Genomic DNA, 72,089 nt, shown 5'->3' on the forward strand with positions numbered 1-72,089 from the left:
GATGGAGTTTTGAGGTGGTTTGAGTTGAAAATTTAAAGTAATTGATGAACATGAAAAAAATATGTGCAGCATTTGTATATCACATATGTATCATATATGTATTAAATGTGTATCACATATATATCCATGTATAATTGTGTGTGAGATACATGCGTGATACATGTGACGCAGAGGAATTTTCGAACTCGATTTTAACTTGAATTTTGATACCAAATCACCTCTACTATTCCTCAAATTTTGTATATTGGCTCATCTATATGTTTTTAATGAATTTCAACCATACTCATTGTATATTGACTCATCTATGTGATTTTTGGAGAGAAAGAATCTTATTTATTTGAGTTTTTAATTTTATATATGCTTTACTAGTTTTAATAAACCTATGATTAATAGTTAGAGGTTGATAAATTAAGACTTATTTGAGATTTTTGTAACATTCCGTCTATTAAATGAAGTTAGTACTATTACCGTAATGCATCTCTTAAATAAAGTTAAAGCCTCTTTTTATACTAAAGCGAACTTTTTTTAAAATAAGCAATTACTAATAGACATTGTTTAGTTGTTCGTTCCAAACTGACAATTGTATCCATTTTTCTGCCAACTGTTTAGTGTGTGTCAGTAACTTAACTTTGTTGTAATCTAACATAGATTTCTCCAAATCCCATTTGATTCTTCTTTCCTGAATAGGATTCTTCTCTTCAATTCAATTCCTTAATTACAAAAATCTGTCTTTCTCTTTATCCCTCTTCTCCCCCCAATTTTCTGTCCAATGGTAGCAGTACCAGCTTTCTATTGAACAAGGTTAGACAAGTAAAGCTGATTTTTTATTTTATTTTGTGAACATCTTTCAGTTGATCAAAACGACATTCATGTTTTCTAGGTAAAAAATCTCTGTTTTTTTTTGTTATGATTCTTGTGATTTCTTTAGAATTTTATGCTATTTCTTCTAAAAGGGTTTGTTTTCTTTAAATTTTTGGACCAAGAAAAAGAAAAAAAATCATCTATCTGCATTCTAGTTTTGATTATCTGAACTAAACCAGTGGCTTATGTTGATTACAGTGAAGTGGGTCTCAGGTAATTAACTTTTGGCCTATATATATCAAAGAACTTGAAATGAAGAAGAAGAGGGGCAGGCCCAAGAAATTGAAGAAAGAAGAAATAGCAGAAGATTGGTGCTTTGAATGTAAAGATGGAGGAGAGCTAATGATTTGTGATTATGGGTAAGTTATTTTAGTAAAACCCATTTTATTTTGATACGTCGAAACAGTTGAGGTAGGCGCAAGCTAATCTGAACATAAAAGTTACAGTATTTGTTCCTTCTTTTCGGGCTTTACTTTGGTCAATGAAAACGTGGACATGAAAGGTGGGAAGTTTAATTTTTTTCTGGGTTGAAAAAGACACCTTTACTAAATTTAGGTCAAAATTGCCCCTCTGCATGGTGGGAGGTAACTTTTTGTCTTTTTCCAGAACCCTAGGTTGTGTCTTGTCTTTTTCTATATTTTGCGTTACTGGCCCTAAAAGATTCGTTGATTACAAAAAAAAAAGTTCTTTTTTTGTGAAGTAATAGCCACTGTTTGGCTTTCTGGGGAAAGGTTGTTTCCTTTTCCGTGACCAACCATAAATTTCTGTGGATAAACTCAAGCTTGCTTGCAAACATTGTTAGTTGGTTCCAATAATTTTAAAAAATGAATGAAAAATGGAACAGGTTAATTCATTCAGTTTTCAGCTGGGACTTCTTTTATTAGGAACTTGTCAACTTGACTTTTATGAAAGACAAAGTCTGTAGATTTACAGATGTCCACTAGCCTTGGATGCTAGAGTGGATTGTGTGTGGACAGTAATTCTTAACCTCATGCTCTACTTACTGGCACAATGTATATACCTTTGAAAGAAAGGGATGGCATAGTAATTCTGGTCAATATTCCTTTAGTGGAAGGATAAAGTAAGAGTGTATCTTGGAATGTGAGGGGATGAATCACCCAAACAAAAGGTCCATTGTTGGGGGATGAATATGAGGGGGAGGGGACGATGACTTACTTTGTTGATGCTATAGTCCAAGAAGTGTAAAAGGAGGGAGGTGATTAGCTTGAGGGAATGCGGGACCGAGAGAAAAATGGAGGTAAAAAAAAGAGGTCCGTGATAGCAGTTCTCAGAAATTGCATGGAAAAAATAAGGGAGGTTCCTGATGATTTTTCAATCTTTTCTAAATTCAGAAAGGTGTGCTTCGCTGAGGCGAGGATGCCTTGTCAGCGACTAAAAATTTAAAAGTTGGGAAGTTTTGGTGCTTTTTGGAATGTATATGGGTCAGTGGGTAGGGTCTAATTAAATTAGAGGTATTTGTAGGCATATAAATTTTATTAAAATTAAATTCACAAAATAATTTGGACTATATTTTAAATTCAAGATATATTGGCCAAAATAAATATTATGGGCTAATATAATTGAATTAATTATATAAGTCCAACACATATGGGTTAAGTAAATAAGTCTTAATCCATTGGGCTAGCCCATTTAATTGGGCTAAAGGGATGAGCCCACTTCATTAAGCCCAAGATGACATCTTCCTAGAGGCCTAGTTTGGTGCCACGTGTCAAATGACGTGACACACCAAGTCAAACAGAAGAGCCAATAGGATCATGCCACGTGTCAAAATGGCAAGGCATGCCAAGTCACATTAGCAGGCTAATGAAATCGCGCCACGTGTGCAAGTGACATGTTCTGGCCAATCAAATGTGGCCATGTCACACTTCAATTTGATTGGTCGGAAAGAGTTTGTTCTTATCACAACTCCTCCCTTCCACAACTACAAATAAGGGTTTTCATAACCCAGAAAAGACACCAGAAGTTATAACAAGAAACAAGAGCAAGCAATCAGTTCAAGTTCAAGAAATCAAGTTCAAGCTCAAGAACGAAGAACGAATCAAGATCAAGTTCAAGCAATCAAGCTCAAGAACAAGATCATCATTCGTGGAAACAAATATAGATTCAAGATCAAGCTCTAAAGCCCTTGAATTTATTTACTATTGAAAAGAAGAATCAGAGGATCCATAGAGATTACAACAACTACTACTAACCTAGTTTGATCCCAACATGTGAGGTCTAGGGAGGGTAGTCTGTTGTAACACTCAAATATTCAAAATAAAATACTACGATTGTTGCGATATTTTCGGTCTTGATTTTATTTTCTCTATGCAAATTTATTGTCTACAAATTCTAGCATGCCCGGTGGGACAATCTCTACCTCTCATCTCAACTTTTCAATCACCAAAGTCCAAGAACAATGAAATGACTTCAAAGAAAATCAACTCTGGTTCAACTTCCACCACGGCTGCTAACTCCAGGTTCTATGCTGATGTGGAAAGCATCCTCGATGTCACCTTTGGAAGCTTCGGACCAGTTACGAGGAGCAAAGCAAGCTCTTTAGGACAACAAGCACCCCAAGTGCCGTCCGCATCAACCCCTATTTTCGGATCTTCATCCTCAAAAGGAGCAAGATCTTCCACAAACGCATCTGAAGGAGGAAGCGATGTTGCTGAAAAGATCAAGAAAACTCTTGCTCTGCTTGACCTCTCCGGATCCAAGCACTCTGTTGTGAAAGAAGATGATGATGCTTCAAGTGACGAATCCTCCCCACTTACACCACATAGCGTGAGTCAATCAAGGATCAATCTGCGTGGAAATCCATGCTACTCTCAGTCTTCCACAACAATCATGCAAGCCATGGTGACAAATACTTCATCTGTGGAGGAGCAGTTGGCAAACTTGACGGAAGCAATCGCTGGATTGACCAAATGCATGCAAAATCAAGAGGCTAGAATTGACAAGCTAACCGACAGGGTGAGAATCTTGATGGAAGAAGAATCCACCCATGCACCCGGCAAGCTCCTAGAAGTTCTAGAGAGTGACTCTCCCCCAAGACCAGTAGCATCTACTAAAGTTATCCCTATCTCATCTGAAGGGACGATTCCAATCGATCAACTGAAGGAGTTCATTGAAGGAACCATTAAGAACAAATATGAAGTTGTTGCCAAATCCTCCCTTACATATGCAAAGCCATACACTGCAAGGGTCGATATGTTGAAGATGCCTGCAGGCTATCAACCTCCAAAGTTTTAACAGTTTGATGGTAAAGGTAACCCAAAGCAACATGTGGCGCACTTCGTGGAGACGTGCAACAATGCTGGGACTTGTGGAGATTACCTCATTAAGCAGTTTGTCCGCTCGCTAAAAGGAAATGCTTTTGACGGTACACAGACCTCGAGGCTGGATCTATCGATAGCTGGGATCAACTAGAGCAAGAGTTCCTCAGTCGCTTTAATAGTACGAGACATACTGTGAGTATGATAGAACTTACAAATACTCGTCAACGAAAGGGGGAACCAGTTATCAACTTTATCAATCGTTGGAGGAATGCAAGCCTAACTGCAAAGACAGACTTAGTGAAGCTTCAGGCAGAGAGATGTGCATCCAAGGCATGTATTGGGGATTCCGCTACATCTTGCAAGGTATCAAGCCTGACACATTTGAAGAACTTGCAACTCGTGCCCATGACATGGAATTGAGCATGGCCTCCGCTGGAAATGAAAGGCTGCCCATCTATGAACCTCGCAAAGGGAATGACAAGCAAGAAGTCAGGAAGTGGGGCAAGTTTGCACCCAAGTCTGAAAGCAAAGAAGCTATGAATGTCAACACATCACCTGTGAAGTTCACAACGAAGGTGAGCAAGAAGCAGAATATGAAATCCACTTCTTTTCAAGATAAGCCATGTGGAAAGTTGACTTTAAAAGAAATGCAAGAGAAAGAGTACCCATTTTTGGATTCTGATGTGCCAGCTATTTTTGAAGAACTCCTCGAGTTAAGTCCCATTGAGCTTCCGGAGATGAAGCGACCAAATGAAGCTGGAAAAACAAATGACCCAAATTACTGCAAATACCATCGACTTGTGAGCCATCATCTGGAGAAGTGCTTTGTCTTCAAGGACAAAGTCATGGACTTGGCTCGCTAAAAGAAGATCGTGCTTGAAGATGAGAAAGCAAGCGCAAACCAAGTCTCTATCACATTTGGCTTATTTAGTCCGGATGAATTATGCGGTATTAAAGAAAGTAAAGATGAAGAATTACTGGAGAATGACAAAGCTGAAGTCAATCAACCTGAGGATGATGAAGGTTGGACATTGGTGACTCGTCGTAGGCGCCACAAAAGGAGCCCACAGAAAGGATCAATGGAACAACCAACAAGGAAAATAATGGTGAAAAGACCGAGGAGATGGAATCCAGTTAAGCACGTAAAGAAAGCAAAAGTGGAGGTGCACCACCCTCAAAAGCCACGACATCCAGTGACCTTGGAGGATTTCTTGCCATGTTGGTTCCGCATGAAGATTTCCCGTGATGATATTGAAGCCTCTTGTTGCAATGCTGATAAAGGGGAAGAAAAGAGTGATGACCTACCGTTAGCACCATCTTCAGAAAAGCTCATCGAGTCTATTCCTCAAGAAGCTAATGCGTGCGAGGAAAAGGTTACGTTCACAAACGGCGATCTTCTACTAGGTGACACTCTTGACAATCGCCCATTATACCTGGTTGGCTATATGCGCGATGAAAGAATAAATCGAATTTTGGTTGATGGGGGATCCTCAGTGAACATTTTGCCAATTCGCACTGTGAAAGAACATGGTATTCTCATGAGTGAACTCTCAGAAAGTCGTGTGATGATCCAAGGATTCAACCAAGGGGGGCAAAGAGCCATAGGCGCGATCAGGCTGGAAATCACCATTGAAGATATGCAATCAAGTGCATGGCTACATGTGATCGATGCAAAGACTTCATACAATGTCTTGCTTGGAAGGCCTTGGATACATGAGAACAAAGTGGTTCCATCTACCTACCATCAATGTTTGAAATACTACTAAAAGAGTCGAAGTGACTACTGGTAGAGTCAAAGATGTTACCGAGGAGGTACAACCCAACGCGAATAAATCTTATAGAGGGGATATTGCGTCTTATGGCAAGAAAGTGAGTCCTGCGCTCCAATATGTCCCTAAAAGGAAGAAAGACGAGGGAGAATCATCTAATCTCCAAACTAACACGCTAAAGGAGTTAACTCTTCCGGTAATACGAATTGAGGCAGTAAAGTTGTCCTCGAAGCCGCTTGCAGGGTTTGTAGCCCAAAATCGTTTGCAGAATGTGGCACTCCCTACAAAGCGAACAAATGAAGGTTTTGACCCTAATGCTTACAAACTATTTGCAAAAGTTGGATACAATCCTAATGAGCCGTCAAAGTTAGGGAAGCTCCTATCAGAAGCTACAATAGGCAACCATGTGAAGGTTTGGGATACAAGCAACCGTCACCGGTGCGCATCTCAATAAGAAGAGCGAGCAACAATTATATCACTGTAGAAGATGAGTCAGCCGCTTCTAACAAGCCTTTTGTCTTTGATCGACTTGGAAAATCACCTGTGAGGACCTCCGTATGTTGAATGATAGCGGATTTCCAAGAAGATATTCTCCATATCAAGATTTGTTCCTCTAAGATTTGTCCATATCAAGTTTTGATTCTCTAAGATCTTTCCATATCAAATTTTGATTCTTGTTTTATTTTATTTTGTATAATCCCAGATTTTATGGGATTTTGTTAGATTTTATGGGATTTTGTTTCTAACCTCTTCTTGTATATAAAGCCATGTATATGACATTAAAAAATATGAATGAAATTATTCAAGTTTCTTACTCTTTCCACATGGTATTAGAGCCTTAGGCTTATTATTGACAGATTTTTTCCAATCATTCATCTTTTCATCACATTTGTCCTCTTTATTCCGCCCAAGGGTTGAAACCATTTGAAAACCATGTCCGAAGAGAGTACTATTGCGAATACTCCAGTCTCTGAAAATGTTTTTGCCACTGTAGAGCATAGCTCTACAGCTTCAACGGGAGATTTACAAAATATTCAAGCCTCTTATCGGTTGAATGGGAAAAATTATCTAAAATGGTCTCAGCTTGTTCGTACCTTTCTAAAAGGTAAAGGGAAATTAGGACATCTCCTCGGTACATGACCATCCAAAGAAGACCCCAAGTTTGATGCATGGGATGAACATGATTCAATGGTGATGTCATGGTTATGGAACTCCATGCTTCCAGAAATTAGTGATACTGTTATGTTTCTGAATACTGCTAAGGAAATTTGGGATGCAGTGAAGGAGACATACTCTAAAGTTCATGATGCTGCCAGGATCTATGAAATAAAAACAAATTATCTGCAACAAAACAGGGAGCTTGATCTGTCACGTAATATTCTAACCTTTTATAGGGGTTATGGCAAGAGATGGATCACTATCAATGCATTCAAATGCGTTAGACAGACGATGCTGTAATTTTGAAAAGATTTATTGAAAAAGAAAGGATTTATGATTTTCTTGCAGGGCTAAATGCAGAGTTTGATGTTGTACGAGTGCAAATTTTAGGGAAAGAAGATCTGCCATCATTGAATGAGACAATGGCCATTATACGGACAGAGGAAGGACGGAGGAGTGTTATGCTTGAAACTCAAATAAATGAAGGATCAGCTCTTATGACAAAAGGGATAAATAAAAAGGAATCTGGAGTTTCACAATTGGAGAGCACCATCAAGCCCGCAAGTTCATTCAAACCGATTGTCAACAGGGACAATCTTTACTGCACTTACTGCAAAAAGTACCAGCACACGAGAGAGATGTTGGAAACTCAATGGTAAACCTCCAACCAAGAATACTTTTGATGGAACGCAGGCACACATTGCTAACAACCCTCAGGTTAATAAAAAAAGTCCATTAGTCCCAGAATTCAACAAAGAAGATATTGAAAAATTGAAGACATTGCTGGAATCTCTGGAGATATCATCTTCGGCAGGTAGTTGTTCAATGGCCTTTGCAGGTATTTCTTCCACTTTTGTTGCTAATGCTAGAGACAAATTTTCTCCAATGTGGGTGGTTGATTCCGGGGCAACTGATCATATGACTTGTTCCTCCCATCTCTTTATATCATATTCACCTTGCCTTAGCTATAAAAAATAACTATAGCCGATGGTTCAGTTATTACGGTAGCTGGCCAAGGAGACATACAACTGGGAAAGTCTTTGATACTTAAGAATGTTCTTCATGTCCCAAAGTTATTTGCATATCTCATTTCTGTCCACAAAGTCACCAAAGATTCCAAATGCAAAGTAACCTTTTTCTCTTCATATTGTGCATTTCAGAAACAGGACACGAAGGAGATAAATGCGTGCTAGTGAGAAAGGTGGTCTTTATTTTCTGGATTTTCACAATGGTGGAGATACAATTAAGAATTCCTTATCTAGTTCATTCTTGTCTGAATCTGTTATGTCCAATAAAGAGAGAGTTTGGCTCTATCATCGTCGCTTAGGTCATCCTTCTTTTTATGTAATCAAGCTAATGTTTCCATCGTTATTCAAAAATTTGGTTGTTGAGTCTTTTCATTGTGAAGATTGTGAAATCGCAAAACATAAATGTGTTGCCTTTCCAATAAGCAACAAAAGATGTCAGACTCCATTTTCTCTTATTCATAGTGATGTATGGGGACCCTCTTCCATTCCTAATATTTCTGGTGCTAGATGATTTGTGTCATTCATTGATGATTGTACAAGAGTAGCATGGATCTATTTGTTAAAGCAAAAATCAGATGTCAGCCACGTTCTTCCTACATTTTTTAATCTGGTTAAAACCCAATTTGATGTGACAATTAAAAGATTTCGTTCTGATAATGCCAAGGACTACTTCAATCAAAACCTCTCTGTTTTCTTAAAAAATGAGGGAATTATTCACGAATCTTCATGTGTCAATACTCCTCAACAAAATGGGATAGCGGAGAGAAGAAACGGTTTGTTACTTGACATTACTAGATCACCATTGTTTCACAAAAGGGTTCCAAATCAGTATTGGGGGGAAGTTGTTCTAACTGCTGCATATCTTAGTAACAGAATACCATCAAGAATTCTGAAATTTAAGATTCCACTTGATACTCTTAGGAGTTTCTTCCCGAATTTCGAATATTCTAGTAAATTGATTTCTAGAATCTTTGGGAGTATTGCCTATGTTCACATTCATTCTCAGAATAGAGGCAAATTAGATCCACGTGCTCCTAAGTGTGTTTTCATTGGATATTTTCCTACTAAAAAAGGATATAAGTGTTGCCAACCATCAACCAAGAAAGTTTTTTGTTTCAACTGATGTCACATTTGATAAAAGTGAGTCATTTTTTAAAAATTCTTACATTCAGGGGGAGTCATTGGATGGAAAAGAATCTCTAGACTTATCACTACTTGATTTGTCTATTCCTAGCCATGACAAATCCTTATCTATGTCCTTGCCTGAGTCATCATCTCTTAACTCATCTGAGTCTCTAAATCCTAATGAACCTATTGAGTCTTCTAATCTTGATATAGATAAAGGAATTCAAGAAAGTAATCCACCATTGCAGGTTTATTCCAGAAGAAAGAGGCTAACTGATCAAACTACTCAACCACAATTATCTCCTCATGTTCCTGCTCCTAATACCTATCCTGAACCTGTTGAACCATCAGAAACACCAAACCAAACTGATCATGAAGATCATAACCAACCAAATGATCTTGACCTTCCCATTGCACTTAGAAAAGGAACCAGAACCTGCACACAACACCTTTTGTGCCTTTCCTTGACATATCAAAATCTATCCCCAAGCCATAAAGCTTTTCTCAGTAACCTCCACACAATTCCTGTCCCAAAAAATTTGTCTGAAGCATTAGGTAACAAAGAGTGGGAAGAAGCTATGAAGGTGGAAATGGAAGCATTGCACAAGAATAAAACTTGGGAAATGGTGGAATTACCAAAAGGGAAAAAGTCGGTAGGGTGTAGATGGGTGTTTACCGTGAAATACAAGTCCGATGGGTCCATAGAAAGATTTAAAGCACGTTTGGTAGCAAAGGGTTACACACAGACCTATGGAATTGATTATTTGGAGATTTTTGCTCCAATGGCAAAAATGAATACAGTGAGGATCTTATTGTCATTGGCTGCGATTTTTAATTGGAACCTACAATAATTTGATGTTAAAAATGCTTTTCTACATGGAGATTTAGATGAGGAGATCTATATGGAGGTACCACCTGGTTTTGAAAGCAAGAAAGGAATGGTATGTAGACTGAAGAAGACACTCTATGGACTAAAGCAATCACCCCGTGCATGGTTTGGAAGATTTACAAAGGTTATGATCAAGCTAGGCTATCGGAGAAGATACATAATTTGAAGAATTGTTTACTCAAGGAATTTGATATCAAAGATCTTGGAAAATTAAAGTATTTTTTGGGAATTGAAGTAGCACATTCTAAACAAGGAATCTTTATTTCCCAACAAAAATATGTGCTTGATTTGTTGAAAGAAATTTGAAAATTAGGGTGTAAACCAGTGGCCACACCAATTGAATATAATCATGGGTTGTGTAATTCTCCCGAAGATTCTGTGGTAGATAAAGGCTCGTATCAAAGGCTTGTAGGGAAATTGATCTACTTGTCCCATACAAGGCCAAACAATGCTTTTGCTGTAAGTGTCGTTAGCCAATTTATGCATGACCCTAGAGAAATGCATCTCCAAGCGGCGAACATGATTCTACAATATCTTAAAGGAAGCCCCGGAAAAGGAATACTATTCAGAAGAGGAGGAGACATGGTTTTAAAGGCTTATACTGATGCAGATTATGCTGGTTCATTAGTGGATCGAAGGTCAACTTCTGGATACTGTACCTTTTTAGGAGGAAATCTTGTGACTTGGAGAAGTAAAAAACAGAATGTGGTGGCCAGATCAAGTGCAGAATCCGAGTTCAGATCTATGGCAATGGGAGTTTTTGAGTTGTTATGGTTAAAGATAATCCTTGATGATTTGAAAATAAGATGGGAAGGACCTATGAGACTATATTGTGACAATAAATCAGCAATAAGTATAGCTCATTTTCCTGTACAGCATGATCGCACTAAGCATATTAAGGTAGATAGACACTTCATTAAGGAGAAATTAGATAGTGGACTCATCTGTACACCATTTGTATCTACAAAGATCAGTTGGCCGATGTTTTAACAAAAGGACTGCCAAACAATGTGTTTCAAGACCTGATAAGCAAGCTAGGAATGGAAGATATCCATTCACCAGCTTGAGGGGGAGTGTTGAATGATAGAGGATTTCCAAGAAGATATTCTCCATATCAAGATTTGATCCTCTAAGATTTATCCATATCAAGTTTTGATTCTCTAAGATCTTTCCATATCAAATTTTGATTCTTTGTTTTATTTTATTTTGTATAATCCCAGATTTTATGAGATTTTGTTAGATTTTAAGGGATTTTGTTTCTAACTTCTTCTTGTATCCATCTATATGACATTCAAAAATATGAATGAAATTATTCAAGTTTCTTACTCTTTCCACACCGTGTTTGAAAGATTGGGTCCATTAAAGAAGGGGAATAAGTTTCGGAGAAATTTTCAAAGCATAAGAACACCCGCTTCACCCAAAATCCAGGAGATCTCTAAGGATTTCCAAAGTTTGGTTCCTTCTAGAATGAGGCGACAAACAAAACTTGTGGTTTCATGTAAAGAAGTACTGAAGGTAAAGCCATATACTGTGGTCTACACTAAGGAACGTGACGAAGATGAAGAAAGTGTGGGTTCTTCGTATCATGTTACTGTACAAGTCGAGAATGTCGTTCCATTTTCAATGGAGGATAATGCGGAATTGGAGGATGCTTCACCGTGTTATCACATATTTTTCAACGATGGGGACCCTCAAGAAGATGAAGATGCGAAGGATGCTCCACCTAAACTTGAAGAAGGAGTGAAGACGACAATTGATGCCTTAAAAGAAGTTAACCTTGGCCCCGATGAAGAACCAAGACCCACCTACCTAAGTGCTTTACTAGAAGCTGATGAAGAGATCACTTATATTGAGTTACTCAAGGAGTTCAGGGACGTCTTTGCTTGGAGTTACAAAGAGATGCCTGGCTTGGACCCGAAAGTAGCAGTCCATCACCTTGCAGTCAAAAATGGTGCTTGCCCTGTTAAACAAGCTCAAAGGCATTTTTGGCCGGACTTGGTTCCCTTGATCGAAACCGAAGTTAACAAACTCATCGAAGCTGGCTTTATTCGTGAAGTTAAATACCCAACATGGGTTTCAAGTATTGTCCCTGTAAGGAAGAGAAGTGGCCAGATTCGAGTGTGCGTTGACTTTAGGGATCTTAACAATGTGTGTCCCAAAGATGAGTTCTCGCTTCCCATTCCAGAACTGATGATCGATGCTACTACTGGGTACGAGGCAATGTCATTTATGGACGGTTCATCAGGCTATAACCAAATTCTCATGGCGCCAAAAGATGAAGAACTTACTGCATTCCGTACCCTCAAGGGTATTTATAGCTACAAGATAATGCCTTTTAGCTTGAAAAACGCTGGTGCTACTTACTAAAGGGCTATGCATAATATTTTTGACGATTTTATCCACAAGAATGTCGAATGCTATGTTGACGACTTGGTGGTAAAATCAAGAGAGAAGGACGACCACTTGAAAGACTTGAGAATGGTGTTTGAGTTGCTCCGGAGGTACCAACTTAGGATGAATCCATTGAAACGCGCCTTTGGAGTTACTTCCGGAAAGTTCCTTGGTTTCATTGTTCGACATCGAGGGATTGAAATTGATCGAGCCAAAGTAGAAGCAATCTTGAAAATGCTCGAGCCTAGGGACATTCACGAATTGAAAAGTCTGCACGAAAAGTTAGCGTACCTTAGGAGATTCATCTCAAACCTAGCTGGGAGGTGCCAACCATTCAATCGCCTTATGAAGAAAGGTGTCCCTTTCAAATGGGACCAAGCGTGTAGCAATGCCTTTGAGAGCATTAAATCCTACTTGATGAAGCCTCCTGTTCTGGCAGCCCCTATACTTGGGAAGCCGCTGATGTTAGACATTTCAACACAAGAAAGGTCTGTTGGAGCGCTGTTGGCCCAAGAAAATAGTGAAGGGAAAGAAAACTCCCTTTACTACTTGAGCAGAATGATGACACCAAACGAGTTGAATTATTCGCCAATTGAAAAGTTATGTTTGGCGCTGGTCTTCTCAATCCAAAAGTTGAAGCACTACTTTCAAGCTCATGTCGTTCGTTTGGTTTCTAGAGCAAATCCCATCAAGTTCGTGATGTCCAAACCTGTCCTTAGTGATCGACTAACAAGGTGGTACCTCTAGTTTCAACAATTTGAAATCGTGTACATCTCAAAAGGCTATAAAAGGACAAGCGTTAGCGGATTTCTTGGCAGATCACCCTATACCTGATGATTGGGAGCTAACTGACGAACTACCTGATGAGAACGCCATCGTCATCGAAGTTCAGCCTCCGTGGAAGATGTACTTTGATGGTGCTGCACATCTCGGAGGAGCTGGTGCTGGTGTAGTATTTGTCACTTCTCACGGTGAAGTTCTGCCCTACTCTTTTACGTTGGCGCAACTCTGCTCTAACAACATTGTTGAGTATCAAGCACTAATACTTGGGCTCGAAATGGCTGTCGAAATGAAGCGGTTGTAATTGCAAGTCTTTGGTGACTCTCAGTTAGTGTTTAATCGGCTTTTAGGTAGTTACGAGGTCAAAAATCTGAACTACGCCCATATCATGATTACGCTAAAAAATTAATGGGGTGGCTCGGTGATGTGACTATTCAGCATGTGCCAAGGAAAGAAAATAAGAAGGCTAATGCTTTAGCTGTCCTAGCTTCATCGTTAATCCTACCTGATCAAGCGCAAGTTACTATCTGCCAAAAGTACCGCTGCCAAATGAGGCGGAGGGGGAAGAAAATTAACTCAAGCATCTCGTCGCTCTTTCTGAAGTTGAGAAAGAAGAATGGCGACAACCCATTATCGACTACTTATGCCATGGGATACTTCCAGAAAATCCGCGGAGAAGAACTGAAATCCGTCGTCGTGCACCTCGCTTCCTTTACTACAAAAATACCCTATACAGAAGATCATTCAAGGGAGTACTCTTGTGATGCTTAGGGGAAGATGAAGCACTCCAAGCTTTGCAAGAAGCGGATTCTGGCGTATGTGGGTCACACCAGTCTGGACCAAAGCTCCACTTCCATATAAAAAGGATGGGATTTTATTGGCCAACGATGGTAAAAGATTGCTTGGACTACGCTCGAAGATGCAAGGCTTGTCAATTCCATGCGAATTTTATTCATCAACCTCCTGAAGTGTTGCACCCGACTGGGGCATCCTGGCCGTTTGACGCTTGGGGATTGGATGTTGTTGGACCACTGCCAAAGTCCTCTGGAGGGCACCTATACATCCTGGCTGCAACAGACTACTTCTCAAAATGGGTTGAAGATGTAGCTCTTAAGGAAGTAAAGAAGGAAAATGTTGCAAATTTCATCCGAGTAAACATTATTTATCGCTTTGGCATTCCTCGTTACATAATAACGGATAATGGAAAGTCATTCGATAATAGGTTGATGAATAAGATTTGTGATCTCTTTGGCTTCAAGCAACATAACTCTTTGATGTACAATGCTGCCGCCAATGGTCTAGCTGAGGCATTCAACAAAACTCTATGCAACTTGCTAAAGAAAGTCATCTCCAAATCCAAACGAGATTGGAATGACCGTATGGAAGAAACTCTATGGGCATATAGGACGACTCACTGCACGCCAACACAGGCGACTCCCTAGTCACTCGTTTATGGAGTCGAAGCCGTCTTGCCACTTGAGCGTCAAATACCTTCGTTACGACTGGCTATTCAAGAAGGGATTATTGATGAAGAAAATGCTCGACTTCGATTAACAGAGTTGGAGGTTCTCGATGAGAAGAGGTTGGAAGCTCAACAGAGTCTTGAATGTTATCAAGCTCGATTGTCTCGCGCCTTCAATAAAAGAGTTCGCCTGAGATCCTTTCAAGTAGGAGATCAAGTCCTTACCGTACGAAGACCCATAATTACTTCCCATAAACCTGTAGGGAAGTTCACTTCAAAATGGGATGGGCCATATATCGTACAAGAAGCTTACTCAAGTGGGGCTTACAAGTTGGTTGATGCAGATGGCACGAGAATCGGCCCTATCAATGGAAAGTTTTTAAAGAATTATTATCCTTGAAGTTGCAACGCGTCTTGACGCATGAGCCTAAATTGCATGTTGCTACACTCCTGGCCCGCATGAGTCTAAACTGTGTATGGCCCCCACATAAAAAAAGGAGTTTGCTAGGTTGAAAACTTCGAAAAAGGCGGCCTAGGCAAAAGTTAGGACATAAAAAAAAATCACCTAGTCTGAACTACGGTATGACTTGATCCTCTTCACCGAGATACGTAGGCAGCTTAGAGTTTCATTCTAAGTTCAGTCGCGTAAGTTCAAAAGATACATATTGCCCCAATTGTTGTTCGAATGAAGTACGAAGGAATGTAAGATCAAGCTGAAATGTCATCCTCCCGTTGAACTTTAATCTCATTTGATTTAAAGGGGGCAACCCTCCCTGTTAAATTGATATCTTCAATGAGCCAATTTTAGGAGGATGTCAAGTATTTGCATTGAAGTCCAGGAATTCTCTATGTCTTCAGGTTCGCCAAACCTTCAAGTTTGTTGATCTCCAAGTCCGCCCTCTGCCTTAAAAAAGGGGGGGAGAGGGAAGAGAGGCGTCGAAAGGAAACACAAGTATAAAGAAAAGATTGCTTGGCACAACGTTTTAAATTCAGTGAGACTTGAACCCAAGATATTTGTGAGAATATAGCTCTTAAATTTCGATTAATGGCAAGTGAGACATCTTCCAATCTCGAGGCTTCCATACCAAGATACAAAAGTTTTGGTGAAGTCGCGCAACCTGAAATCATCAGCGTGTCAAAATTTTACGTTAGACTTTGGAATATTATCTGAAACTATCCTTAAGGTATTAAAATCTGCATTTTGGATATGATTTAAATTTCGAAGTTTGGTTTCCAAAAAATCAAACGGTTTGTAATTTCGATGTTTCTACAGCAAGATATGAATTTTTTTGGTGAGACTGCGCAAATCTGGAATTGATAGCGTGGTACAATATAAAGTTGATTTCAAAATATTATCTGGGACGATTCTGAAGTTGTTTGATTAAGAATTTTGGATATGTTCTAGATCTTGAAGTTTAGTTTTCTTGAAATCAAACGGTTTGCAATTTCGATATTTCTACACCGAGATATGAATTTTTTGGTGAGACTGCGCAAATTTGGAATTGATAGCGTGGTGCAATATAAAGTTGATTTCAAAATATTATCTGGGACGATTCTGAAGTTGTTTGATTGAGAATTTTGGATATGTTCTAGATCTTGAAGTCTAGTTTTCAAGAAATCAAACGGTTTGCAATTTCGATATTTCTACACCAAGATATGATTTTTGTTGGTGAGGCTGCGCGAATCTGAAATTTTCAACGTGGTGGAATCTAAAGTTGGTTTCAAAATATTATCGGAGACGATTTTGAAGTTGTTTGATTGAGAACTTTGGATATGTTCTAGATCTTGAAGTCTAGTTTTCAAGAAATCAAACGGTTTGCAATTTCGATATTTCTACACCAAGATATGGATTTTTTTGGTGAGGCTGCGCGAATCTGAAATTTTCAACGTGGTGGAATCTAAAGTTGGTTTCAAAATATTATCTGGGGCGATTCTGAAGGTGTTTGATTCTAAATTTTGGATATATTTTAGATATTGAAGTCTAATTTTTGAGAAATCAAATGGTTCATTATTTGGACTCTCCCACGACAAAATATGAATCTTTTGTTTCAAGCGCTTAAAGCCGTAAATTATGCGAATCAAAAGAGAAGCTGAAACATTTAAGCCCTCGAAGTCTCCAAGTTGAAATCTTCAAGTTCGTTGGTCTTCAAGCTGAAGTCTCCACGTTCGCCACCCTTCAAGTTGAGATATCTAAGCCCTCCAGGTCTCCAAGTTGAAATCTTCAAGTTGAGGTCCTCAAACTCGTCAGTCTTCAAGTGGAAGTATCTGAGCCCTCAATTTTTTAGATTGAAACGTCAAAGTCCGCCGAATCTTCAAGTTTGCCGGTCTTCAAGTTGAAGTCTGCAAAGTCCCCTGAATCTTCAAAGTTTTCCAAATGTTCAAGTCAATGTCATCAAGTCCATGAAGTCTTCGAGTTGAAGCTTTATTACTTTCCAATCTTAAGGTGGACATATGAGTGCCTTTGCACCTTAAGTTGACCTCTTCGTGGGTTTGTCCTTAAAAGGAACTATAACTTTCCAATCTTAAGGTGGACATATGAGTCCCTTTGCACCCTAAGTTGGCCTCTCCGATAGTCGGGCCGTTTTGAGAGTAATCTCTCCGGTAGTCGGGCCGTTTTGAGAGTAATCTCTCCGGTAGTCGGGCCACATTGAGAGTAATCTCTCCGGTAGTCGGGCCACATTGAGAGTAATCTCTCCGGTAGTCGGGCCACATTGAGTAATCTCTCCGATATTCGGATAGGGATTTGTACCCATCCCTTCACACCTAAGACCGCTTTCTTCATGCGTGAATCATCTTGTTGAACAAGAACATATCTTTCTCGCTTGACCTACAAAAAAAAGAAGGCAAAAACGCAGTAGAAAAAAAAAGGAAAAAAAATTACTTTCTCGTTACTGCTCTTCAAAGTGGCTTGCAAGAACCAAAGATTAATGCTCAATTGGTGAAGTAGTATGGAGTTTATATAGAGCTTGCAAAGAGGCTGCCGAGAACTTATTTCCGATGTGGGATCGAGTGTATGAGGAAGCTGTTACAATCCTTCTCCGTATATGATGCATCTGGTCGGCGACAATGAGTCCAAGAAGGACTCAAATTGTTGTAAGAAGCTATACTAATATATTGTGTCTAATCATGACAATGGAAAAGATTTCCTTTCCCGAAAGGAATTGCAGACGTAAGACAATTATGATTTTATATTGAAATCATAACTTTCAATAGCTTTGTCTTAGCCCTATTTAAATTAAATGATCATTATATTGTTCAAATAATTGACGGGGTGTACACATAACAAAATCGCATGGACAATCTTTTGTGCTCTAAACTGGCCTAAACCAAGTTTGAAAGACCGCCAGTACTTCGTTACCCGTTTTCGGTTTTGACAAGTCTACACCTCAACAAGTCTTAAAGTGGGGGCATTTGTAGGCATATAAATTTTATTAAAATTAAATTCAAAAAATAATTTGGACTATATTTTAAATTCAAGATATATTGGTCCAAATAAATATTATGGGCTAATATAATTGAATTAATTATATAAGTCCAACACATATGGGTTAAATAAATAAGTCTTAATCCATTGGGCTAGCCCATTTAATTGGGCTAAAGGGTCAGCCCACTTCATTAAGCCCAAGATGACATCTCCTAGAGGTCCAGTTTGGTGCCACGTGTCAAATGACATGGCACGCCAAGTCAAACGGAAGAGCCAATAGGATCATGCCACGTGTCAAAATGACATGTCATGCCAAGTCATATTAGTAGGCTAATGAAATCGCGCCACGTGTGCAAGTGACATGTTCTGGCCAATCAAATGTGGCCATGTCACACTTCAATTTGATTGGTCGGAAAGAGTTTGTTCTTATCACAACTCCTCCCTTCCACAACTACAAATAGGGGTTTTCATAACCCAGAAAAAACACCAGAAGTTATAACAAGAAGCAAGAGAGAGCTCGTGGATCAAACGCCGCGAATTTCTCTGCAAGTTTCAAGGTTCCAGCAATCAAGTTCAAGAAATCAAGTTCAAGCTCAAGAACGAAGAACGAATCAAGATCAAGTTCAAGCAATCAAGCTCAAGCTTAAGAACAAGATCATCGTTCGTGGAAACAAATATAGATTCAAGATCAAGCTCAAAAGCCCTTGAATTTATTTAATATTGAAAAGAAGAATTAGAGGATCCATGGAGATTGTAACACTCAAATATTCTAAATAAAATAGTACGATTGTTGCGATATTTTCGGTCTTGATTTTATTTTCTCGATGCAAATTTATTGTCTACAGTATTGGGATGAGTTATCCACCTCTATAGTGAAACGGGTTTTTCCATGGGTAATTGGGGGGGGGGCTCAAAATACTATTATTAGCTTTCTGGAGGAAATGATGGGATGCAGAACGGCAATGGAGGATCTCTCGAAGCTCATTGATAATCATCTTCTTATTAGTCTTTCTTGGATTGGGATTGGCCAAAGGCGGAGGAATCGACATCAAGATCAAGACTTGTTAGATTCTTGGTGTCAACCTCCTAGGAGGAACAGGTAGCAAATGTGCTTCAGATTCCCTTGCCAGTGCTAATCTCGTCCTACTCTCCCATCATGCAAGACTAGAAGGTAGTAGAGGTACAAACATGCAAGCTCACCTCAGATTTGAGAATATGTGGCTAAAGGCAACGGATTTCAAACATAGAGTGGCGGGCTGGTGCAATGGATTTGTAATCACGGGCAAACCATCATCCCAACTCGCAAAGAAGTTAAAAATGCTAAAAGGGGCATGCATGTGTGGAATAGGGAAGTTCTTGGGAGAGTAAATGTGAAGAGAGCTTATGAATGAGTTGGGGGAAAGTTGAGAGCGGCGAAATGATGACGGGAAAAGGGAGGAAGAAGGAGGTGAAGAGAGAGATAACTGCGCCGGCTATAGCTCAAGAGAGTAGTAGGAGACAAAAATCGAGGGCTTTATGGTTGGAGGAGGGGGTTTGTAGCGAATAAGAGGAGAAATTTTGCCTATGGAAGTGGATAAGGGGGTATATTAGGGAGATGAGGTAAGGGGCAATAGTAGAATTTATAAACACTTGTACAAAGAGGAGGTGAATTGGAGACCAAAGTTGCGAGGGCTAGTGTTCAATCAAATTGGTGAGGATAAGGGAGTGGTCCCGGTCCAGGGGTTCACCCTGGCGTTCTTCCAACAATGTTCGCATACAGTCTAAGGAATGATTATGTAAGATCATTTCTACAGTTTATTGCACTTGCTTGAATACAATAATGCTTTTGTCTTTCTCCTCTCAACTTAGGCCATGTTCAACTGAGAAAGCGAAAGTACGGATAAATACATTGTGTATCTTCGAGAAACAGTGGCACACTATAGTAAATAAGCACGTCCTCTAATTTAATGGATGTAAACAATCTTTTCTACACAGTCCGTATGCAAAATTATATTCAGTTTCTTGGGGTTCATTCACTTTCGTCGCAATTGCAGTTCATTTCCTTTCTCGTAACTCAAAGGGTTAAAGAAGTTCACGGTGCACTGTGATTGATTACCTTTGCTGCTGATGTTTACCCTGTGACTTGGTGACTAATTTCTTTCTCTACATGGACTTTTACTAAATAATATATTTTTGATTTTGCAGGCAATGCTTGAAAGCATATCACCCTGAATGTGTGGGGATAGCTGACTCGTTTTTGACAAGTGATAAACGTTGGATATGTGGCAAGCCTCTTAATTCATTCTCCTTTAAGCAAATTTAATATTTCTAAATTTACTCTTTCTCCTTTTGTTTTGTCTGTAGTATTTCTTCTTTTGCTAATTTATCGATTTTGAATAGCCAAAGTGAAGCATGACAAAGCATACTGTATATTGAGCGAGAAAAGGCAATTGAATTTTGAGTTCTGTTATATTTAGATTTTCCAAAATAAACACTGGAAGAAAAAACTGTCTTTGCCATTTCTCCATGTATACTAAAATGAAAAGGGATATGAACTGCTCTCCTTAGATAACTGCTTTGCAACCTTGCCTATTTACCCTATCATAGTTACTTGGATGAACCAAAATAGTTTTCTTTGATGAAGATTCAATGTAAAAGGGAGGACATTAAGTTATATAGTAGGAGAAGTCACTTGAAACTGTCTGTTGTGTTCAAGGAATTAGAAAGACGCCACTTTGACAAACAAGGTTTCCAATGATTTGAATGTTCAGGAAATATTTGTTGTAAGCTGGGTTTGTTTTTTTTTTTTTTTTTTTTTTTTTTTTTGCAAGTAAATAATTCTCGTTAAGGAATAAATTTCCAAGGATACATGATTCCTCCTGTAATGGTATGCCGTCCATAGTTGCTGAAGTTCCCCTTCATGCCAGTTAGCCGCTTTAGGAATAAAGTTTAATTTTTGGATCCATTGTAATTTCACTCTTATCTTGCCTCAATGGAATCTTTTGATGGCTGGATGCTACATTTAAAATCTTAACAACTTGCTAGTTATGCTCAGCTGCCTTTGGTCACTTATGCACCAAAGCGTTGCTTTTATATGTTGCTCATTATAAATCAGCTTTGTTTTCTCATCCAAATTTATGAACCACATTGATCTCCACTGGAGCAGTTCAGGTATTCCAAACCTATTCAAAAATTCCAAAGTTTGGACTCATAAGCCCACCAAACTCATCTCCTTAATCTCCCTCTTGTAATAAGTGATTCTGCTGCTGGTTTCAAGGTATATATGAAGAGAAAATTTGCATTGGGGAGCCAATTCACGTGCTTTCCATATGGAATTCGCTAATTTAGTTTGGTTACTCTTGAACATTGTTTCTATCAGGTGGTCAAGAGTAGCATCCAGCCAAACAATGTCGCAAAACATGGGTAAATAAATTGTGCAAAACTGCTCCTATTAGGCAGGGTGGTGATCACGCCCAACTCTAGTCCTAAAAAGGATAGGCGATCACTGCAAATATAATCCGGTCTAAGAGTCCGGAGTCGAATCCCACAAAGAACTAAGATTTGGCTGTAACTCTTAACTATCACTAAGAAGACAAGCTCGAATAATTTCTAAGCTATATGTTAGAATAGTTATGTGAATATATGTAATTAGTCCTAGTCCTAGGGCTGCGCATATATCGGATAAAACCGATAACCCGAACCGTTAATTGTTTATTGGGTTATCGGTATCGGGTAATTGAGTTAACGATTTAGAATTTTTTCACTATTGATTGATTCGGGCCTCGGGTTGCCAATTATGTTAATGGGTTAACCGATAACCCAATAAGAATTAATAAAATTACGACTCTACCCTTAAGTATGTACATATGCTAGAGCTTCAGTTCATTCTCTCCTATTCTTTCTCAGTCGCACTCTTCATTTGCTTCATCTTCATTCTTCATAGGCCTTACTAGTTACTCCTAGTGTAAGTCTTTAGACTTATACATTAGGCTTTTAATTTCTATAACAAAATTCATCTTCATGTTGGTATTTTTGTCGGTTAATGATTCTTTATTTTTTTATTTTCATTTCTTAATTTTGTGAGCTCAAGTTATGCGGCCTATAACTACTACCAATTTCTCTTTGCACTTATCAATTCTCAATCGACAATCTTCGTCAGTTTCGGGTATATTTTTGAACATTATTCTTCTGTACAGTACGCTGAGCTTTGACATCATGACAATATTTTCTTGCCTTCTAGGCGTTTTTCATTTTTGTGTTAGTATTGCCCATGCACAGATCAAGATTTTGCTCTATGGTTTCTTTTTTCAAGTTAGGCATTTGACAAACAACATCCAGTTTATCTTGGACTGTTAGTAATATATGTTTGGACTTGTTAATTTTAAGGTGAAATTGCTACTACTTTGTATTATTATTAATGTATGAGAAAATGCATAAAGAACCTATTCAACTTGTCCTGAAAAATCATTTACTCACCTAAACTTTACGGGTGTCCAGTACCATCCTATTCTTATTCAAAGTGAAATTAGTACCCCCTTCAAAGGTGAGGTGGCAGAGAAACTAATTTCACCTTACTTAAAGCGCGCGGAAGGCTGAGAAACTGTAAAAAGCTACTTAACTTTTACAGATGATAATTTTCCATTAGTTGTTACATTTAATTACACTTAATTAGTTGTATTTGATGTAATACTAACCCTTTTTATTTTCATTTTCCTGTTTTCTTTTCTTCTCCTTCCTCTTTCCTTTTCTTCTCTCTCTTTCCTCCATTATCACAAGAGAGCAGCACCATACAAGCATAATCGTAACAGAACAAAAATTAAAGACTGATAGCTCTTTCTACACCTATTTTATCATCTCCTCCACCCTCAAATTGTTCTTCACAGCTTGGCCGGAGCAAACAACTAAGGTGAAAACGAAAACCCAACACTTTATTGAATCTTTCTTAGCTTCCTCTTGCTTTGCGGTTGTGCTCTATACATTAACTTTACTTTATATATTTATTTTTCGACCAAGATGGAAGAAGAAAATTGACGAGAAAACCCCAAAAAAAGAGATCATTTTCTTGTCAATATAGTCAGCTAGTTTCTCTTGCAAAGGTTCCATCAAAAAAACTTTTTCTGAAAAAGTCACTTCTTTAGTTGTAATTTGATTGCCCATGGAGATCCAACAAATGTGACTGAAATTTCTTAGGCAAGCTGGAAAATTTGATAAATATATTTGGAATATTTTTAAGGAGAGAAAGAAAGGTTCGGTTGGGGGAGGGGGACGATTATTCCGGTCAAAGAAAGAAAAAAATGAAAAAACTTGCGAAAATGCCACGTCTCAGCGTGTGTAAACACTACTTGGGTAGAATTTGGTTGTGACATTTTAGGGGTTAAATAAATTCATCTTGGATAAGAATAGGGTGGTAATAGGACACCCGTAAAATTTAGATATGTAAATGATTTTTCAGGACAAGTTGAATGGGGTCTTTATGTATTTTCTCTTAATGTATTTGGACAACTGCTGTTGAAGAATTAGTACTATTCCAATTGTGGCCTCCAGACAGAACGCAGAAATGGGTAGTATACTATATGTGAATTCTTTTCTCTTTTTTGCTTAACTCCAATGAATTGTTTCTCTTTTTTGCTTAACTCTATATTGAGTTATTTTATCAGGTAAACCGATAATGATCGATAATCGATTAACCGATATCTTATCGGTTCGGTTATCGGGTTATCAAATTTGTAAATCGATAACCGATAATATTCATAACTAAACTGAACCGACTGATGCCCACCCCTACCTAGTCCCATATATAATAGGAGTAGGTTATGTGTTATGTATACTTTAAATAGGGCTCATTGTAACATAGAATATCAATAATAGATTTTTCTCAAGCATTCGCACATGGTATATAATTATCGTTGTGCGTCATTCCAATGACATCCGGGAAGAAATCCGTCGTCACCGTGTAATTTTCCGGTGACTTGAGCAGCTGTTCACGTCAATCTGAGTTTCAGTGGGGTTTGTGCAAATCCAACACCACCACAAGGTTCTCCTGTCACCGGCGACCAAACCCAGTGAAGTTCTCCGGTAGAAAACTTCACACGCACTATCACGCGCCTTCGGCAGTTAGGGTTTCGGCGCGTGAGGTAATTTTCCGGCATCTTTCAAGTCTGATTTTTCTACTGGGCTGGTTGCCTGCCTCTTCCGACTCGACCCATCGAGATTTTGTGGTTTCTCAGTTACCGAAAAAGTGTTTTCCGGCAAGAGTAGTGGTTTTTCAGCGAAAGCAGTGGTCTGTCACTGTTTAGGTCACTTTTCCGGCCACCTTATTCACATAACTATTCTAACACTATAAAAATCAAGATTCTTATGTCTAATTAATTAACTAGAAAATTAAAAAAAGTAAATTAACAACTAGAGATACTAAGGCCTCATTTGTTTTTTTAAGATTAAGACGCCTGAATCTGAATACACATCTGAACATCAAGGTGTGTATTAAGATTAAAACATCTGAATTTGATTACATATCTGAATATATTAGATGTGTATTAAGATTTGAATACTAAAAATTAAGACTGTTTGATTTTTAACATCTGAATGTATAAAAAATATTTTATTTGAAAATTAATAAACATAAAATTCAAATGAATATTAACTAATCTAATATTCTATCAATAAATATATAGTTTTTTAAAATATGATAGCTGTTGGTGGTGATGATTAACGGGTGAATGCCGACTAGAGACGGTGGTTGGTAGTAGTTTTGGTTGATGATGGTAGTTCATGCTAGTAGCTAGTAGTGATTGGTAGTGGTGGCGATTATGATTGATGATGGTGGTGACAAGTGGTGACAAGTGGTGATAGTTAATAATGGCAGGTGGTGGTAGTAATTGTGAATGAGGAAGGTAATGGGTTGGCAGGTTATAATGATGGGCGGTGCCGGCTGTGGTTGTTGATGGTGATAGGATGGTTAGTTGTGGTAGTTGAGGTGGATGAGTGTTGATTGTGGGTGAGAATGATGGTGGTCAGAGTGGTGGGATGGTGGGTAGTGATGGTCAATAATGGTGGCGGCTATGATTGAGGATGATAGTGGCGTGTTGATGGTGGTGGCATGGTGGTAGTTGATAATGGTAGGTGGCGGCGGCAGTTAATAATGAATATATGATATCATCTTAATGAAATTAAGTCTTTGTTATAGATCTTAATCATACAGACCTATTCAGACCCATTAAGTGGTTGTGAAGTAAAAAAAACAAACACACTTAATGATTAAGATATGAATAATTAAGATTCAGACTTTAAAAACAAACGCACTTAATGTCTGAGATCTGAATGATTAAGATTCAGACCTCTATTAAGTGCAAACAAATGAGGCCTAAGTGTTGGAGACAAGATTAAGAAGGTCTAGAGTTATTGTTTCCCCAATTGATCTCCTTGTGTGTTCTTGCCTCCTTAGGCCGAATCCCCCTCCTTAGGTCGAAGCTCTTAGGCCGAATTCCCCCTTCTTAGGACGAATCCCCCCCCCTCCCCCCTAAAAGTGAGTTTAAAGACTATTTATATGGGATAGGGTTAGCATGGGGCGAAATAATACAAGCCAATTTTGAATAGACTATTCAGGTTAGCTCGTTCACTCTCTCGTGCGCACGCGAGAGTGAATGAGCAAAGTTCTTCTCTTTTTTTTTTTCCTTCTAGGTCTCTCGTGCACTTCCATGCCTTTTTGCCATAATCCGCTGTTTTTTTTTCAAGCTCTCCTTAGCTAGCTCGTTCACTTTCTCGTGTGCATGCAAGAGTGAACGAGCGAAGTACTTCTCTTGTCTTTTGGTCCCAAATAACTTCTTTGGCTCATCTTTAATCCAACTTGCTCCTACATATAAGAATGCACGTAATTAGCATAATTAACTACAAAAACTCGTGTAATCTCCCACGTTCACACAAGTTATGAGATGAAAGTACACCAAAAAAATATGCATTTTTAGCCTTTTATCAACACCCCACACTTAAACTCTTGCTCGTCCTCGAGCAACTTTCAAAATTAAGCACAATGGCAAGAAACACATTTCAACAAAAATTACTCAAGCATCACATCAATGATAATGGTTTATACCAACACTTAGAACTCAACATAAGAACTATTGACATCTTTCTTCAAAATTTGACCCATGCCCAGACTATTTAAAATATTTGTGCGACTTCTTCTAACATCCTAACCTCAAAAGATGACTCCAGTACATTTCCTACTCTGACTCACTTCTTGTGTGAACTCAAAATGCCTGAACTTTACTAGTAATTTACACAAATGAAGGAGTTCTTCTAATTTACGAAGAGTTTTCCTTCCTTTCAGAAACTTTCCTATTTCTCTTCGTCTATATTGTCCACATAAGTCCTTATCAAAAAAAAAAATATTGTCCACATAAGTACAAACGGTATACATCCCATGCTATGCTCGTCGTCTTTTTTCTTCCGAAGGCCTAATTAAGGAGCATGTTTTTAATCATAACACACGCAACCCATTGTACTCCGGAGAAATTCAAATAGGCTCCCCCACAATTGGTGAACCTTGTAGTGCAAAATAAGATGGTCCACATCTTCCCTCAAGTTCTTGCACATGTCGGAACAATCTACATGTGTTACTTCCCTGCTTCTAAGGTTCTCGAGAGTAAGGATGGCCCCTCTTGCTCCTAGCCAAGTGAAAAAGCAAAGTCTTCTTGTTGTTCTATGCTTCTTTTCTTATCTTCCAGCATCCTCTATGGTAGAAAGATTCAACCGAGAAGAGTCCAACTTTCCCATCCCAATTCCCTATGTCACTTGTTACATTGTGAGAAGAAAATATTGACACATGTATAGTAAACTCTTAATAGTTTTGAGTTAATCGTCTCCAAACAATCTCTAAAACGATGGCCTAGCGGCTAGGAGCTTGAATAACGTCTTTGGGAACCGGTACTTGGAAGTAGCAGATGTCCAATCAATTAGTCGAAGCGTACGCAAGCTGGTGTGGATACCACAGCGATATACATTTCATCAGGAGGAGAAAAATATCCTTTATGAATAATAGATTTCCAAAAGCAATTTTATTCCAGCTACCAAAGTTGATATTTCTAATACTTAATATTAAAATATTTTGGAAATATTTTTGGAGTGTAATTGTCATAATTGAAGGTGATTGATACGTAATTGTCATAATTCGATTTGTGGAAGAAGCCACTAATGCTCATGTCAGGATAAGTTGCCTACGTCAATCCCTTGGGGTCCTGCCTCTCTCGGACCCTGCATGAACGGATGCTTTGTGCATCAGGCTGCCCTATTGATGAATACAACTTTTCTTATTCCATTCCTCAATAACACAAAAGTTAATATTTAATCTCTTGTGCTTTCAAAAACAAATATTGAAGAACTGATCTTGTCAATCCTTCTTAGTTACAGCACCAAAAATCAAACTAGGAAAATACATCAGTATGGGGAAGAGAAAAAGTTTACTTGAGAATTGATTATGAATCTATTCCATTCTAAATGCACAAAGCTTAACTTGGAGATTATGGTTGTGTTGATGATAGCATATGAAAAGCTCTTGTTGATTTTGAGTGATGAGGAAACCAAGATTGAGAAAGACTTGAGACAACCCCTCTATAACTTTTAGTGTCTAGCTGCAGATGATTTTACAACAAATTGGTCAATGTTTTATAGTTCAAATCATATTCTCTAAGAATGTTAGCATGCAAGCTTCAATAATAATTTGCATATTCAGACTCAAAGAGTTAATGTGACATTTCCTCTACACCTACTGATGCAATATCTTGGCAAATTAATTTCTTAAACTTCGTGCAGTGTCAAATTGATCAAGCAAGATGAAACTGAGATTTTTGTTAATCAACTTGTGGCACAAATAGAAACTGAGATACTTGCTTTTCAACAATATATTTAACAAAAGCACCACTATTCCTTATATAGCTTCTTTTGCTACTTCATTGTGAAATTTTTTGCTAACTGTCTTGGCACAATTGGAAAGAGTTACTTTCTAGGCAGTTTCGGGGGGTCTCACATTTCTCCGTACAGTATTTTTGATGCAGTTGCATGGTATTGGAGAAAATTTACTCGCAGAGAGAGGAAGGAGGAAAACTGTTCTTTGCTAGAGCCAGTATTTTTTTTATTCCTTTGTGTAGTTAGATTTTCTATTTGTTGCACAAGTCAGGAGGAAAATAAAAATATAAAGGAACCAAAAAGAAAATTAAAAGTATTTGGTGGCTAGCCCTATTTCAGGATGAGCAAGTATGCTTAGTGCTGATTTAATCCTGAAATTAATACTGCATAAGGAATTGTTTTCTCATTATTTGGAGATAAATTACTATACGGAAATTGTTAAGCTCAAAAGTAGACTTAGATTTTTTATTTTTTTTTATAAAAAAAGACCTTAATATGTAGATACAAGTTTGAATTTCGTCACCTAATCAAAGCCATAATTCTGTATGGTTAGGTCTCTTTAAATCGTACGTGTGTATGCTTAACAATCCTTGATTCTAATATGATAATATACTTGAGTCTAGAGAAAATATAAGGGCTTAAAATAGTACTAATATACTAAGACATGGATTGTTGGAATCACATTTTCTGGAGTGCTGAGTTTGATTTAGAAACAATTTTGCCTCTAAATTACAAAAATATATTAGAATAAATCCAATTGCTTTATTTGGCTCCAAATTGCTACTGCACCACTTTTTTGTAATGATGAATTACAATGCTAGAGTATATATGTGGTAACTGCTTCTGAAATAAATGAGTTTGTCTGTAATCTCAAACACATTAGATTGCAATCAAATATTTTTAGTTTGAGTACTTATCTTCTGGGCATGTGTTGCCTTTTCATTACATAGAGTTAAATAATTGTGTGAAAAGTAACATCAGTTTTACCATGTTCCAGGATGGCATAAATGCTTAGTTTGCCTGAGAAGTCCAAATTATCACTGTTATTGTTGTGATAGAGCTGTATGCTCTCGGTGCATTGGTCGAGTCGAGTTTGTCCTTCTTAAAGGGAAGTATGGATTCTGCAATAACTGTTTAAAGCTCGCATTGCTCGTGGAAGAAGACGTGAATGTTGATTCTGATGGGGTATGCATGACTATTATGGTTATTCTCAAACTATAATGTTTGGTTCAGTACTAATTAATTACTTACTTTACTATTTTGGAAATGTTTATCTTTACATCTGAAGAAAACTTGTCATGGGAACTTAACTGAACTAGCCCAGGAAATATCTTGAACATGCACCTTACTAGCATGACGCTTTACAGCATTTACATATAATTGTGTGTTATATTCATGATAGTAGGAGATAAATGAAGCCAAATCTCGAAAGCACTTTGAGACGCAACAGGCTCGACAATAGGAAAGTATGAGATGCTTTATGAGTCTCTCTTTAAAATACTATCTATATTCATCTGTGATTATTAAAAAGAAGTAATAGAGATTATATAAGGAAAAAGACAGAAAATCCTGTTCAATTTGGAAGGTGAACTGTATTTTATGGAAGTTTAAAAAGTTACTTGTCTCTTACGAAGTGGCTTCACACTGGTTTAACAGGAGAGGAGCTCGGTAGATAATGTTGTATTTACGGGGCGTAAGTTGGATCATCGTTTTGATGTTTTCTGGATTTTCTTCTTCTAGGGTTCCGAAGTTGAATTTATTCTAGCTACATGTGAGGTGGATATTATGATAATTGATCTTTTTTGTCACAAACTCTATTTAACAGCTAACATTTCCTCGGTTTGAGCATGTAAGATTACGTCTTGTGGATTTATCACTATTATCAGATTGGCAATATTCAGTTAGAGGAGTCTTCTTTTATTTCTTGCTATAATCTTCCTCTCTTATTTGCTCTGTTAATCCAGTAGTTGATGGAGTAATCTGTTTCATTTCTCATATGAATGATTGTTGTTTTCCAGGAATGCGTAGACCTCAGAGATCGGGAAACATACGAGGGCCTTTTCAGGGAGTATTACGAGATAGTAAAGGAAAAAGAAGGCTTTGACAAAAACAGTGTTCTTGCTGCTAAGGCTCAACTAGACAAGGAAAAAAGTTGCCGAATTAACTCTGATTCTGATAAATGTAGTGATGAAGAGGATGAATTTAGTGAAGAGGATGAGCAATTCGCTTCGGACGATGGAGATTTAAATGACGGAGAACCTTACAAGAAAGGACTTAAAAAGAAGAGATGTACACAGCAAAAAACAAAGATGCAAAGAAGAGTAAAGTCAAAGAAAAATGAATTTGTCGGATGGGGATCAAAAGCTCTAATTGACTTTCTTCAGTTTATTGGCCAAGATACTAGAGAAAAATTATCTCAATATGATGTGACCTCGATCATAAGTAAATATGTAAAAGAACATAACCTTATCCATCCAGTTAAAAAGAAAAGGATCGTTTGTGATGTTTGGTTACAAGCTGTTTTTGGGAAGAAAGAGGTCAACAGACACAGAATATATAGCCTCCTTGACAGCCACTTCATTGAAAATGAGGAGCGATCGAAAAAGGATAAGCTTGATCATGATCTTGAAGACAATGACACAGAAAAGTTGGTGGCTGAGAAAAAGGCTGAACAAAACAAGATGTCCTCAGTTAAGTATTCCACTGCAGCTCAAAGTCCAGCTGAACAAAACAAGATGTTGTCAGTTAAGTATTCAACCGCAGCTAAGAGTCCGTTTGCAGCCTTGATTCCTGAAAATATCAAACTTGTTTACCTGAGGAGGAGCTTGGTGCTGGAGATTATCAAACAGCCTCAGCCAATAGAAGCAAAGATTATAGGAAGTTTTGTCCGGATCAAGTTAGATCCACGTGATTACAGGCGGAGTAACTCTCATCAGCTTGTGCAAATTGCAGGTTGTTTTAACTTGACTTCATACTTTGATTTATCTTGAAATAGTTGCCAAACATCCCTCGCGTCTTCCATAAGAAGTTTTTGGATAATTGGACAGTAACTAACCAGAAAGCCTGTTTTTTCGCATTTTAATTGATTATGTTTCCTTCACCTTTTGTTGTTATCATGTCATTGATAATCTGTTCAAGCATCTAAATATAATGTTCCTAATAGCACATGAAATAAAAGTTGAAAGTTGAAACTCGTTTTTCATCTTCCCATGAACCAGATTTCCTTTTGTAAGTCATTTTGCTGAGTTCTTAATGCTGTGAGGACAATATCGTCTTAACACCCTTCTGTATTTTGTTTGGAACAAATAAACCGTATTCGGTCTTAAATTTTATTATACTTCCTCTGCCCAGAGTCAACCTGTATCTTTCTTTGACTACAAATATGTTAGAATAAGTTTAAATAAGATTTTACCAAAATAAGGGTGATTAGCAGTAATTTCTATCTTACTTTTAAATATGTAAATATTTTTAAAAAATATTTAAAAGTCAATGTCTGAATTCACATAGAGAATTAAATGAGTTGACTCCGGATTGGACAACTTTTTTCGCGACGGAGGTTGACGGTTGCTAAACTAAAACATGTTTTCTCCCATCCGGAAGAAGAGTAGAAGACCTAGTTCGACTAACACCAATATTGAGAGAGAAAATTAAATATAGGTTACTAGAATTAAACTTCATAGGATGTGGAGAAATTTGAAGTAAAAAATTGAAATGTGAATAAAGTGGCATAGATCACTGAAAAGATATGACATGATGAAAACTTCATCAAAAGATATGACATGATGAAAATAAGACAAATCAATCTATTAAAGAATATGATTAAATTGGGGAGAGAAAAGAGCAAGCAGGTCAAGTAAATGGGATGGAGAGAGTGAGGCGCACTTCTTTCAAATCTATTACAAGTCTTATATAGAATATTATCTTCCCTTAAGATCTTAATCTTCAGCTTGCTTCCAAACTGATTTCTTTCTTGTTCAAGCGAGTTTTCTCAGGGATCAAGCGCGGATCAAGCGATGAGTGCAACAGTGAGATTTCTCTTCAAGTTTCAAATATGTCCACAGATGTTTGCTTGACCATGCTTTCTGATGATGAGTTTTCTAAGGTAACCTACTTCTTCTTTTTAGACATCTGTCTATTCGATCACTACCTATAATTTGACATGATTCTGCAGCTACATATACTGCAAATGACTGTGAATATTTTCGTATGCCTGCTCAAAAGTCCACCAAACTTCTGCTCATTTTGAGGAGGCAGATATACACAACCTTTATATGATCATTCTACCAATGCATTCATGAGATACAGAGATTAAATGTTGTTAATCGAAGTCTTGCATGTACAAATACTTGTCACTCTTCTAACTTGGTGTTGGATGTCCAAACTGCTCACAGCTGCCTTGCAAAAAAAGTAGTTACTTTTGGATGTTGATTATTTTCTAGGTTATATATGTTGCTCTTGGCCAAGTGTAAATGAAGCTAGGTGTGCCAAAGCATAATGTTGCTCTTCTAAAAAAATCATAGGTTTTCTTTTGTTTTAAGAAGGTGTTGTCATTGGCTGTCTCAGATTTTGGTGTTGTGACATTAAATTAAGATTTCAACCTAGGTCAAGATCCCAATTGGACCCAATGATGGGCATTGGGCAGTGTAGCATGTGGATTAGCTATCCTTTTCTATTTTGAATGGAGGAAAATGACTTTTTGACCCTTTAATTAGGAGTAGTCTGCACTGCAGAAATCATATATTCATACCTTTTTTTCAGTTATGGTGAAAACCAAACCCAGTGACTGTAGACTGGCTTCATTTGGGTTACCAATATTCTCAACTTTGTGAAGCTGTTTTTCTTTTGCGTAATGATCAAATTAAAAATAATGTAATCATCGGTGTTAGATCTATGTTTGATAGCATTCTAGAGCCTCTGGACTGCGCTCATATTGTTTGTAGTCTTTTGAGCAACCTCTTGGTGCTTTTACAATAAGTAGTCTCAGTGTACGCGCACACTGGTACCTATTTCAATAAGTATATAATTTAAAAATAATAATATATTATTAAATAATGTAGTTAAGTTATAAAATAAAATGTTACCCAAAAAATTATAAAATAAAAATTCAAAAGTGTAAGTTCTTGAAAATAAATAATATTAATCATCTTTAGATTGATCGATAAAGGAAAAAATATTGCCATACAGAAATTCTCAAACATATAATGAAAGCACTAATAAGATAAAATTTTAAAATAAAAGATTAATGTAAAAATATAAATTGAAACACCACATACATTTGACCCCGATTTTGATCAACTCATAGATTCTTCCTTCGCGTCTCAAAAAAATGCTATAATTGACTTGAATACAAAGAGATATTGTCCATCACAAATTTATCAAATTTTTAAATGGACAGAAATCTAGTTGAATTTAAAGTTCTCTATAAATTAAAATCTAAATATATAAGATAATATTAATTATTTTTCTTGCCTAATATTATAATGAGCTTTTCAAATGTATTTTCTAATTAATTTTGACGAATGAACTATTATCATCATTCATAAAATGGCTCTAACTTTGATTTATCTTTGAGCTTTCCACCTATCTCTAAACCAAACCTTAAAGAAAATATGATATCTCACTATTCAAATTTCTATCCTTTGACCGAACTAATCTTACTATAGCATCTTTTTTCTCTAACTATTAAATTTCTCCTCAAGTATTCTATTATATCAAAGTTCCAAAAGGATGTTCTTTTTTTCCTTCAAAGAATGAAAATTCTCCTTTGAGTTTGTGGTTATTACCTAATATTACAATGAGTTTTAAAATATTAGCTTTAGTGATAGTAACATTTAAAAAGAGATTAAAATATCATATATAGTTACAAAGTAAAAGGAACAGAGTCTGAGAGCCTAAAATATCCTTGAATATAGAAGGAGTACCGACTAATATTATTGATTTTAATAACTATTAGTTCTTATTTATTCTTTGTGGACATTGCCGTTTTTGGTTTCTTGTTCATCATTATATCCCAACTCATTTCTCTCATTTGAATTAACAATTAGTAATTTTAATTGAATTTATCATTTGGATGAGAAGACAATATACCTTAATATTCTTGATCATTATTTAATATTAAAACAAAATTGTTAAAACGGGTAAAATGTAGTTCGTTCATTTTCAATATTCATGATTGTTATTAGATCTTGATAAATAAAAAACTAAAATTAAATTTTTGGTTTTTCTCTTTGAACATGAATTAGATTAAAGAGTTATGGTTATTTTACGCAATTCAAATAAGAAAATAATTTATTTAAGTTAAAATCTTTTTTCTTTAACTTCTAAATATTAGGAGTTCCTATTATATCAAAAAATTAGTTAATGTTGAAGTTCTGAATATTAAAAAATGATTAAGTGACGTTTGTATTTAATGTATAATATGATGTATGTGTTTTCCATCATTAATGATTAAAAGGTTTATATTAAAAAAAATAGTTTCTAAGTCACCTTAGACATTTGTGTTAATGTCAAAAAATTAGAGTTACCACTACTCACATGGTCCAAAAAGAAGGCAACAAAAAATTGAATTTTAAAAACATGCTTCATGATTCTTAAGTGTTTAATTCTACTAAAAAAAAACGAACACAAACTTTGAAGAAAAGCTTTCATTACAATTCCTAACATGTCAAGAATCGTGAATAGTTACACAAGTTGAATAAGGAAAAGATTTATAAAAATAAACTTACTCAAGTTTAAATTCCTACATATTAGGAGTTTTTACATAGTCCAAATAAGTAAGAATTTAATAAATAAAATTTAGTTGATTTTAAAGTCCTATATTGTATTAGGAAAATAATTAAAATACACAATTACAATTTTGTCCAATGTGACATCAATTTTTAAAGGGTAAAAAGGCGCACGACATTCGCTAAGAGGCTTCGCGCTTTTAACAGTATAGATGAGAAATACTTATCCAAAAATATTATAGGCCTATTAGGAAGGTATTACTGATTGTTCCCTTTTCCATCTACTTTTCAGTTGAGAGTTTGGGATCGTTTTGAGTATTTTTAACTGTGGAGGACAAAACTGATTGAACGTTTCTAGTAACTCTAGATCCAAATGGAAGCTAGTTTTTGTTTCTTCAGAATACTACATAGTATCTCAACGTTACTTGATTTGAAGCTGTTACATATATTCCTCTATACTTGAGAAAAACCTTAACAGTGAGGAAATCTGGCAGGAAGCTTTCGTAGTTGACCCTTTAACTCTATGTATTTTGAATTTTACTCTGTGTTTCAGGAAGAATGTGATGATCTGAGAGAGAAGGTGAAAAAAGGCCTGCTTAAAAAGCCTACAATTGTAAGTATTTTTTTTTTGCAGTTTGATATAGGAGTGTCAAATGAGTGGGTATTTTGGGGGGGTCAAAAAGGGCTGAGTCAATAAATGGGCGAGTCATTTGGCTCGCCCTAAAGTAACTTGGGTTGAGATGGGTTGGGTCAAGTTGGGCTAAATTTTGGGTCATAGTCTAACCTGCCCAACATTTACCAAGCTTTAATAAATTTGTATTATTTTTTTATGAATTATTTAATTATCAAATAAGACTTTTTCTCTTTTATTATGATCATGTTTAACATATCAAACAAAAAAAAAATTATTTTAAAGATATTTTAACAAAATTACTCATGGATCAATTTGGGCTAAATATTAGCCCAACTTTAGAAGGGTTGAAATGAGTTGGGTCAAGATGGGCCGAGTACAACAAATCGGCGGGTCAATGACCAGCCCAACCTTGGACAGTTTGGGCGGGTCAAATGGGTTTGGGCTCAAATTGCCACCTCTAGACTTTGACATAGCTATCCCACTGAAACATAGTTGGGATATTCCTGGAACATTGAAAGCTTTAATATGTTTAACTATCATATTCCAGCTAATTTTTACCCCAAAAAAAGGATGTGATCTCTCTGTTCGCACTGCTCAGTGCAAGCTCTGGTTTCCCTCTCGGACAACCAATTTCTCATGGATTATTAAGCGTTATAGCTTGTAGTATGGATTACGATAGGGAGCTAGTTTCTCCAGTCTAAAATAATCACTGGCGCACAAGTGAATTCTCAATCTTCCTCTTCTTCTAATCCTTTCCCTTATTGTTGTTGATGGAAAATGGGTCACTACAATGCGAAGAAGGTTGATGCTTAGTTTCTCCAGTCCTGGTCTCTAGCAGTTTAAATATTCCATGTACTTGATATTGTCCTCAGTTTTGTGTCACCAAGTAAAAGTGCCTGGTAGCTGGTCCTTATTACTGTCTTCCATTTCAAATAAAAAGCATGCCTCGCTGAAACCCATTGTACATCTTTCTTTTTGAGTAAACTCTACAGTGCCAACATGTGACTTCCCATCGGCATGGCACATGAATGTTTTTTCCCACAAAAGAGAACAAGATGACTTTAGAATTGCATTAATGGGAAGGTTTTAAGATGGGAGTACAACTGGACATCGAATATGTTCATCTAGAACACCACTTCAGATCAGCCGAGCAACGTGATTCAATAGTGGTTACATGGATTCGTGCACTTCTTGCCCAGTGGGAGGTCATGAGGGAGTCTTCCAGCTTGCGAGTTTACGCAATGCTTCTTTTGTAGTTCCCTTTTTAGTATATGGAGAGTCCTTTTGAATTGTGTGTCACCTCTACTAAATTTTTAAGGTATTAGAAAGCTTGTACTTTTATGTTGGTGTTCTACATATCTGAAAAGATATAAGCGCAAAGCGCAGTGCATCAAGTTTTCCAGTTATAGATTCATCTGAACTCCAATTCTGTTTAGTACTACTGTACTTTTATGTTGGTGTTCTACATATCTGAAAAGATATAAGCGCAAAGCGCAGTGCATCAAGTTTTCCAGTTATAGATTCATCTGAACTCCAATTCTGTTTAGTACTACTGTACTACCATCAAAACTTAGTATCCTTTTTGCAGGTGGAGCTTGAACAGAAGGCTAAAATCCTTCATGAAGACATCACAAAGCATGTATGGTTTCAGTCTTACACTACTAGTTTATACTCCATCAGCATGAGAATACAGAATATGATCCTGTAACACGGATCAAATGTTATAAAATGATTTCAGCTTCCATTTCAGTAACATGAAAATATTCTTCACCTGTTTATTTGTACCTTCAATCAATGTATTTGCGGAACATATGAATATCTGATGCCACCCACCTTTAAAATTATTTGGTTCTTCTCTTTCCTTTTTACTGTCAGAGGATTGCTCGAGAGCTGGATTTGTTGAAGAAACTCATTGACCGGGCAAATGAGAAAGGATGGAGATATGAATATCCTTTTTTCTTTTTCTTTTTTGGTGACTAAATTATTATGTGACTATCTGTGGATCACCAATTTTAGCGCCTCTTCCTTCTCATTTGTGTCTGTATATTGTTGTATCACTGTTCTTCATCCTGGTCTATTCTGCAAAGAAAGGGAAGTGTTTCCTTAACCCCTTTGGTCTTTACACTTTTCCAGCATTTGGGGAGAAAAAAGCTCCTACAGCAACCTTCATACCTGCCATCTGTGCTACAGAATATTCCGGGAGTGATTCCTGAGGAAGTAGAGCTTGAAGCTCTGGCTAAGGACGAAAGCGACGGTAATCAGATGAAGCAATGCTCAGATAAGACCACCTCTCCAAAGCAGAATATTCCGGGAGTGATTCCTGAGGAAGTAGAGCTTGAAGCTCTGGATAAGGACAAGAAGGATTGCAGTCAGTTGCAGCAATGCTCGGATGAGATGATCAAAGTTGTCATCTTCAAAGAGGAAGATGGTGCAGCTCGTCAACCCTCTCCTTCAAAACTTCAGTAGCTCGTCAAAGATGCATCTATCAGTTGCAGATATTACCTTGGTATATTAGTTGCTAGAAAGGTTTTTCAGTTCTAGCTTTGTTTTCTATATTATAGCCAGTTAGACTTTTTCCAGACTGCTCTAGCTATAAGAAAAGCCGGATGAACTCGTTGTAAACTTTTTGGGCTTGGAACTTTTGGGTCTTCCCTGTTGTGCACACTGAAAAACGGGGAAAATTTTTCAAGTAGGCATATTAATGTGGAAAATCATCTAAGTGGTGATATGAATTACCTTTAGATTTGGCATCCTTTTCTCAGAAAAAAGACAAACCAGTGTTGTGCATATTCTGCAGAAGGAAAACTGAAAGTAGTGTGTTAAGAGTAGTCTCATCAGTTACTGTGAATGTGATCTGAACATGTCAAAACATTCCCTCCAAATAAGAGTAACTGGCTAAGAATATGGTAAGTGTTTAATCACAGAATTAAGTCAAGAGAATGGTATTGACAAGAGATTGCTAAGCTATGTTACGTATAAACTTGAGGAGTAGAAGGTGTTGGGGTGTAGCAAGTTGGAGAATAGCATCTAAGGTTGGGGTTAGAGGCAGATCCAAGATTTAATGTTTATGGGTTCCTGCAACGACGTAGCGTAAATTTTCAATAGTAATTGGGTTCATATTCAAACATTTATAGATATTTAGTGAATTTTTGGAACACATTTACACTGTTTGGACAAAAGCTACTAGGTTCGCGTGAACCCGGAGGCCGCAAGCTGGATTCTCCCCTGGTTGTGGTGGAATGGTTTGGATTCACTCCACCCTAAATTAAAAGTTTGGGAATAAAAAATTCTTGGTAGGGAGTTTTACACTCTTAGTTGACCTATCTTGTGCGAATTCGAATTAATCTGTCCAACCAACGCTAGAGCTAAGGTTCAATTGAATCACCTTTGTTTGAAAATTATACTGTGCAAGTAACGTAAAAAATAAAATTTATTTTTATATAGAAAAAATCACATTATTAGGAATCCTGGTTTTTCCACTGGGTTCCATAGATATCACCATTCACAGTAACTAATGAGGCTATTCTAATATGTTTTCTATTTGTACGGTGCATGGTATAATCTCCTTTCATGTAGTAATGAAAAGCTATGGAGCGTGTGTAAGTTGATATTAGGTAGAAGTTAAAGAAAACACACAACTTTGAATCAACGCGTGCAATTCCAATTCGTAAGTTGTTAGGAGATCTTCGAATTATTACCTAAGTTTAATTATTGTTCGTTCTCGTTTTTATTCCCACATATAATAAATTCAAAAGTTAGACACAACGATAAACTCGGCTACTAATCTTCGCATTTTGTTCACTTAACCATTTGTTGTTTGGACCTAACTTTATCTCTAAAAATAATATTTCTAAAATTCAACTTGTAGTGGCGAAAAGATTAAAGACTTTATTGGCTTTACAAATGGAAGTGCCTAATTAGGCTAAATATTTTGTTCGTAGAACAAACTAAGAAATAAATAGTCAAACTTTCAGATGTTGGCTTTCGAAAGAGAAAATTAAATTTTGTTTGGATAACTTGTTCTAGTTTTTCTAAGGAAAAGTAAACGTTTGGATGTTTGTTTTCTAATACATAAAGTAAAGCAAAAGTTGCAAGACAATAATTTATCCAAGCTTTCAAGTGACCCCGTATATTACAAGAAAATCAAATACTATTAGATGTTATGAAATACAAGCAATATAGCAAAAACTATGTAATTAAAATTATAATAGAAGAGAATAATAATAGTAAAAAGGAACGTTTCTTTCTTTTGTTTCAAAAAGTATCTTCTTTAAGTTCATCAATGAACCTATTTATAGATACTATTGCATTGTTACATATAAATTCCTAAATCTAGTTATGAGTCTCAAAATCAACAAAAATCTAGACATGAAGACAAACCTAAGATATGGCAAGATTTCCAAATCTCAAGTTGAACATCCACCTTCTATGCAAGTGGATTTATAACACTCCTCTTGGATGTCCATTCAAAAAATAATAGTGCCTCGTTAAAATCTTACTAAGAAAAATCCAGTAGGAAAAAAGTTTAGTGAAAAAAAGAGAGTACACCATCTTGTAATATCTTGTAATACGCAATGAGAGCTGCCTCATTAAAAACCTTACCATGAAAACCCAATTGGGACAAAACCTTGGTCAAGGAAAAAAGAGTGCAACGCGTATTTCTCTCCTGATAAATATTCTATTTGATATCTCGGAGACGACGCATTCCAATCCTATATCTCAACTTCTCAAATGTTGATGTCGGAATGCAAATCTGCTACATTATCACTTGAACCAACTTGTTGAACATCTACTTCACCATTCTTTTGAAGATCATGCGTGAATTTGTTTTTAGTGAAATGTGCTTTAATATATCCCCATTAATATATTCTCCTTTTAGTTGAGTTATACATGCAACATTATCTTCATACAGTATTATTGGCATATCATTTCCCCATGAAAGACCACATATCTCCTGGATATGTCGAGTTACTGATATTAACAAAACACATTCTCGGCTCACTTCATGAATAGCCATTATTTCTACATGATTTGAAGAAGTAGCAACCATCATTTGTTTTATTGAACACCATGATATGGCAGTAACTCCACATGTGAATAAATAGCCTGTTTGAGATCCACCCTTATGTGGATCTGACAAATATCCTGTATCTGCATAACCAATCAGTTGTGACATGGATTCATTTGAATAAAATAATCCCATATCAATGGTCCCTCGGAGATATCTGAATAGATGCTTAATACCATTCCAATGTCTTCGTGTTGGGGAAGAACTAAATCTTGATAACAAGCTTATGGGGAAAGCTATATCTGGTCGAGAATTATTAGTATGATACATTAATGCTCCAATTACACTAAAATATGGTATTTCAGCACCTAAAAGCTCTTCATCATTTTCATGAGGGCAAAATGGATCTTTATTTATATCAAACGATCTCACAACCATCGGGTACTCAATGGATGTGCTTTATCCATATAAAAGCGCTTTAAAATATTTTTAGCGTATATTGATTGATGGACAAGACTCTACTAGTGGGATTCCACTGGATCGTTGTTATTGTTATTGTTAATTGATGGACAAATATTCCATTTTTCAAATACTCAGTTTGTAATCCAAGATAAAATTTTATCTTTCCAAGATATTTCATTTCAAATCCATTCTTCAAACATTCTACTGGCTTTGAAGCTATTCAGGAGTTCCAATGATATTCAAGTCATCAACGTACACAGATATTAAGACAAACTTAGATCTAGTCCTTTTATAAAAGCAAAGGACAAATGTCATTCTTGTACTCTTCTTTCAGTAGGTATTTGCTAAGGCGATTATACCACATGCGTCCTGATTGCTTCAATCCGTATAAGAATTTCTGAAGCCTTATTGAATAAGTTTCTCGTGTATCTTTATATGTTCAGGCACTTTGAATCCTTCAGGGATTTTCATAAAAATTTCGTTGTGCAATGAGCCATATAAATAGGTTGTGACAACATCGATAAGACGCATATCCAATTTTTCACGTACTGCCAGACTAATAAGATAACCAGAATGTGATTGCATCCACCACAGGAGAATATGTCTCCATAAAATCAATGCAAGCTCGTTGCGAAAATCCCTGTGCCATAAGTGGAGCTTTGTATCTTACGACTTTATTTTTTTTATTTCTTTTTCGCACAAAAATCTATTTGTACCCCACGGGCTTCACACCTTCTAGTGTTCAGGCTATAGGTCTAAAAACTTTACGTTTTTCAAGTGAAGTCAATTATACTTGGATAACATTTTTTCATTTTGGCCAATCATTTCTTCTTTTACATTCATCGGCAGATTTAGGTTCAAGATCTTTATCTTGTTGCATTATTTCAACAATATTATAAGCAAAAATATTGTCGACAACTATATCATTTTGATTCCATCTTTTTCCATTTGATACATAATTTATTGATATCTCTTCATTTTTATTATTTTTAGGTACCTACCTCCCCTGCGGTTTTATCCATTGTTATGTCTCGTGGCTCTTCTTGAGTAACTAGCTCCATATTATGACCATCTTGATCATTTATTATTTTTTCTTTTCGAGAATTTTTATCTTTGGAACCGATTGGTCTACCACGTTTTAATTGTGTCTTAGACTCATTTGCTTTAACAGATTGTCCTACTAGGACATCAATTCGAATATGATCATTTGCAGCTAGATTATGCGGTTTGGTAACTCGTGGAAGGTTAGTAAATGCATCATTTTGCATATAAATGATCTTTTGAACTTCTTTTTCGCATTGATTTGTACGGGAATCTAAATAGAGATAATACATTCCAATCTATCTCTTATTCAGGTTGTTTACTTTCTCCCTCTAATGTTGGAAAATTTGATTCATCAAAATGACAATCTACAAAACTGGTCGTAAACAATCTCCTGTCATAAGCTCCAGATATTTGATAATAGAAGGAGATTCATAACCAATATATATTCCCAACCTTTTTGGGGACCTGATAAATGGTCAAAGTGCATGATTTTGAGTGTACTTTCATCTCATTTGTCATGTGAGTTGCGGGAGATTACATGATTTTTGAAGTGAATTATATTTATTACGTATTTTTTATTTGTAGAAGTGAGCTTGGATGATAATGGACCAAAAGATATCAAATTATTGTAAAAAGGAGAAAAGTGGGCACAAAATAACGAAGTCAAGCAAAGGCACAGATCACTTTGCGAAATAGAAGAATTTCACAAGTTGAATCCGCATCCATGGGTGCGAGACGCGCGAAGGCAGGCGCGCCCTCCAGCTCTCCTATCCGATTTTGGGTTGTATTGGATGGCCCTCCACCCTACCTAGGTCATATAAATACATCCTAAAACATAACCTTAAGGGGAAGCTGCCACTCTAGAGAGCAGACACTAGTGGAGGGTTACACAATATCTTTGAAGGCAAGAACAAGTAAGGAGCAAGACAGAAGATTCGGAAACGAGTTTTTATCTTTCTTCTTCCCTTTTATATTATTGGTGATGAATTCTTATATTATAGTTGTGCAAACAATTATGAGTAGCTAAAATCTTTATTCTAGGGTTTGATGGAACCTCTTGGAGGATATATTTTTATTGTGTTTAATATAAGTTTGCCATTGGATTTTCTCTACTTATTCAACTACGTGATTATTGTGGTTGATTGAAGGGCCCTCAATTGGCTATGCCTATTTAGTGTGTATTACTTGAAAAATGGTACATATTTAGGTAGTTGTTTAACAACATCACTCTTAACGTATATGAGAGATCAATACAGAGGGTTTAAAGGTGAGATTAGAAATAACGAAACCTTGGTGTGAACTAATGCTAGCTAGCGTAGTTCTGAAAAATACATGTAGTTTATTGTTATAGTTGCTCGGAAGAGAATTATGACACCTAAAGTAATCACAATCAGTAGAGAATATCTAGGTGAATTTATAGGAGACACATCGGGGTGGATTCCAATAAGAAGGAAAATCGTAACCCTAGACCTTTCCAATCTTGTCTACAATATTTGCTTTGTTAGTAATAAAATTACAGCTTTTTAATTACCTTGGTTTTAGTTAGTAACACTCAACTCATTATTCCATATTTCTGGAAGTTAATTACTTGAATTCTTGCTAAACTAGCAGTTGTGATTAGTAGGTTAATTCCTTGTAAGATTCGACTCCGGACTTGTAAACCATATTATATTTGCAACGACCGCTTATTCCTTTTTATAAGGCATCATTGGGCGTGATCAGGACTCATCTTTGTGCGTTGTGGTGGAGCAATTGGAACATATATCGCACATCTAAAAATTCTTAGATGGAAAATATTTGGCTCTTGACCTAAAGCCAATTGTAATAGGGAGACTTCATGATAACTTGTTGGCCTTATGTGCAGCAGTGCTGCTGCATGCAAAAAATAGCACGTCCACACACTGAAAGGGAAAGTTTTGTCCTCATTAGCAATGGTCTAGCTATTAATTGGAAGCGTTTAATCAACGATTCTACTAGACCATTTTGAGTATAAATATGAGCAACCGGATGCTCAACTTTTATTCTAGTGGCCATACAATAATCAATAAAGGCTTGAGATGTAAATTCACCAGCATTATCAAGACGAATTGTCTTAATAGCATAATCTGGAAATTGCGCTCTTAACCTTATTATTTGTGCTAACAATCTCACAAATATCATATTGCGAGTTGGCAATAAGCACATGTGTGACCATCTTGTAGATGCGCCTATCAAGACCACAAAATACTTGAATGGTTCACATCGAGGATGTATAGACGCACATATATCATCATGTATACGTTCCAGAACTGTCGGGGATTCAATCCGAACTTTAGTTGCTGATGGTTTGATAACCAATTTTCCTTGAGAACAAGCAACACAAGAGAATTCCTTAAATTGAAGAATCTTCTTGTTCTTCAATGTGTGCCCATTTGAATTCTCTATTATTATACGCATCATATTAGAACCGGGATGGCCAAATCGGTCATGACAAATGATAAAATTATTAGAAGTAGTAAACCTTTTGTTTATTATGGCGTGTGATTCAACCACACCAATATTTGTGTGGTACAACCCAGAAAAAAATGTGGGTAATTTTTCACGCACACATTTGTTTCCTTCTTTTGTTGTAGTATATAAAGATATTCAACATTTCCTTTGTTAAAGGCCTTAACATGGTAGCCATTTTGGTGAATAGCTTTGAAATTCAACAAGTTTCTTTGAGACTTACTACAATATAATGCATTATTAATAGCTAATATCGTTCCTCCAGGTAGTAATAAGGTCGCTCTTCCAAAGCTCTCAATTAAATTTGTACTACCAGATATTTTATTAACATATGCCTTTTTCATAACCAAACTAGAGAAGAATTCTTTTCTCTTAATATTGTGTGAGTTGTAGTACTATCCAAAAGGCATAAATCTTCATTACTCATCGTGGATCAAATTGAAGACTCGAGAATTTTACTTTTTTCACAAATAAACAAAAAATACATCATAAGAAATATAAAAGACTATCAATAAAAGAAACATTAAGAAATTACAGTAGGAATGTAGAAACTATCATATATGATGCTTTAGAAAAGTACACTAAGAAGAAGAAAAAACTACTTGAGGACATAATATAAAAATACCAACTTTTCTTTAAGTTTTTATCCCCTAGTAAGATGATCACTTCTTCAATCAATATCCTCAAAGAAGTCTCCAACTTCTAAATGAGTAATATTTTCAAGGCCTCCAAAATCATCATCTTTATATGCAGCATTTCCCTCAACGTCATCATATTTGTTAGAGGGACCTACGTCATCATCATTATTTTGAAAAGTCAAGTGTGCCTCCACATTGTTCTCTTTTATTTGAATGGAAGCTTGATAGAATTTAACAAAATGGTCGGGTGTACGACATACATGTGCCCAATAGCCTTTCATACCACATCGGTGGCAAATATTTTCTCTGCCTTTTAAAGGATTATTTTGAGGACCCTTATTGTTCTCCTATTTATTTCCATGATGATGATAATTATTTTTTCCCCTGTCATGTCCATGTCCACGACCATGGGTACGGCCACAATAATTATTTTGCCTTCTTTCAAACTTTTATTCCCTGCTACCAAATTCACTTCGAGAAATGGTGTATGTCCAGTGAGACGAGCTTCATGATTTTTCATTAAAGGAGTATTATGTTTCTCAGCCATCACGAGGCATGAGGATTAATTCAGAATATTTCTTTAAACCTTTTTCCCGGTATTGTTGTTGCAATATCATATTTGAGGCATGAAAAGTAGAAAGAGTCTTTTCTAGTAAGTCCTCATCGTATTCTGGGCCGGAGCAATGAACCTATTTGAAGTGGCCCATTTTGTACTAGAGAAGCCTATGTATGAACAAGGATTAATTTGACTTCCCCATCTAGCTACTATAGGTTGGGGGGGGGGAATATGAAATTCAGACTCATGTGACAAGCCAAGGCCCTGAAAAAGTAACTAATGAAATATCGCATTTAGAAGCCCATTTACTCCGCAATTTAGATAAAAATGGAATTGTGATGCTGGGATCTTGGGTAGAGACGGGTGATATTTTAGTAGGTAAATTAACACCCCAGGTCGTGAATTGGGTAGTTATCCTGAATACAACAGAATTATATTCACTTACGGTTTTAAAATCTTGTAACAGTAAGTGAATCCATTCATACTTAGCTCTTGGAAATATTGTTGCCTTAAGATGGTCATATCGTTCCTTCAAACTGCTCCATAATTCAAATGGATCTTTCAGGTTAAATATTCAGTCTTTGCCCCTTCATCAAGATGATGACGAAGGAAAATCATAACATTTGCTTTAACCTGTCCTGATGCTTCATTTCCTTGTATAATAGTATTTTCAAGAGCTTTTGCAGCAAGATGAATTTCAGCATCAAAGACCCATGATAAATAATTATTTTCGAAGATGTCAAGTGCCACAAATTCAAGCTTTGATAAGTTCAACATAGCGAACTTGGACTCTTGTGCTGATAACGTGTTATGAAATAAAAGCAATATAGCAAGAACTATATAATTAAGATTAATAATAGAAGAGAATGATAATAGTAGAAAGGAATGTTTCTTTCTTTTGTTTCAAAAAGTGTCTTCTTTAGGTTCACGAATGAACCTATTTATAGATACTATTGCATTGTTACATATAACTTCCTAAATCTAGTTATGAGTCTCAAAATCAACAAAAATATAGACATGAAGACAAATCTAAGATATGGCAAGATTTCCAAATCTCAAGTTGGACATCCACCTTCTATGCAAGTGGATTTATAACATTAGGAAATGGAATTTTTACATTCATATGTCATATAGTAAACTATATTACCTTCAATGTTTAAGGTTTGATATAATTACATTTAGTATACCTAATTACTAATTTTATACCATAATGTGTTTTAACGGTACATTAATTGTACCGTATATTCCTCCTAAATTAATGGTACCGTATATTCCTCCAAATTCCCCCCCCCCCACGTTTCTCTCTCCCAAACCCACACCCTCACCCACGTATCACCCTACTCCCACGTTTCAAACCCATTATTTCCTCTACTAAAACCAGAGAAACATATGTAACCCCCACCATTAATGTCCAATTTTAAGTTTTTTCTTCTACAACCATTCAAAATTGAAGTCAAATCTTCAAAATTCACACACACATTTACCTTCAACTTCAAATTTTCTCAATGAAGAAGAACAAACCTTCAAAGCACAGCTCTAAAAAAGTTAGAGAAGCTGATATTCCTTCTTTCAATTTGAGTGTATTATCACCACATTCACCCAAAAAGCAAGGGAAATCTACACATGCAATTGTAGATATGAAGCATAGTCTTTCTCCGTGTCAAATCAGGACTGAAGCTAGAACTAAACAAAAACATGATTTCGATGCTGGAGAATCTTCGAGGCCAATCAAACAAGCGGAAAGGAAACGAAAAGAGATATTATTCGATAATGATTTTGTAGAAGATGTGCCTATCAGTAATCCTGGAAAGAAAGCGAAGGTGTCTCCCAGTTCAAAATCTCCCAAAAGGAAGAAAAATTCAAAAAAAGCCCCTAGTGTTAAATCTCCTAAAAATGTTCGAAAACAGTTATTGGTGAAGGTAAAAATTTAGCAATTTCTTCACTAGTTATTTCGTTTGTTTTAGTTGTTAAAAATCTACATAATCTATGTTGTTTCTGCTTTGTAGATTTTTTGTAGAAATTTTGTATATAAATTGAAAATGTATCTATGCTTTTTAAGCACTGAATTAATATAAGATTATTTGTCTTCATTTTGAAGATTAATTGTAGTTTTATTGATCTGTTTAAAATTGTTGATATTTTGTATATTTTTTGAAGTTATTTTGTAGATAAATTGCAAATGTATCTATATTTTTTAAGCACTGTATTAATGTGAGATTATATTTAGTGATTGTGCAGAATGGAAATTTTTTGCATCCCATAATGTTGATTATGAGGTGCTTAGATTCCAGACATTATGTGACCCTAGCATTCCTAGCTAAATTAAAGAGTTTTTGTCTCCAAATGGTTTGAAGCTATTCAAGAAGACATGCTTTGGTTATTTACTGTCATTTCCCAATTTATGCATACAAAATCAAGCTATTCATCTGCTTATGAAGTATGAATTGAATTCGTCCAATGCTTCCTATTTTTCAGCTGAGTTAAAAGGTGAGAGGTTAAATTTTGGATTGAGAGAGTTTGCATTAATAACTGGTCTTAGATATCATACCGAGGTGACAGACTTTGGTTACACTCCAAATTATGTTAGTAAGATAATGAGCAGTTACTTTCCAAACAAGGTAAAAGTGGAGAAGACATACCTAAAATAGATTGTAACCAACAAAAGTTGGGTAAATGATGAGGATGCAGTAAAGTTATGTATTCTATATCTCATAGAATTCTTCATTTGTCCTTCAGAGAGAGACCATATTGGGTTGGTAGATCATTTTAGGTTTTATTTGGTGGAATCTGGTTAGTACGAGACATTTCCATGGGGTATTCAGTCTTACAAACAGTTGATTGAATCAGTTAGGCACAAGCTAAATCCTTTCGTTCATTCTTATCTCATTTGAGGATTCCCACTAGCCATGCAAGTATGGTTGTATGAGTGTTGTTCCTCCGTCAACACTGATATAGCTACAAGAATTTCTATTCCAATCCCTCGCATACTTAACTGGTCAGCTAGTAAGGGTCAGATTTGGTTAGCTGCAATTGAAGACAGAATGATCAAGCTTGAATGGATGAAGGTAAATGGTTTTTATTTATGATTATACAATTTACCTACAAAATATCTACAATTTGTATACATATTCTGCCTTAATCAAACTAATTTATTTTTTTCCTCATTCAGCTCACCAACATAAATGAATCACCTGAAGAGCTTTTAGTGATGTCTTTGCCTGATAAAGTTGAGTACATAATTGAAGAGGTTGAGCATGTTTCTGAGGATCCCAAAGTTGATGCTCCTTCATTGGAACCCAAAGAATCAATTGTAGCTTGGGAAATGTTAAAAGCAATGTTAAGAAAATGTCCACACCACAATATTCCTGAACATATGCAATTATATATTTTTTATCACGGGGTAAAACCCTCTTCTAGAAATGTGATAGGTGCAGCTGCAGGAGGTTCAGTAATGGGAAAAACAACAGAGGAAGCATTGCAATTGTTGAATGAAATTTCTGAGAATTCCATCCAATGGCCATCTGAGCGTATAATTATCAAGAAGGCCGCTACAGTAAATCAGGTTGATGCTTTAAATACACTAACACAACAAATTGTTTCTTTGGCACAAAAGTTTGAAACTTTTCAGGTGAATACACAACAACCAAGCCAATCTGAGGCTTGTGACATGTGTGGAGGAAATCATCAGAACTATGAATGTCAAGCAACCAATCACAATGATGAATATGTCAATGTCATCGGTTACAAGCAGTATCCTTTTGGAAGCTCAATGGCACAGAAATATCCAGGATTTCAATGGAGCAATCCAAATGGTGCAGAGAACTCTCAAAGTTTCCAGAAGCAACAAATACAAAGTCCACCCGGATATCAACAAGCTGGGCCCTATCAGCAAAGGCCTCAACAAGCTCATTCAAGTCTTGATGATCTTCTGTATAAATATATTAAGGTCACTAATGAAAAGATGGAGAGCAAAAATTCATCCCTCAAAAATCTGGAAATACAGTTGAGCCAATTGGCAGCTCTTGTTTCAGAAAAGATTTAAGGTCCTTTACCAAGCAATACAGAAAAAAAACCCAAAAGAGCACCTTAAGGCCATCACCTTATGGTCAGGTAAGGAGCTTGATGAACCCTATACAAACCAGTCAGAACAACAGGTAAACAACAGTAAGAATGTTGAAATACCCTCTAAACCATCTGAAAAGAATAAAGTCAAGAAAAAAGAAGAAAAAAATATTGAAAAATTGACTCCTCTCCCTGTGACTATTCCCTTTCCACAAAAATGAAAAGAGAAAAGCTTGACAACCAATTTGCAAAATTTTTGGAGATTTTAAAACAAATTCACATCGTTATTCCTTTTACTGATGTTTTGTTACAAATGCCTTCATATGCCAAATTTTTAAAGGAAATTTTGTCAAATAAAAGAAAATTAGAAGAAGTTTTTGTGATAATGATTATGGAAAAATGCAGTGCTATACTTCAAAATAAGCTACTACAAAAACTTGGTGATCCAGGCAGTTTTACAATTCCATGCACTTTGGGAGAAGTATATTTTGAAAAAGCACTTTGGGATTCTGGAGCTTCAATAAATTTAATGTCATTTTCTATATTTAAAAAGTTAGATCTTGGTGAAATAAAAGACACAAGTATTTCTCTTCAGTTTGCAGATCAAAATACTAAGAAACCTAAGGGAATAATTGAAAATGTACTCGTAAGAGTAAATAAGTTTGTTTTCCCTATAGATTTTATAGTACTTGAAATGAAAGAATGTCCTAATGAACCAATAATTTTAGGTAGACCATTTCTTGCTACAGGAAGAGCAATTATAGATGTTCATCAAGGACAATTAATTTTAAGAGTTGATGAAGAAAGAGTCATATTTGATATGCAAAAGATACTAAGATATTCGGGAGATGAAACATCATCTTCATGTTTTTCAATTTACATGATTAGTTATCTTACAAATGAATTCAAAGATGATCAATTAATTCCAGATTCAATGGAAAGATGCTTGATCAAATCAGGCACCACAAAGGACGATGATCCCACCATCAGAAGAGAAGCTGAAATATTGGACAAAGATTCAGAAGAAGAAGAGATGAAATCCGAACAAGTTCAATCAAAAATTGAACTCAAAACTCTCCCTTCTCATTTAAAATATGTTTATCTTGAGCAAGAATTATTTCCAGTAATTATTTCATCTTCTCTTATTGCAGAACAAGAAAATAGTTTGATTAAAGTATTGAAAGCACACAAAGGATCATTGGGGTGGACTGTAGAAGATATTAAAGGGATTCGCCCGGCTATTTGTACACATAGAATCCTCATGGAGGATATCTACAAGCCAATAGTCCAGCCGCAAAGAAGATTGAATCCAGCAATGCAGGAAGTAGTGAAAAGAGAGATCGTAAAGCTGTTAGCAACATGTATTATATACCCCATTTCTGACAGCCCGTGGGTAAGTCCCATTCAGGTAGTACCAAAGAAAGGAGGAATGACAGTTATAAAAAATAAAAATAATGAGCTTATACCTACTAGGACTATTACAGGATGGAGAGTCTGTATTGATTACAGACGTCTCAATGCTGTCACTAGAAAAGATCATTTTCCTTTGCCATTTATTGATCAAATGTTGGAAAGAGTTGCCAGATATGGTTTTTACTGTTTTCTTGATAGCTATTCAGGATATAATCAGATACCAATTGCACTAGAAGATCAAGATAAGACAATCTTCACATGCCCTCATGGAACATATGCCTATAGGAGAATACCATTTGATCTATGCAACGCCCCTGCTACATTTCAGCGTTGCATGTCGGCAATTTTTGCTGACATGATTGACAAATTTCTTGAAATTTTTATGGATGATTTTATACTATTTGGAAAAACATATAAGGATTGTCTTAACCATTTGACCTTAGTTATTAAAAGATGTGAAGAAACAAACTTAGTTCTTAATTGGGAAGAATGTCATTTTATGGTTACGAAAGGAATTATTTTAGGACATAAAATCACTGCTAAAGGGATAGAAGTTGATAAGGCAAAAATTAATCTTATAGCAGGATTACCCCCTCCCACAACTGTTAAAGGAATTAGAAGCTTTCTAGGTCATGCGGGTTTTTACAAACGATTCATAAAAGACTTCTCAAAGATTTCAAAACCGCTGACTAACCTCTTGATGAAAGACACTAAGTATGAATTTTCAGGTGACTATGTGAAAGCATTTGAAACCCTTAAGGAAAAGTTATCAACTGCACCTGTAGTTATCTCCCTTGATTGGAACCGACCTTTTGAGGTCATGTAGAATAAATTCTTGGTTTGCAGATATCGCGAATTACTTGGTTGGAAAGTGGATACCGCAAGATTTCTCTTACCAGCAAAGAAAAAAGCTTATACTGATACAAAATATTATCTGTGGGATGAACCTTACTTATTCAAAAATTGTGCAGATAATATCATTAGAAGGTGTGTACCTGAAGAAGAGATGAATAAAATTGTATATCACTGTCATGATGGAGCAATTGGAGGACATTATGCAGCAAATCGAATAGATTTTAAAGTTTTAGAAGCCGAATTCTTCTGGCCCACACTCTTTAAAGATGCCCGAGCATATGTAGCACAATGTGACAGGTGTCAGAGAACATGTAATATCATCAAGAGAGATGAGATGCCACTGCAATCAATACAGGTATGTGAAATATTTGATGTTTGGGGAATAGATTTTATGGGTCTTTTTCCTTCTTCTCACTCTTTCGAATATATCCTTGTGGCTATGGATTACGTTTCAAGATGGGTTGAAGCCATCCCTACAAGAAAGAATGATGCTCGTACAGTGTGTAATTTCTTAGAAAAAATATTTTTATCAGATTTGGCACACCGCGAGTCATCATTAGTGACCAAGGAACTCATTTCATCAATATGCAATTTTCTGCTTTACTGTCAAAATATAATGTGACTCACAAAACAGGAACACCATATCATGCTCAAATTCAAGGGCAAGTTGAGGTTTCCAACCACGAGTTAAAAAGAATTCTTGAAAAAACGGTTGGAATCTCAAGAAAAGATTGGGCTTTAAAATTGGATGATGCATTATGGGCGTACCGAACGGCTTTCAAAACGCCAATTGGAACATCTCCATATAGATTAGTCTTTGGAAAAGCTTGTCAATTAGAACATAAAGATTTTTGGGCAATGAAAGCACTGAACTTTGATTTAACCTCCGCTGGTAAAAAGCGATTTATTCAGGTTAATAAATTGAAAGAACTGAGATTGGGAGCCTATGAAAATGCTAAAAATTTTAAAGAAAAAACAAAAATATGGCATGACAAGTTGATCCGACCAAAGAGTTTCAAAATTGGAGGTCAGGTACTTCTTTACAATAGCCGACTCAGGTTATTCCCAGGAAAATTAAAATCCAAGTGGACGGGTCCTTACAATGTTATAGGTGTTACTCCGTACGGGGCAATTGAAATTCAGAAAATTGGAGGAGACAAGTTTAAGGTAAATGGTCATAGGCTAAAATTGTACTATGGAAGACATTTTGAACAACATCCATTGGTTACTTTGATAGACTGATGAATTCTGCATTAATAAGTCGAGCTGACGATGTTAAACTCAGAACTAAGATACAAAACCCGTAGCCATTGAGGGAGAAGTAGTGGAGCCTCATAAGCCCGACATAGATTTGGATAATTAAATGCTTAGTCAATTGATCTGGTCAATATCCAGGTTATTGTACAACCAGAACATGTCATGAAGACCTCTACAAAAACAGAGTCACCTGTGCAGGAGTAACTCCATGGTGATCGGTATGCCTAAGTAACTGGTTGATTAACCATTTAATGAATCAATTCAAAATGTTGGCACAGGTAAATTAGTTGGTTTATATTTAAACCAGGACCAAATGACTGATAAGGTCTTAAATTAGTCAGTCTATTACATATAAAAACATGTGTTGTCATACACTCTTTCAAGTTTTTTCTTCTCTCTCACTCCCTCCCTCTCTCTCTCTCTCTATATATATATATATCCATCTTTTATTTTATTCTTAATTGTTGTTCTTGTACAGTATTAAAGTTTTAAAGTAAAATTTTACATATTTTTCAAACATAATTTTTTTCATTTATGTCATATAACTTCCAAGTTTGTGATTTTATTTTTGTGAAGGCAAGAACGAGTATCTCCAAATTTGAGAAAGTGTTGGAATTGAGAAGCATTATGATCTCAACAGGTAGAATCAATAAAATTCTGCTAGAACTTGCCCCAAATGTCTATCAAGGCGAAATTCTAGACAATACTATTTTTAGAATAAAATTAGGCTTTCTTTGATATCCTTTTTAGCCTATCTATTTTCAACCACAAATATTTATATTTTACCTTTTAGCACCCAACTTTGAGCCCAAAAAAAAAAAGAAAAAAAGAAGAGGGATAAACCAAATTTTATTGATACACCATATTGGTTTATCCTACAAAAAGATTCATACTACTCCTTCCGGTTATAGTTGAGAAAAAATGATTATTAAAGCAAACGATGAAGGAATACTTGTAGAGTAAATGTTCTATTTCACTCTAAAAAAAGGGGGAAAAAGAAAACGAAAACAACGTGTATATATCTGTAGAATAAATTCTTGGTTCAAGAAGCTTGAATTTAAGGAATCTATTGAGAGAAATGATGACTTAAGTGATATTAATTATGGAATTGGAGACCGGTACCTTTAGCTCAATCTCTAGAGTTATTTTCTTTGTGTTGAGTTGTACATAGTTACTTTGGTAAAATAGTCAGCTCTCATAATAAAGCTGGATGGAACAAAGTCACTACCAATATATCCCTTTACCTTACCAGCATTAAGCCTATCATTACAAGCCTGAAAAGGTCCTAAATTAATTTTAGAAATTAGTGTTGATTCTACATTAGTGGAGACTGACATGAAGGGTAAGCCTATAGACAAAATTTGAGAAACTCGAAATTGTGATCATAATGTTATCAATCTCAAAAGGTTCATCAAAAGAGAATTTGAAAGTTTTTGGCAAACAAAAGCAGAAGCAGAAACAAGGTATAGATTTGGCGACTTAAAAAACTTATAGGTTTTGAATTTTATGTGAAACTTTATTTTTTTACTTTTCTACTCTACAAGAAAATAATTATTAATAAAATTACTGCCTCGAAGACGAGCAAGGATTCAAGTGCGGGGGAGTTTGATGACTATAAAATATTCATATATTATATACTTAAAAATAAATTATTTTAAATAATATATATATATATATATATATGTCAATTATCTGTATTTTCTAATAGTATTTTGCAGGAAATAAAAATATCATGATAAAGTAAATAAAGGAATAAAAAGAGAAGCACGACGCATCATGGCAAAAGAACCACGAGGCATCGTGGAACCTTATGAGATTTGATTTCTATAAATAGGATGTTTGTGTTGAAAGGAGGAGGATCATACGTGCCTAATTAGCAAATTTTCTCTAGTTTTTGTCTTTACTTCTCTCATTATCTCTTTCACTTTATCTTGTAGTGTTTGAATTTTCTAAGAGTGTTGATAATATTTTAAGAATATCTTTCTTTGTGAGATTTAAATACTCCATAATGGAGTAATCTTTTTTGTTGGGATAGTTGATGAAGCTAGATATAGTTATAATATTAATCTCAATTTTACTACATGCTTGACCTGAAATTTTCTAATTTTATTTCGATATTGTGCTGGAATATTAGTTTTAATTAATTATTATCACTTCTATCTATTTATTCTCCAAAGTTAGTTGTATGTCAATTTTGTAATTCTCACGAAGGAAAATTAATATAGGATAACTATTGGGTAAAATAATAGAGTGAGAGTAATTCTTTTTAAGTTATCATTCCAAATCTGTAATCTTGCTTACTTCTATTCTAATTCTCACGGAGGAGTTGTAGTTGGCAAGATTATTGATTTTTAGTAGAAAGTAATCGCAAGAGGTTTTTGCTATCTTTTAGCACAATTCATGCAAGAAAATTATTTCAGTTTAATCGTCATGAGTCATATATCAATTGATTTACATAACCTTGCGGAGTTATTAATTGATTATTTCTTAGTGAGCAAAATATAATTGTATTAGCAATAAACAGTTATTCCTAAGAGAAATACATGTAGAAGCTAAGATTTTATTATTATCACGCTATCGAGTGAATTCAGTGATTCCCAACTCTTTTTAAATATAAATCTTCCGAAAGTTATTTTGTTTCAACTTAAGCAATTTAAATTTTCAACAAACAAAACTTCATCAATCTGATTCTCTCAAATAGTAGTAAAAATATTATAAGTTTGTAGCTAGATTCTCCAATCTTTGTGGAACGATTTCATAAACTATACTAGAATTTGACAAAGTACAAGTAGCAAAATCTTATATGCATTGGCCTCGTCACTTAGTATTTTACCTTTTGAAACCACAAATAAGCCCAATACCTCATCCCTCTAGGATTAGTAGTCCCAAGTGTCTTCGGGGCTGATAAGATTGGGGCGGGTAATAACATGCAATAAGTAAACGAGACCATTCTGTGCTTTAATACCTTAACAGGGTGGGAAGGGTAGATATGGATATGATGACCACGCAATAACATCACGTGTAGCCCCTCACTGAGGAGTGATTACCGGATGTTGTGTGGGGTGATCCATATTATTAATAAACCTAGGACCCCCCTTTCCCTTCCTTTGTTTTCTTTGTTTCTTTTAAATCTTTTTTTAACCATTTCTTTTAAGAAAATCAACTCTTTTAGTTCCTTTTTCTTACTTTTGTTTATTTGTAACCATTACGTGAAAATCTTCTCTTATTTGAAGCCTTTATTTGCCTATGTGTTATTTTCACTTAAGTCACAACAATAGTTTGGTCGGGAACCACACTAGTGGATCTTGAGGGGTGCCTAACACCTTCCCCTTGGGATAATTTCAAGCCCTTACCCAATCTCTGGTTACTCAAAACAAACCCCTCCTAGTGTCCTAATACACTTTAATCATTAGGTGACGACTCTTCAATTCAAACCCAATTCCCGAAAGGGAACGAGTTGTCCTCCCATATGTCATAAACCCGATTTTCGTGAGAAAAAGGGGGCGCGACAGCGTGGCGACTCTGCTGGGAAACGACTTTTAGGCTTTTACCATTTCAAGCTATTACTATGACTTTACATTTCTTATGTGCTTTATTTGGTTAATACCTTTAAGCATTTAATTCCCTCTTCTACTGCAAAAACTAACTTGTCTCTTGTTTCTTTCCCCTGTTTCTTTCACTGCTTTCCTTTATTGCACTCCTTTATTACTGTTTTAATTTATTGTAATTACTACTTTATGAACGTGCAAATACGTGACAACTTGTTTTAATTATTGCATATGCATGTTTCCAACATCATATTCCACTCGTGCCAAACAAATACCATAGCAATTCTTATAATGAGTGGTTGTTCTCTTTCGATATTATCACCCTTTAAATCCGGCAAAGGCGAATTTGCGGTAAAACCAGTCGATCAATGGTGTAGTCGACTGTTCCGTGCCTTTCTCTCTTGAGTTGTCCGCTCAAGGGTATCAGTCTAAAACCCCGTAGAAACCTTACTCTATTTAAACTGTGCATGCATCATGTTCAAACCTAGCTGAGTCAGTTATATTGTCTACATAATGACTCTTTAAGATAGCATTGTCTAAAGTTCACTGGGTTTCCCAAAACCTCAAACGGACACTATCACGTTGTGTGCATTTATTTGGAGAACTAAATTCTTTTATGTCAATTATTGGTATTTAATAGTCGAGTCTGGTAGGGGTAAAGGCCTAACCCTTTTGTCTTGAAAAAACATGAGACACGAAGTCCCCAGATTCGGTATGGTCACAAACATCCACCCAAGGTTGCTAAGCTGGTGGGAGGATCTTCATTCCAGTGATCAGACTCTTGTCCGGAAATACCTAGGAAATCTACCTTCCCTCCTGGAGGTCCAACCCAACAATAAAATCATAGAAGCTGTTACTCTGTTCTGGGATTGTGATAGGTCTGTGTTTCACTTCGGAGAGATTGAGATGACACCCCTGCTAGAGGAAATAGGAGGATTGGTTGGTATACCATGGGAGACCCCGGGTTTCTTAATGCCGAAAAATCACAAGGGTAGAGGTTTTCTCAAAATGATGGGCCTAAAGAAGAATCCAAACTTGACATGTTTGAAGGAGTCCTACATTCCCTTTGATTATTTGTACGAGAGGTACGGTCATAACAAATCCTACCGTACTTATCCGGATGAGTTTGCCCTTACATAGTTGGGGCATATTCAGCGAAGGGTCTTTGTCTTCATGTTCTGCTTCTTGGGGATGATAGTGTTTCCAATGAAGAAAGCAAGGACCCACACCAGGCTAGCCATGGTTACCAAAACTTTGATAGAGGAAATTGGTGGACAACTATTTAGCATAGTGCCCATGATCATCGCAGAGATATACCGAGCCTTGGAAAAGTGTCAACAAGGAGCCCAACACTTTGAGGGCTGCAACTTGCTACTCCAGCTTGTGGCTCATGGAGCATCTTCAAAGGGGTGAATATCGGCAAGAGATTTAGCGCAGAGACTGGGACGATCATATAGCCTTCCATCAACCAAGGCAAATGAACTACATGCCCAACATGTTTGATCAGCCAAAAGATGCCAAGGGGTGGGTAGAGCTATTTGAAAATCTAACTGAGGATCAAATACAATGGATGTTCGAGCGGTTCCCTATTGAAGAGTTCATCGCCCGATCCAGGGACGCACCATTTATGATATTGATCGGTTTGAGAGGAACCTACCATTATGTCCCTCTCCGAGTTATGAGACAAGCTGGTAGGAAGCAGGTTATACCAAGGGTCAACAAGATGAGTCACTTCTGGGCTGACTTCCAAGCTGATAACAGTCCTTATAAGTGCCAAGCTCAGCATATGTAGCATTGCAAGATCATCATGGGAAGAGATACTATCGAACCAGACAGATACCATACTGGCTGCACCCCATACTATTCAGGCTGGCTGGAGGATAATCATAATGGTCTGGGCCAACCCGGGTTTGTTCGAGGTCACAGAATCATCGATGAAAGGGCTGAAGCACAGGTCAAATACAACCAACTGCGCAAGAGGATTCGGGATTGTGAAAGCGAGCACTGTGAGATTTAAGAAGCCCACCAAAAACTGATTGAAGAGTGGAAAGACATGGATGTCAGTGCCAACAAGCGATTAAGATACCTGGAACGAGGTTTAGTGGAGCTAGAAAGGAAGTTTTTCAAGAGGATCGAGGACTGCCAGAATGCTGAAGGAAACGAGGGTGGACACCTAGACAGAGCCTATCTGCTGCTGGGACTTCGCGAGCTGGTGAAGCTATTCGATGGAGCCAAAGATGCTGAGTCTGGGGAAGGTCCTTCTGGGACTAAATAGATAGGAGTTTTCTTTTACTTTATGAAATGTAATAAGGCCAATGGCCACTAATGACATTTTATTCCTTGTTATTTAGTGTCGTTTTGGGATTCGTCTACTTTTTATCAATAAAATGAGGCATTTAGTATTCTAAGTTCTCCAAATCAATTTGTCGCTAGGCCTACCTCGGGCACAATGAGGCTCCCAAATTAGGACGCAATTTACATTCTTGCACTATGTGTTTAAATATCGCAACACTTTCTTATAATCCCCACTGACTTGTTACCTTTTTGTTTTTACTTTTTGTTTATTTACTCCCCTCCCTAAAGGTTAATTCGTGCACTCTAACATCGTCATCATATTCCACAAGATCAAAGGGCCCTCCACCCCACTCCTCCTCCTACTCCTATCAGAAGCAGGAACAAAGGAAAGATGGAAGATTTGAATAACACCAGAAAGGAAAACTCAACTGAACGGGTAGAGGTCACTCATGGTGCTCAGGTCTCCAAAGAAAGTGTGTCTCAACTCGAGCAGAAATTGTTGAAATTTCAGGAGGAACTTGATCATGTCCGGAATCTGGAAAACTTGTCATTTTCCCTCACCACTCCGGATGTCAATTTTCCAAACGCTCAGAACCCCACGCCTCCACAAAACATCCCAAAACCACAAAACCATCCCGCTCCTCACTACCACTGCAATACATGCCACATATCCAGCAATACTCCACTGCTCATCCTAGCACCTCTGAATTCCACAAATGACCATTTCTACCATAACATCCCCATCTATGTGGAAACCATGCCACTCCACCCAACCTGTCTCAAGCACACCCAAGTCTTATGATAAAGACTCACTCATCAGGAACCTGGCTGCGGAACTCAAGAAATTGACTAGTCGAAGTCAGGGTGTCGAAAGAAGTAAGGGGATTAAAGGGTTGAACTACGAAGATCTTTGCATACAACCGGATGTCAAACTACCTGAGGGGTACAAACCTCCTAAGTTCGAGATGTTTGATGGTACCGGGGATCCTAAAGTCCACTTGAGAACATACTGCGACAAGCTGGTCGGAGTAGGGAAGGACGAAAGGATTCACATGAAGCTTTTCATGAGGAGTCTGAAGGGAGATACTATGTCTTGGTACATTAGCCAAGACCCGAAAAATGGTCGAACTGGGTGAGTATGGCATTCAACTTTATGGACAGGTTCAGGTTCAACACAGAAAATGCACCAGATGTGTTCTACATTCAGAACTTAAAGAAGAAGCCCACAGAAAATTCTGCGAGTATGCCACTCGTTGGAGATCAGAAGCTGCTAAGGTCAGACCTGCTTTAGAATAAGAACAAATGAACAAGTTTTTCGTCCGGGCTCAAGACACGTAGTACTATGAAAGGCTGATATTGATTGAGAACTAGAAATTTTCCGACATCATCAAGCTAGGGGAAAACATCGAGGAAGGCATCAAAAGTGGTACGGTTACAAATTTTGAAGCTTTGCAAGATACCAATAAGGATTTACAGTCTGGTGGTACATCCAAGAAAAGGGATGTAGGTGCCGTAATGGTTGCACAAAGATCCAGATCCCCTATCAAATACAAAGCCTATCTGATACCTCCACTAATATATCAGCCTGCCCCGAATTACCAAGCACCCTCACCCTTTTACCAAACTCCACCACCTACTTACCAATCACCCACACCTCCCATATATAAACCTACTTTACCCAGATATTCCCAAGTCGCACATGTCTACCAAGCCTACAATGCTCAGCCATCCCACTATCAATCACCTCCCACACGCCAAAACTTTCCTAGACCTCAACCAAATTTTGATCACAGACCCCCTAAACAGTATACCGCTATTGCTAAACCGATTGACCAGCTGTACGAAAGGCTCAAAGTTGCTGGTTATGTCACCCCTATCCCTGCTATAACCCCGAAAAACCATTCTCAATGGGTCAATCCAAATAAATCCTGTGCATACCATTCTGGCATGAAAGGGCATACCATTGATGAATGCCGCTCTCTGAAAAACAAGATCCAGACTTTGATATCAACAAGATTATTGTAGCAAAGGAGCCTACTTCGATCATCCGCAACAACCCTCTGCCGGACCATAAGAGTGGAGGTGTTCACATGATTGAAATAGAGGATGATTGGGATCCCCAAGTATCGTTCGGTTTAATCACAGAAGGTGACGAACCAAAGAAGCCAATAGTCACCCTCAATCCCATTGTAGTCCAGAATCAGCCTTCTGGGTATGCCGAGGTAAACATGTCTGTACCATTTGAGTTTGAATCACCACCCCCTACAAAGATGCCAACACCAATTGAGGTCGTGTTTGGGTCTCCAGCAAACGCACCCGCACCATTTGAAGTTGCAGTTTTACCCTCCAAAATACATGTTCCGTTCGGAGTAAAGGTGCCCATCCCAATAACAATGTCGGCCGTAACACCGTTCCATACAAATGCCATACCTTGGGATTACACAGCCGAGGCGAGAAGGAAAGCGAAAGCTAAATTCGGGGAAACAGTTGCAGCACAGGGTATGACAAGAACCGGCAGGGTTTATACTCTGGAGCATTTAGCTGAGTCGAGTAAGCAGGCCTCTGGTCGGCCGACCATCACTAAAGCCGGGCTCGATGATCTCTGGAGAGAGATACAAGTCAAGGAATACTCAGTCATTGATCATCTGAACAAAACACCGGCACATATTTCTATCCTAGCTTTGCTGCAAAGTTCTGACGTACATAAGAATGCCTTGTTGAAGGTGCTGAGTGAGGCATATGTACCAAGCAACATCACCAGAGAAGAAATGGCAAACATAGTAGGGCGGGTATTGGAAAGTCACAAGATTACTTTTCATGAAGATAAGCTGCCACCAGAAGGGTTGAGCCACAACAAAGCATTGCGCATCACCGTGCAATGCGAAGATTATTTCATCACTAGGGTCCTGATTGATGGAGGGTACAGCCTTAATATTTGTCCGTTAGTAACACTCAGAACATTGGGAAAGGGTCTGCATGAGATCAAGGATGGGGCCATCAACGTCAAAACTTTTGACGGTTCCCAAAGATCCACCATTGGGGAAATCAACCTGTGTTTGCAAATGGGGCCTACTTGGTTCGACGTTAATTTTCAGCTTATAGACGTGTCGACATCTTACAACTTGCTGTTGGGACGACCGTAGATTCATGTCGCTGGGGCCGTAGCATCTACACTGCATCAGGCGTTGAAATTTGAGTGGAACCACCAAGAGCTGATCATTCACAGCGACGGTAGCAATCCCATATATTGTCGCCAAACCATCCCAGCGATTGGAGGAAGGAGAAAGATAGGCGGGGAAACCTATCACCACATCGAGCTAGTCAACGCCGTTGATAAAGACAAATGGTGGGACAATAAAATTGAAAGCATATTGAATTGGAGCGGATATGAGCCTAGCAAGGGACTTGGAAAGAACCTCCAAGGAATCGCCAAGCCTATCAAACTGAAGAAACATGGCACCACTTTTGGTCTGGGATATGAGTATACTTGGGAGGAATTCAACAACTGGTCGCCACCATGGCGCGGTCCATACTACCTGCTGGAGCAGTCAATACCACATTTGGAGCAGATTTTCCAGCTGGCCGATGTTATCTATAGGTCGAAAGAAGAGGAAGCACTAGCAACAGTAAGGAATTTATTCCTAGAAGAAGATGACATGGATTGTTGTGTCATTTTCGAGAAGGAGGGGGAGGAAGGCCCTTCCATACAGGTCGTAAGCCGAGGAGTACGCCTCAACAATTGGACCATCAGAACCACCAAAGCTCGGAAAGACTCGGGGTAGCAAGGCTGAACAAAGCATCATGCACTATCTTTTATTTTTACTAGTTAATTTTCCTTTCGCATTTTTTAATTTTTGCAATAAGATCTTCCAATTTTCAAAACAGTTATGAAATTTATCAAAGCATTTTGGTTTCCTTACAAATCTTTCTCTTATTATTTTCTCTCATTACTTTACTTATACAACATTACTATTACCTATCTTGATGAACCAATGATTGTGACATGCAACGAGACAACGCAACAAACGGGCATAGATTCAGAGGAAGATGATATACTGGAAGAGATTGTTAAAGAGGTCGAAAATTTTAAAAATAGACCTAAGTATAACCTGGATGAGACCGAGATTATTAACCTGGGAGATACAGAAAATATCAAAGAAACTCGGATCAGCGTCCATTTGTCACCGTCAGAAAAGGAAGAATACACAGAATTTCTGAAGAAATATGAGGACATATTCGCCTGGTCATATGATGACATGACTGGTTTGAGCACATCTATTGTGGCCCACAAACTGCCAACTAATCTGACATGTCCACCAGTAAAACAGAAGCTTAGAAAGTTTAAACCCGACATGAGTCTGAAAATCAAGGAAGAAGTCACTAAGCAAGTCAAAGCTAAGGTCCTCAGGGTAGTAGAATATCCGACGTGGTTAGCCAATATTGTGCCGGTGCTGAAGAAGGATGGGAAGGTCAAAGTCAGTGTCGACTACCAGGAACTCAATTGGGCCAGTCCAAAGGACAACTTCCCCTTACCAAACATACACATCCTGATTGACAATTGCACCAAGCATGAGTTGCAATCATTTGTAGATTGCTTCGCTGGATATCATCAGATTTGGATGGACGAAGAAGATGATGAGAAAACGGCTTTCATTACGCTGTGGGGGATGTATTGCTACAAGATGATGCCATTTGGGTTAAAGAATGCAGGGGCCACCTACATGAGGGACATGACTACTATCTTCCATGATATTATACACAAGGAGATTGAGGTGTATGTAGATGATGACATCATAAAGTCCAAGAAAGCCACTGACCACATGGAAGATTTGAGGAAGTTCTTCAACAGACTCAGAAGATACAACCTAAAACTGAACCCCGCGAAATGTGCATTTGGGGTTCATGCCGGAAAACTACTTAGGTTCATTGTGAGTCGTCGAGGGATAGAACTGGATCCATCTAAGGTCAAAGATATTCAAGAACTGCCACCACTAAAGAGCAAGAAGGACGTAATGAGCTTCTTGGGAAGACTTAACTACATCATCCGGTTCATAGCACAATCTACAGTCATCTGTGAGCCGATCTTTAAGATGTTGAAGAAGGACGCCGCTACCACATGGACTGATGATTGCCAAAAAACTTTCGACAGAATCAAGGAATACCTATCAACACCACCAGTCTTAGTTCCGCCTGATCCGGGTAGACCTCTATTACTCTACCTTGTAGTATTGGATGGAGCGTTCGGTTGTGTTCTGGGGTAGCATGATGAAACAGGGAGGAAGGAGCAGGCCATCTATTACCTCAGTAAGAAATTCACCCTATACGAGGCTCGGTATTCTCTGTTAGAGCGCACCTGTTGTGCTTTGACTTGGGTAGCTCAGGAGTTGAGGCACTACTTCTTTTCCTATACTACATATCTCATATCAAGAATGGATCCCTTGAAATACATCCTTCAAAAGCCCATGCCCACTGGCAAGCTGGACAAGTGGCAAATCCTATTGAGTGAATTTGACATTGTCTACGTGACTCAGAAAGCAATCAAAGGACAGACACTAGCAGATCACCTTGCTGAAAATCCCGTGGATGGAGAATACGAACCCATGAAAACATATTTTCCTGATAAAGAGGTATCATTCATAGGAGAAAACATTGCAGAATCCTATGACGGTTGGAGAATGTTTTTTGATGGAGCAACAAATTTCAAAGGAGTTGGAATAGGAGCAGCCCTAGTATCATAAACCGGTCAGCATTATCCAATATCTTCCAAGCTCAGGTTCCCGTGCACCAACAATATGGTCGAGTACGAAGCCTTCATCTTAGGGCTCAAGATAGCCATTGACATGAACATCCAAGAGTTGCTAGTAATTGGGGATTCAGACTTGTTTATACATCAGGTCCGAGAAGAATGGGCGACCAAGAACTCCAAGATACTCCTTTATTTGCATCATGTGCAGGAGTTGAGAAAGAGGTTCACAAAGACAAAATTCCAGCATGTTCCCAGGGTCCAGAATGAATTCGCTGATGCACTAGCTACTCTACCATCCATGATACAACATCCATACAAGAATTTCATTGATCCCATTCCGGTAAAGATCTACGATCAGTCCACTTATTGTGCTCATGTCGAAGAAGAAGCAGACGGAAAGTCATTGTCACACCTCCTTTTTGCGCGCCCGGCCCCGAAGGGTTAAATGCGCGAGGGGAGTTTTTCCAATTTAAGTAAAAATATTCGAAATGGGATTATTTATTTAATTCAGAGTCGCCACTTGGGAAAGGTTTGGCTTTTGGTGTCCCAAGTCACCGGTTTATCTTGAATCCCGAATCGAGGAAATTTTCGACTTTTCCAAATGAAGTTTGCGAACCAGAAATTCTAAGTAAGGAATTCTGTTGACCCGAGGGAAGGTGTTAGGCACCCTCGAATCCCGTGGTTCTAGCACGGTCGCTTAAATTGTTATAATGGCTAAATATCTGATTTAAATACATGTTATGACTTACGTGCTTTTATTAAGTTTAAAACCGCTTTTATTATCATCATTTATTTTTATAGAATTGCAACGTCGTGAAAATGTATCTCAAACCACGTCACAATCAATGCACCCGTAGTTGTTAACACATTTCGGCTCTGTTGAGATTTGAATTTGGGTCGCATAAATGCGCACCCGAATTTAAGAATGTAATTTAATTAAGTCGCGCCTAAAGAGTCTAACGCGTTATTATCTTTGGGGAAGGCCATGAAATTCGCTAAACGGCCTGTCCTGAATTCTAAATATTTATTATAGTTAATTATTGAGGGCCCCGCAATTTACGTTTTATTTGGCTAGGCTCGTCTCATTATTTTAGAAGGAACATCCTAAAGCGACATACATTTCTAATGTGTTTGTCTCTAAAAATAGAAGAAAAGATGCATGCTAATTCAATTATATGCTTTGGCCAAATCCAGATTTTGGTTAATCGTCTGATTAATTATTTACAGAGTGAAGAAACGTTGTACCTCATGAAACATGCTTTTAATTTGATAGAAGAATTATATACAAGATTGATGAAATGCTACGACTACTACAAGAGCTCCTTAACTTTAACTTATTTAGACAAGATTAATTAAGACCAACTTATTAGAAGATGCGACTAATGATATTTGAAACTCGTCCTATAAACTGCCTAATGAAGCTGAAACTCGAGAATCTGAAACTGTATTATCTTTAGCTAGATTTAAACGGCCATTTGCCCTTACATATTCAAAGCATGCTGAAGGAGCGAGTTTAAGTTAACAATCGTGTTAAATGGCTGCACATTTCATGAATTGTATTTACATCTTGTATACTACTAAACGAGTCAAATGTCGCAGTTTTAGATTGGCATAAACTTTAATTAAGTACAACCTTACTAATGTATCTCTATTAAGCTAACAGACTAAAAACTTACACATCTTAACAACATTTATATAAAAAATTCGTAAACAATGCAACAGATGATTATAACTCCTTCAGATCTTTCGATTCAACTTTCATTGCAACATCAGACAGATTCGAAATGTGTACCTGAGGAAATGCTTACAATGAAGAAAGTAGGGGAGCCAGTTGAGCAACAGTGCAAGCGGAACAGCAGTAACAGATGAACAACAGCAGGACAAATTCCCAGTGCAAAAATGCAATTTAGAGCCAATGAAAGATGGCAGAGTGTAGCAAATTCCCAGCAATATGGAATCAGAATTTAACCAGAATGGATCCAGAACTGAACTGATACTACACACAACTAGTAATCTCAAACAAGACTCAGGATAACTCAATATGGAACAGGCAAATCTAGACTAGTTGAGAATCAAGACAAAGATGAAAAAAAAACTGCAGTTCCTTTTTTCTGTGTTAGGCCTCTCTTTATCTATTTCTGTCCGTGTGTTTTTAGACAACTCTCTTTTCCTGTTTTCTTATCAATCCCCCTTATATCAGTGTATTCCCCTCCCTTTATTATCAATGTCCATCTGTGTGTGTGTCTATGTGTGTATATGTATGTATTTTTGCTCTCTCTTTCCAGATCTATCTGATGTCCTTTTCTCTTATGTCTGTCTCCTTTTTCTTTTATAAGCCTAAACGTCAGCCCTTTTAACAGCCTGTTAGACCAAAAGAACACCCCTCCCATGTGCCATCATCTTTTCAGTTTCCACTTAGCTATTTAAGTATTAAACCCATGACATTCCCTTGGCAGGCTTAAACTTTTTAGTAATGTTTATTACTTCTGAAACTTAAAGCAGAATATGGGCAGCAGGATGTAGTCTGACAGCACATGCTGTCCAACTATTTAATTCAAAAGCACTTAGGCAGGGCACAGGCTGTGCACAAAATGCACATGTTGTGCATAAGTGCACATGCCCTCCAATTTCAAAACTGTGACTAAACAGAACATTGATTTTTGCATTTCTGATTCAAATTACCAATTATAAATAAGCAAACTCAGTTCCTAATTGATTCAAACAAATGCTTAGCAGAAGTAAGTCGATTTGTTATTGTTCGGACAACTGAAATTAATTGACGACATATGTCGACTCGACTATACTAGTTATAACACATACAATCGTAACCAAAAATCAGACATTTAAAGGTAACACACGAGGGGTTCATATTGCAATATTAACACAGAAAGGCCCTAGGAACTAAATGAATGACCAATTACGAATTCAATTGAACATACAGTTTATATACACACATTATGAAGAAAGACTTGACTGAATACAGGAGTCCGGGCAAAGGGGGCAATTGACAGTTGACAAAAGAAATTCAGAGACAAATTACACAAAATATGCACAGACCTCTAAACCACACACGTACTGAATAACAAAGAGAAAACAAACTTACCTTAAAAACTTTGAAAGAAGGAACAAAAAATCAGCTTGTGTTTGAACAGACCATTTTTTTAAGGTTGAACGGACTTTAATCGAAGGGTTTCTCAGATGAGAAACACTTCGATTAAGGTCCATTAGACCCTAACCTCTTGGCTTAACAGGCACGGACTGGGCTTGGGGTTTTTAGGTTTTGTGGAAGGTAGATTTGGAACTTGAGCTTCCATGGTTAGAATCGGACCAAACCAAGCATGGTTTGGTCACGAGGGGGGGTCCGGGGATTGTCTGGTATGAATCTAGGACAGATCGGCGTAGATCGAGTTTTGCTCGAATCTTCAAATGAAGATTCGAGGACCTGGAGGATGATTCGAACTAAACGATCAACAGGTCCGTGTTTAGGGGGGTGAGATGGTCCTATGGTGTTAAGGTGAAGGCCACCGGCGTTCATGCCGCCGGCTTTCATGGTGAAGGTGTACAGAGGCGGCTCTAGGGTTTGGGGTTCTGGTGAAGACGATGAAGGCTGGGGTTCGGATAGGGGGCAGGGTAAGGTTATGAGTTTATATAGTTAGTGGGTAGGTGGATCCTGGCCGTTGGATGAGATGTGATGAAGGGCCAGGATCCTTCGACTAACAGGGAACAGCGTCGTTTCAAGGGTAAAGGGTTGGGGTCGGTCCGGGTGAGACGGGTCGGGTCTATTAGTGGTTACGGGGTGTGAGATTTTGGCCGTTGATCAATCTGAGATCAACGGCCCAGATCAGACCAGGTTAAAACGGTGTCGTTTGGAAGCTCTAGGTATCAGCTGGTCTGGACCGGGGCAGGCTCACTCTCTGGGCTTGATTTGGGCCTCAAATTTAATAAAAATGAGCCCAAGCAGATTTTTTAAACAAATTCTGCATTCTCTTTTATATTTTCTTACATATATTTTATTTTATTTTTTAAAACAAACCCAAGTAAATCAAATTAAAATTAAATAGACACTTAATACAAATATTTACACACATATCAAAATATTTGAAGCAGGTAAAATCAAACAAAACAAAAATCACGGACCAAGATGCCTATTTATGATTTTCTATTTAACAACCGGATTACGGTTCAAATTACGCATGACACATACATTTTTTGTATTTTGTTTTAATAAAAATAAAATGGGCAAAAGTCATAAATAATTAACAAAGTGCCATGTAAAAAATCCAAAAATTGTACAGCAGGACCAATTGTTATTATTTTTTATTTCTTTTGGAGCGATTGTCGCGCGAAACAAAAATCACGTGCTCACAGCTGCCCTTCTTTGTTCGGAAACACGAAGGGTTTTTGTGCAAAGATAAAGTGAGCGTGTATGAGCGATTTTTGCCTATGGACTACTCCGTGCGAAGCATGTTTTTGAAAGATCTGACCGAATCTTGCTTCAAAGATTTCCTACATATCCTGGGCTAAACAGGAATCAGGTCAATGTAGTTCGGGAAAATTTTGGCAGCTGGGACTACCATGGGATTGCAATGCTTGCTGTTACAGCTGTTGCTGTTGTCACTGCTGCGTCACTGACCGCCTTATTACAACCAAAGAAAAATTGAAACTGAACTTAAATACTTATATGCATGTCAACTGCTAGTTATAAGATCCCTATCTATGATTCTTTTGCGACTTGATCATGGGTCTTAGCTGATTTTGCTTGGAGACTTCGATCCGAACCTTGATGCTTGCGAGTTGTAGGTGCTTGCTTATTCTCCGGGATGCTGAATGAGGCGTGACTGGCAGAGTTCAAGACCTTAATCCAATGTTGGAGTCGATCCACCTTCCATTAACTCTGATATCTCGGGACATCTTCTTTTTGTTCTTTTCTTTTGGATTCTGGTTTGAGACTCATCTCGTGGGTCATTTCGATCCGTGTGGCTCGAGGTTAGACCTGCGGGAGAAAACAAACAAACGAGCGAAATTTTCTGCCCCAGTTTTACTAGGAAAATTTCGTGAATTATTCGCCAAAAAGTTCATAAAATTGATGAAGGAAAAAATGCTCAGTTCAGGGTTGGAGCCCTAATACCGAATAGCTAGGGAGAAGTTCAGTTCCTTGAGTCGAAACTCTAATACTGACCAACTGGGGAAAAGTTCAGTTTAGGGTTGGGGCCCTAATGCTGACTAAAGGAAAAGTTCAGTTTAGGGTTTAAAACCCTAATGCTGGCTGAAGGAAAAAGTTCAGTTTAGGGTTTAAAACCCTAATGCTGGCTGAAGGAAAAAGTTCAGTTTAGGGTTTAAAACCCTAATGCTGGCTGAAGGAAAAAGTTCAGTTTAGGGTTTAAACCCCTAATGCTGATTGCATGGAAAAATTCAGTTTAGGGTTTAAAACCCTAATGCTGGCTGAATGGAAAAAGTTCAGTTTAGGGTTTAAAACCCTAATGCTGACTGCATGGAAAAGAGTTCTCGGGTTATGCCGAAAGATTCATCGAGTCATGCCGGGAGGATTCATCGGGTTATGCCGAGAAGATTTATCGGATTATGCCGAAAAGATTCATCGGGTTATGCCGAGGGGATTCGGGTTATGCCGAAAAGATTCGGGTTATGCCGAAAAGATTCGTCGGGTTATGCCGGGAAGATTTATCGGAATATGCCGAAAAGATTCATCGGGTTATGCCGAGGGGATTCATCGGGTTATGCCGGGGGGATTCATCGGATCATGCCGGGAGGATTCATCGGATTATGCCGAAAAGATTCATCAGGTTATGCCGAGAGATTCATCGGGTTATGCCGAGGAGATTTATCGGGTCATGCCGGGAGGATTCATCGGATCATGCCGGGGAGATTCATCGGGTTATGCCGAGAGATTCATCGGGTTATGCCGAGGAGATTTATCGGGTTATGCCAAAAGATTTATCGGGTTATGCCGGAGGGATTCGTCGGGTTATGCCGGAGGTTCATCGGGTTATGCCGGAAAGGTTTATCGGGTTATGCCGAAAAGATTCCTCGGGTTATGCCGAAAAGATTCATCGGGTTATGCCGGGGGGATTCATCGGATTATGCCGAAAAGATTCATCGGGTTATGCCGAGAGATTCATCGGGTTATGCCGAGGAGATTTATCGGGTCATGCCGAAAGATTTATCGGGTTATGCCGGAGGGATTCGTCGGGTTATGCCGGAGGTTCATCGGGTTATGCCGGAAAGGTTTATCGGGTTATGCCGAAAAGATTCCTCGGGTTATGCCGAAAAGATTCATCGGGTTATGCCGGGGGGATTCATCGGGTTATGCCGGGAAGATTCATCGGGTTATGCCGAAAAGGAAAAGAGTCCTCGGGTTATGCCGGGAATTTGGGTAGAAAAAGTTCCTTGGGTTATGCCAGGGAGATCCGGGGTTTATACCGGGATAGTTGAGGAACGAGGTCCTATGCTACCATGATTTGTTTTTCTTTTGAGATGTTCATTTTTTATTCCTTGTCTTCTTTCCTTCCTTTGGTTCTCCCTTTCTCTCTTTTTTTTTCTCTTTTTTTTTATCAGAAATGCACGAAAGAATTATGGGGAAACTTACCATTGGTCGTTTTCCCGCTGCAAGGCTGTTTCAATGCTTGTGTGCTCCATTTCTTTTGGGCTACACCAGCTTCATGCATGGCTGCTTCGGGTCGCACCTGTCTCAATTTCCTGGACAAAGAAAACATTGTCAGTTTGAAAATGGCGGTTGGTTTTGGGGGCCTTGACCGTTCCAATTGCTTTGTCTTAGCCTAATTCTTGTTGAAAAACTCTGCCATTGATTAGATTTACATGCGAAACCCTTTGGACTACTCAGACTTGCGTTTCCAGATTTTGTGATGATTTGCCTTATAAGGCTTTGGTTTTTCCGTCCCGTTCTGCTTGGGGATTTTGGTGGGGATTTTATCAGGGAGACTCTGTGGGGATTTGTACAAGAGAAACTCCGTGTGGATTTGTCCAATGCGAACTCTGTGAGGATTTTTTTTTGTAGCAAACTTGCTGGGGATGTGCTGGGGTGGACTTCTTTGGGGAATTGTACAAGGGGAGACTCCATGGGGGATTTGTAACAAGGGATACCCTGTGGGGATTTGTCGGTTTTGGAAGCAAATCAACTACCATGGCCAGTCGGGATGGGACTGACGCGCCACTGAGGTCGTACATTTTATTTGACTCTTGCCAAACGGAGCCCTGTAAAACCGGTCCTGCCACCTTTCTTTGCGATTATTACGGAATTAAGAGTTAGATCAAAAAGAACTCAAAGAAAACT

The 72,089-nt window shown here is 37.4% G+C and overlaps 2 protein-coding genes across 3 annotated transcripts; one reads left to right on the forward strand and one right to left on the reverse strand.

Annotated features, from left to right (window-relative positions):
• The first annotated feature begins 531 nt into the window (after positions 1–531).
• Positions 532–38,159, forward strand: LOC104241257 (uncharacterized protein At5g08430-like). 2 transcript variants are annotated; one of them, XM_009796184.2, is made up of 10 exons: positions 532–880; positions 1,060–1,220; positions 20,353–20,432; positions 29,048–29,235; positions 30,069–31,002; positions 32,043–32,152; positions 35,329–35,388; positions 36,998–37,048; positions 37,285–37,355; positions 37,533–38,159. In XM_009796184.2, exons 2-10 carry the CDS (start codon positions 1,114–1,116, stop codon positions 37,873–37,875), a joined length of 1,944 nt encoding a protein of 647 aa, XP_009794486.1. In that variant the 5' UTR covers positions 532–880; positions 1,060–1,113; the 3' UTR covers positions 37,876–38,159. The 2 variants fall into 2 exon arrangements, with proteins under 2 accessions (XP_009794486.1, XP_009794488.1); XM_009796186.2 differs by having other exon boundaries at positions 532–801.
• Positions 38,160–40,198: 2,039 nt separating this feature from the next.
• On the reverse strand, positions 40,199–40,855 carry LOC138874179 (secreted RxLR effector protein 161-like). The gene has a single exon (XM_070152694.1). The coding sequence runs from the start codon at positions 40,853–40,855 to the stop codon at positions 40,199–40,201; it is 657 nt and encodes a 218-aa protein (XP_070008795.1).
• Between the last annotated feature and the right edge of the window lie 31,234 nt (positions 40,856–72,089).

This window comes from Nicotiana sylvestris, chromosome 1 (genome assembly GCF_000393655.2).
Source record: "Nicotiana sylvestris chromosome 1, ASM39365v2, whole genome shotgun sequence".
In the NCBI taxonomy this organism is placed as follows: domain Eukaryota; kingdom Viridiplantae; phylum Streptophyta; class Magnoliopsida; order Solanales; family Solanaceae; genus Nicotiana; species Nicotiana sylvestris.

Coding starts and splice junctions, on each gene's coding strand:
- LOC104241257 (XM_009796184.2), top strand. CDS start 1,114: ATGAAGAAGAAGAGGGGCAGGCCCAAGAAATTGAAGAAAGAAGAAATA. Junction 1,221..20,352: donor CTAATGATTTGTGATTATGG/GTAAGTTATTTT, acceptor TTGATTTTGCAG/GCAATGCTTGAAAGCATATC. Junction 29,236..30,068: donor TGAATGTTGATTCTGATGGG/GTATGCATGACT, acceptor GTTGTTTTCCAG/GAATGCGTAGACCTCAGAGA.
- LOC138874179 (XM_070152694.1), bottom strand. CDS start 40,855: ATGGTTGTGAGATCGTTTGATATAAATAAAGATCCATTTTGCCCTCAT.